Consider the following 72,089-nt stretch of genomic DNA (forward strand, 5'->3'; position numbering starts at 1 on the left):
AGCCTCAGGAATCTGCCAGACAAGTATACTAACCCACCATGGTTTTCACAAGCCACCAACCCCTTTTCTGTCTATTCCTCTTTTCTTCCTCCCTTGAACATTGGCCCATTTGCAAAGACCCACTAACTCCCCTCCAACATCCTAGTCCACCAGGACTGCATTTTTATCAGCTGCAAAGTACCATCTGCCCACAGTTTATTGACAACTGTTCAGTGTGACTGGTGAGGTTGGCTTCTTCTCCTTGTCTCCATTATGATTTGCCTGTCAGGTTTGGGTCTCCACATACTTTGCTTTCCCCTTCTCCTTAGTATCCCATTTGATAAAGTCCTTAATCAGAAAATCATACTGGAATAAAAAAATCCTACACTTGACCTTTGCCATTTTGTGTGACTCATCGGTTTTGGTTCTCATCTCTGCCTCCCTTGTTATTGGTCAGATAGGTTTGTGTCTGTCTCTCTGTTCCTGTTTATGGCTTCCTCCTTTTCTGAATATCCCCTTTTCTGTTGAGAAAGTCCCTGATTAGACACCTTAAAGAAGCAGATTCTTACAATTAGAACAAGATTGATTAAATTACCATAACTGTGTTACAAAGAAATATTTAACAGACTATAGCAGAAAACATGAAAGGAAATGTTTATTTTTCAGTTATACAAATAAAAAACTATCCCCATAACTGTACTTGAAATAAGACCAACAGTGTCAAATGTAGTAATTCTGAAAGAATATGTATCAATACTTTAAACAACAGAAATTGTATGACATACACTCAATAGCAATAGTACTCTCCTTTATCTACATTTACAACAATTGTGCTTTTCCTTACACAAAGTAACAGTGCTCTTAAAAATAAATTATGTGCAATTTCAGAGTTCCATCCTGAAATACGCTAATCTAGATCCCCATCTAGATCCTGGACATGTCTCTCCCAGGAAAGTCACTGCAAAGAGTGCTTAGCACTTTGCTAGATAAATCACTAAAAAAGTTACTGAACCTGCACCTGTTTATCTTCAAATTTCAATTAAAGAAAATGTACTGACCTCAAACATGTTGCTTATATTGCCTAACACAAGAATCTACACATCAGACTCAGATTTGAAAGGTTCAGTAGATCTTCTATCTGGAGAGTGGCTCAGAACTGTGGAAGAGAACTGTCCCAAAGCTGGAAAGTTAACAATCAAACATTTATCTATTACTTGTATGAAATATGAAGGACTGTCACAGAAACATTAACATGTATGTTAATAAGCAATTTACAATCAATTTATCCAAATTAAATCAAGTTGTTTAATGTAAAGCTGCCATAACCTTTGGAAAAACAGATACATTCTGCTGTCTTGATTTAGTTTCCAGTTCTTATTTTTAATGTACATTTAGGAACTACAGCAGGCAATTGATATAGCTGATGAGAAGATAAATTTGAGGAACACTCTGAACACAACTGATTGGCATTTCAGTTGTTACTTACCAGGGCAGATAACATTATAACATTAGGGATCTTTCTTTTTATCTTACTACTTTGTGTTAGTTCTTGATAGTATTAGATTATGAAAGTGGTAATTATAATATCAATTGATTATCTGCTCTGTGCTGTTGGCAGCAGATGTGTGAAGACAGATAAACAATGTAAATCATCCAAGGCAGCTATGAAGGCTTAAGCTGTTGACTGCTAACCAGTAAAGGACCACAAAATGAAATCCATTCCACCTCCAAGTCTCTAAACAGCAATTAAGACTTTGCTGCAATGTCCTGGGTCACCTTTAGGGAAAAAGTCACACAGTGGAAGTAATCTGTTTTTCCATTTAGGTTCTGGGGTGCCTTAACAGAAATGCTCCAAGAGCCCCAGGAAGTATAAGGGAAAGATAAGAGAGGTGTCTAAAATGAGTGCATTGCTACAGCTTCACAGCTGCAGAATGCAAACAAGGAAAACCCCTGGCATGTCTCACCTCAGGTCGCCTTAGACCAAGCAGTAACTGGTGGTCACAAACCATCTCAAAACAATTTGTAGCACAACAAACCACATACTAAAGAGCCTCCCAGAATCTTTGGACTCCACACGGACACAGGTCTTATACAAGAACAATAGCGTAAAATTACCCCTAGTCCTTGTGAAAACCTACGCAAAGACTACAACTGTCACTTCCCTCAGAGAATAGTCTGAGACCCACCCTTCACTACATCACACCTCAGCTCAGGATGAAGTGAGGGAGGTGAGAGAAGAGTTGGAGTGGAGTCCCATGGCTTTGGTAAGGAGGCACATGTAGGTGCTGGTTAAGGGGAGAGTGCTGTGAGAAGGATGAGTGTGGGTGACAGAGGAGTGCCCTGAGCCTATGGCTCAGTGTCCAAGAGTGCAGTACTGAATGTAGAAAGCCTGCAGAAGATGAGGTTAAGGCCCAGTTTTGAGGAGGTATGGGAAAACTCTTTCTTTCAAACATGTGCTACTGTCATGTCTTGTGCCAAAGTCAGAGAAATCTAGTGATAGGGTAAAAATCTGGACTCCATGGCTTTTGTACTAAAGTTAACTTCACTTGCAGAAAATCAAATGTGAAGCATGCAAAACCAAGGCTTAGGCCAAGGTTTAATTTGTCTGCTGCCTTTTAAAGGCAAATTCTCTCACCTATCCATTTACATTATATTCTTTTCATGTATTAGTTTGCAAAAATATTTTTTTTTACTGCTCAGGAATATGAGAATCCCCATTGACTTTGCTGTCACATACATAATCAATTGGAATACTCAAACTTTCCACAGGTGTACAAAATCACCTGTCAGTTAATATTTTAGACTACTTGAGCATGAGGTTTATCAATGCCCTGACACTAGAGAGAAGACACTCTCAGAAGATAAAGTTGAGCAGATGTTTCTCTGAGGTTCTGTGAGACTGGCAATCTGTGAATTCTTTATTTCAACAGCAATTTTGTCAACGTATATGAAATATGCTTTAGAAGATCAAGAGTAGCAAAACCCTAACAGCAGGAACAGGAATATGCTCGCCCTTCATTGAAGAAAAAGCCTTGTATTAAAATGAAGGTGTACACAGTAAACAAATAGCACCCTCTGGTTTATCAACATCAATTAAACACATTCCGGTCTGCATGGCTGTTTGGTTCCTAGTGATGCCTTGGTTTCCTTGAGTTTCATGTTAGGATCACTTATTGCACATTAGCATGTGGTCAAAGTAAACTGTTCTAAGTACAAGAGTCTGGTGAATAAGGAAAGATGTTACTGCATCTTACATATAACAGAACTGACTTTCTACTTCCTGCAATATTTGACTGCAAGGCACTGATTTAGCTACCAAATTTTCACAATCCCAGATGTCAAATCATGCATGATGAAATACATGAACTTAAGAGAAGAAAATGGGTAATAATGAGCATTTTCCACTAGTAAATGTTTGTGAGAGTGGTAAAACTTATGAAATTGCTCAAACTAATTAAAAATTCAGTAGATACACTGAATATCATATCTGGAGACCAGGACCTAATGTAGCTCTGAAAACATAACAAGAAAATATCCATACATTATACCTGCTCCTTAGCCAAGCATAACAGGAAAGATACGAAACCATGGTGTTCCCTATTTATGTGGTCCTTTAGCACTAAAATACATCATAGGATGAAAAGTTTTGTTTCTTAATGTACCCTGTATTGACACTCCACCCTGTCCTATGCTTGTGTAATTTCTTGTTTTCTTTTTTTTTTGAAAAGAGGAAAGTGAAAGAACTCAGTTTTTTTTTTTTTTTTTTTTTTTTTTTTGCTAAATGAGACTGATGATCAAAAAACCAATGGTGAAGATAATGTGTTATTTCAGTCAGTTACACATCAGAACATCTAGATGATACAAGAGGTATATTAAATAAAGAGATAATTTAACAGCATTAGAAGTTTAAAAGAACTGTATGAGCTACATTTCTTTTCCATTAGTTGGCTAGGTATTTTCTTTCCCTTTAGTTCCACTGTCACCTGAGTTTCTTTAGACTTTTTCTTCCCACCAAGAATAATACTGTATATATATATATATGCATACACATATATATATTTGAATGCATGAAGTAATTTATTTACTCCTGCAGATTTTTCTGAAGAATTCTGTATGTGAAGTCTGTAAAGTGGGTGTGATTTGAGATGCTTCAAAAATATAAATAACAAAGAATATGTTCCTTTAAGCAGCAAAGAAACCTAAATCCACACCATTTCTCCAAGATAAGGTAAAAATGTGTATAAAAGTAATCTTTGGCACTGAAAACAAGGGCACTGTCTTGCATGTCTTCAAATCTATACAGAAGAGAAAAACTTTTAAGTCAGATCAAAATGCTATCTGTGTGATTTCGTGTAACGGGTTCTGACAATATTTGCTAGAAAAACAATTGGGATGTTAAGGACTGCGTGACAGCAGGATGCAAGAAAATAACACCTGATAAAATATTTGATGTTCCACTCCACTCTCCCATGCTTACAAATATTTTTTCCTTAAGACAATTCCATAAGATAAAAAATTTAATTACTCATAACATCCTTGAAATCTTCTAAGGGCTCCAAAACTTAAAAGCAACAAAATCCAACCAATGACAATAAGAAAAACAGCAACAAAAGCTGAGGTTATAATACAGTATCAGAAAGAGTTCTCTGACTGAAGGCATTTACTGATTTTTTTTGATTTTACAGACTTCACTTTCTCTACTGAAATCCATCATTACATTTTCTGTCAAAGCCTGATTAATTTACTCATGTAAATATTCTATCCACTGAGTATTCTTGTGTGGGCTGTCTGACCGCAGCTGCAAATTGGCAGGCTCTTTTTCTTCTTTAATTCATGATGAATGTGTCACTGCATCCTGTAGACACTACTGAGCATACATTCAAGCTTTGTTCTTCGTGAAAGTGGCACTTGAACCCTTGAAGTCAAGATAGCTTAGTTATATAGCACTTTACAGGTATAATAGCTGGTTATGTACTTCTGATATAACATCTTCTTCCAATGACGTAGTGGGTGTTGAAACAAATCCCCACTGTGGTCCCATTGCCATTTCACAACATCTTTATGATGAGGTGCGTATTCTGTATTTATTGTGCTTGTGCTTTATTGCTGTATGCATTTCCCTGTTGTTAATTTAAGTGCTCCTCTATTATGTAACACATACAACGTTTTAAACTCTAATGGCATCCTATGAGGACTGGCATTAGAAAAGTATCGATACTTCAGATCATCATAATAGTGATACTTGACTGGTTTTCCATGTAAATCCTTTGGGAATGGCCAAAATCCGTACAGGTGAATTTCATCACAAAATCTGGTGGCAAGTGTATACATGAGAAGACCAGTGCTGGGTCGTTTAATGTGGACCTTGTTTGTCAGCCAATAGCTGCAAAGAAAGAAAAAGAGCATTAAGAAACTCATATAACTTCATGTGAATAAATCCTGCAAACTTATTTTACTTATTATGCATTAATTTTACACTATAAAAGGTGAAAGCCTCCTTTTCTCTAAACTGAGATCATAATGACACTGTTTCTAATGCACTTTTATATCTCCTAAAAGAGTTTAAGGAAGACATTAGCACAGCACTGGAAAAAACCTGACCAGCTAAGAGACTTAGTTCAGGCTTTAATTCCAACACAGCATCATGTCTGCAGAAGATGGAAGACTGTAGTTAACCTCCTCAGCCAGATCAGGGAAAATCTGACCTGTTGCAGTATCCAGTTCATGTGGTCAAGTGAGCCCTATGCTGAACATTTGATTGGTCTGGGGGTTACTTCACAGATTGCTTCCCTAAATAGAAAGCAAATGGAAATGATAAACATAAGTTAAGAATGTAACTTTCAGAAGTCAGTAGAAGAGAAGCTTGATTTTCTTCCTTGTGATTAACACATAAAACTACCTGTTGTTAAAGGCAGTCTCCAGATAAGCAAAACCTTACACTACTGATTTTTAAAATGTTTTTTTACTCAAACATTCACTGGTCTGACTGAGGCTACAGGACAGTTTTCCTAAGCCAGCACCAAGAAGTCTGGTTCCAGCTTTAAAAGCAGTAGAGAATTTTCAACAACACAAATGGAAACTTAACTGGACTCCAGCATGTAGCTCACAATGGTACCCTCGAAGTCTGTCACCAACATTGTTCTACATCTCTAAGCTTTAAAATCAGAATGCCATTAAAACAGTGTCAGCTAGTGCTGGTAAAACACTTCTCCCAGGTCTGATTCAATAGAAAGTACACTAGTACTTGATGAAAATAAAAAAGGTCACTTAGATTCTTAAACCTGGTCATTCTGTTGACTCAGACAAACAACAGCCAGGCACACAGCTGTACTGATGGGACTGTGGAAATGTGTGACTGCAAGTAAGGGAAGTAAGTATGACTTCGCATTACCACACAAATGCAAAAACATTGCAGTGTGCCACTATACTCTTAGCTGTAGGCTGTGAATTGCTTCTACCACAGTCTAGGAAGAAGGTCAAGTGAGATAAACGTCACCAGACCAGAGTTAGCCTTGTTTAAAATGGGATTTCAATAAGGCTGAAACTTCAAATTATACATACAGAGTTCTACAAAAGCATTAATGATGTAGCAGGAGGAATGTCCCACCTCCCAGTATGAGATAGGACAGCAAAACTATGCCTTTAATCAAAGCTTAAAGTATGTTAAAAGCACCAGATAACATGCAACAGCAAAATAACCATCCCATTGAAACTGGCCTTTTCAGGCTCATTCTTTGCCAAAACCATAGCTTTGAATCATAGATAGGTATGCATGTGAAAGCTAGTTTGGTATTTTTAGTGGGTTATTTGGCTTTCTTTGTTCTGATGTTGTTTGGTATGGTTTTTTTTTTTCCTTTTTTTTTTTCTTAGTGGGTTTTTATTTTTGTTTGTTTGCATTATACTGAAGTTTATTTTTTGAAAGCTGAAGGACCCTGCAAGTAGAAAACAGTTCTGAGCTGAGAAACTGCTTCTCCAAAGCCAGCATAGAGCATGACTCAGAATTTCATTTGGCTATAAAACCAGGATGATAAAAAGCTATCTAAGGAGTGAATGCAATTGGCAATGGGTACATCTATAAATAACACATGCATATAGAATTTTTTATTGTCTTTATAAACACCATTTATTAGACATAACATGCTAAGCTGTTTTCACTCTGATAAACTACAACCTAAGACAAGATAAACCAAAGGAGAGACTCCATTCTAGAAAATAAATGTTTATTTATGGAAAAGTTGCTGGAGAAAGAAATCTGAGCACTTTTAGCACTTCATATCACAGATACAGCAGAACAGTTTAAAAGATAATTACTTAATTTTTGTAGAAACTGGTAGCTGTGTCTTGAGAAGTTGGTACTTTAATCTCATGCTATCATCCACCTAACTTGAGTGTTTCTAGCCATACAGCAGTCAAAACTGATGCATCTGGTACTACAGGGTACAACTACTATCATTGCAGCTGAATTTCAATCTTCCAGGAATAGGATGCTTAGTAAACAGGTAAATATTTGAAAAGGACACTACATCTTACTAACACACTTCTGATCAGAAATAAGTATGTAATGAAGGAATAAGATGCAATGAAGACCCTCTTAATATAAGAGTATAAAAGCATATATTCTCTTCTGTTTGTTATATTCAGGTATTATACAAACCAGAAGTTTAACTATTTGGTATTTCTTAAAATCAAAAAGACACCCAAACTCTCTCTATAGATATATATTGAAAATATAGTACTTGATATAATTACTATAAAAATTTTGTAACTTGGGATCAATTATAGTTCAGATAAAAAAATAAAATGAAAGCAACAAATAAAACAGTTGGAGGCACTCAGTGATCTAGGCTGGGCTGATACTTCCTAAAGATAATTTATCTCTTTGGGAGCAAATTCCTGACTCCCAACATCTGCTTGAATTAATAAAATTGTCAAGTGGTGACACGAATCTCAAGTAGTCTTTTGTGATTTTTGTTCTGAAACATATGTGTCAACTTTTAGTTGCTCAGGTACCTGTTCTAATCTCAAACTGAGTTAAGGCTGATTAGGGGTGACTGATGTTGTAGATGCTTTAAGCAATAAGTGTCTTTGTACCTGTTTTTAGTTTCTGGAGTTTTATTATAGCTTTAGTTAAAAGCATAAAGATACTCTCCCAATACACTTTTTTGGAATACACTCATTTTCTGTTTAACTAAGATTACATCATGAAGGAAGCAACTAACTATAGAACCAAATGAGAATCTCTCTTGTTTCTCATAACTGGTCTCTAGATTTTCCTGATTTTCTAGCTGGATACAGCATCAATCCTTAACTGACAGGACTGGGTGGAGCTCATCATGTTAGAAAACAGTCATCACTATGAAGTCTGTAACTGGCCATGCAGTGCACCACCACTTGTTTTCTTGATGTCTCATGCTAAAACAACTCCTTTGTGGGGCCTGAAGGCTGAATTTATTGAAGATTAGTGCATGTGCCAAAGCATAAACACTCTTTATAATTTCTGTTACTTGAAGTTGACTAGCTTGAATTTAAAGAGATCTCACTTCAAGTTACTTTAAAATTGAACTAAAGACATTGGCAAGATATCATGAATTTCAATTTATGCTCAAAAGTTAAAAGTAACCTCTAGGGGTAAGTGAAAAACAGCACAAATAGAGAGTACGTTGAATGATCTGCAAAGAAAAGAAGGTCAGACCAGTACTTAGGTTCATGTATTTGCATTTTATAAAACTGCTGTTAATAAATCCCATGTTTGCAACAGGTAACTAAAAAGACCCATAATACATGGTAAGAGTAAGGGTCACCCTGCTGACAGCAGGGGACTGCTAAAAGTGCCACTTCCATGAAAAGAAGGGGTATTTGAGCAGGTTCTGGTTCCTGTAACAACATCCTTGTGCTCCTATTATCTATTTTCACCTCAGCTCCTCATCCTAAATCCAAGCATCTCTGCCTCCAAAACTTCTTATCCACTTCAGACATATTAGGTAGTGAGTCATGGCCACATGTCTGAGAACACTTTCACACAGTCCAATATGGATCTCTCTTCCACAGTCCTTTTTACAGAACATACACATTTAAAATAGATTTCACATGATTTTAAAATTTGAACAATGATGTCTTGCATGTTTCACTGTATTTTGCATTAAAAAATTAAAAAATCAAAGACTTTTGGTATTTCTATTAGTACTAGAAAGAAACACTGTCAATAATGCATTTGTGTCAGCATTATTCTAGTAGTTTCTGATGCTTTAAATATGCATGTTTTTCCCTTCCTTTTTATTGTTATTACCTTAATGAAAACCAGTTCTTATATGCAGTTCCACACCATAAATAAAAGACATGTTTTACAAATTATGTATGTAAAATGTGTTTTTGTCAAAGACCCTTCTTTGTTTCTAGTAAGATACTACAAAAAGCTATAAAAATTATATAAAAAATTTATTTTTAATTGAGGCATTGGTACAAACCCTAAACTTCTCAGCATGAGGACTTTTAGAAGTATCATAAGATTATCTGTACTGGAAGGAATGTCAGCAGACCTCTAACAGATCTCAGTCTAATGTCCTCCTCCAAGAAGGGCTCTTGGCCATTGCTGGCTGGGCTTGAGCTCCAGCCCAACCACCTCTGTAGCTCACTTCAGAGCTTGCTTCAGTTGGCAAACACTTTTTGTGCTTTAGGGGACTCAAAGATGCTTGAGTGGGAAACTCTGTCTACATTACAAAAAAACAATGGAAAAAGTGAAAGTCTGCCCTGGTGAATACGAGATAAATAAACTGCCTTTAAAAATACTAAACCTGTTTCTACCAGATTAAAATATCACCTATAGTTAAATACACAGTCAAATCCACCAGAGTTTCACCTAGATCTAACAAGATATCCTCATATTTATAAAAATGGAATGTTCTACTATCAGCATGACTGCCAGGGGAATGTCAATTGAATAGCATGTCACTACCTTATAATGACTTCTTGCAGCTATTAACAAAAAGTAAATTAGAATAAACACATAAAACCATAGACATCTGCTTTAAAAATAGTTACTGTTAAAATAATCTTCTGAAGAAACTCTATTACAATGACTAATACACACAACAATTTATACCAATCATCATTACATTATATAAATGGAAATATACAATTACTTATCCTGCTACTGAGGAATAGATGACTTCTGACTAAATTAAAACATGAGATAAGCTTTCTCATGGCTGTATCCAAAGAGTGAAGTGTTGTCTCAGACAAAGAAAATCAGATATGATGTGTTACATTCAAATACTAGGTAATTTAGCATACTTAGCATCTTTATTTGCCTTATCTACAAATTCCATAAGATGTCATAGCACAAAGAGATTCAGAATCTGGTTGCATATATTTAAATGGATTTTTAATTCCTTGTTCTGGACAGGACTGAATCTGAGGAAACATATATGTTTAAACTCTGAATAGCTCAAAAGATTATACACCAAGCTCTGTTTCTTGAGATATGCAAGCTGATCTCCAAGCAAATCTACTTAACATACCTGGCTGTCACTGAAATTCTGTTCCTTTTACAGACAGAGAATATTTTTAAAAAGAGCTTTCTGAAAAATCATATATGGTATTGAGAAGTTAAAATATTAACATTATTAGGAAGATAGGGGAAAAATTATTTTGAAAGATGACAAAACATCTCAGTGTTACTCAAGAGTGTCTGTGTGAGGATGTATATTGTCTTGATTATACTTCCTCAAAAACTACTTCAGGACAAGACACAGAGTGAAGTAACATATACTATTAGAAGAATAAAGCAACTTCTGTATGAGGAGAGAACAGCTTGAAAAAGAGACAACTAGAGCAGAAGACAATAAAACACTCCAAAATTATGAAATGGTAAAGGTGGCAAACAGGAATTTAATGACTACTTTAACATAAGCACTGTAACATAAAAAGTAATGGACTCAGTAAAGTAATTTATCTGAAATAAACAAATGTAAGTACCTTTTACACAATATAACACTGAACTGGGAATTCAAGGCAATAGGATGTTTTGGATGCCATTGGCTAACTGACTAAAAAACCCACATCTTGTCAATGTTCATAAACCCAGTGGTGCTGATAAAACTCCTTCTCAAAGGTTTGCTAAGCTACTGGCAAGGTATATATCACAGGGTAATCTTTCCTCTGTTTCCAACTTTTCTTCTACATTTCTGTGTTGGCACCTGGCACTGGTAAGACTACAGACTAGAAAAGGATCTCTTAAATAGCCACTTTTATGTCCTTGGACCCAACATCTGTTTTCTAAAGGAAGTGTTAGGACACATATCTTCCTCAAATTCAAAGAAAAAAAATCCTTTCCTTGTGCTTTCTTGTCTTCAGTGGGATTAATCACACCAGTGCCAGGAACAACTCTTCAATTTACCCTCTCAATTTATGTGAATGCTTTAATTAAAAATGCACTATTTTTCTTTTTCTCACTGAGATATGCTTTGTGCAGAATGCTGCACAAGGAATCTAAAGTGTGAAAGAAACAAGGTGTGAACAGCAACACAGAAAATGTGACAGCCAGCACAAAAGCACAGCTGAGTGCACAAGATCTACTTGAAAGTTTTCAGTGTAAAATATTTTCAAAGAGCATACATAAAAAACCTCTTTCATTAGAAGGAATAATGCACTTTATGAAGAGCTGAAACTCCATCAGACCACTACCCGAAAAGTCAAGATTCTGTCCTGATCTGATCTGCCTCTTTAGTAGTTAGAAATGTTCTGTTTTGAGCTGACTACATCACACTACAGAACAAGGGAAAGCAAAGGCTACTTACTTGTATTTCTATGAAACTTGCAAAGAATACCCATCAATGTATTTTAAAAATTATTTAAGCCCTCAGGAATCCATTTACATGAACAAGAAACATGAGCCTTTGCCAGTAAATATGGTTAGTCTTCTACTGCATAGAGACTGAAACGTCTACCTTTGCTTCAGAGTAATGAAAGCCATCAATGACACTCTAGCATAGTATATGCCTCTGCTAAAAAGTGTTGCTCACCCAACTCACACACAAAACCATTTTCAAGAGTGAAACAAAGCTTAATTTTAGAAGAAGTCATCTATAAATAATTTCAGCTTACAGTTGCACTAGATGTGCACACAGACACATAGCAAAGATGCAGCAAAAGAGACCTAGAGTATATTTTACAGGCTTAGAAAGTCAAAAGGGAAACTTCTAGAGAAAAGGTTTTCCTTTCTGACAGATCACCTCCTTACTGGAATATAATGGAATGAGGTATCACATGCAGTGATGTGTTCCATAGCTATCTTAATTCTGTGACATACTTGGACAATAACATATGCCTACTGTGCAGATAATGGAGCAAAATATAGAATTCTGTGAATTAGAGACGCACAGAACTCATTCAGTTGGGAGGGACCTTTAAAGGTCAAATACTCCTCTCCCCTGGTTCGGGGCATGGACATACTTCACTAGACCAGGTTGCCCAAAGCTCCATCCAAGCTGGCCTTAGCAATTCCAGTGATGGAACATCCACAACTTCCCTGAACAACTTCTTCCAGTTTCTTAACACCCTCATAAAACTTTTCTGCCTTCTGTCTAATCCAAACCTACCTTTTTTCTGCTCAAAACCACTGTCCTTTGTCCTATCTTGGAGACATCTCCCTCTCCAGCTTTCTTGTAGGCTCCGTTCAAGTACTGGAAGGCCACAAAAAGGCATTCCTGGAGTGTTCTCTTCTCCAGGCTCAGCAAGCCCATCTCTCTCTGCCCTTCCTCAGAGGAGGGATGCTCCAGCCCTCTGATCATCTCTGTGTCCCTGCTCTGTACCCTCTGCAGAACGTTCCTTGTCTTCTTTCTGCTGAAGACCCCAGAACAAGATGCAAGACTCCAGGTGGGGTCTCAGCAGATCAAAATTGGGCAGGATGAACTCCCTCGACTTACTGGCCACGCTCCTTTTGATGCAGCCCAGGAGAGAATTGGCTTCCTGGGCTGTGAGTATATATTTCAAGCTCATATACATATGAAGACATGTTAATGTTTCCTTCAGGTTAAGAAATCCTAATCACTCAAAAACATTTTCTGAAATCAATCTGTAGCCATAAACTAGAATCCACGAGTGATAAACAGCAAGATTGCAACAATTTTTCTTTTACTCCACACACAGACATTATAAATTAATGAACTGCCTTCACAATTATAAAATAGAAATCAATGTGCCTTTGTGTGTAATTTCAAATAAATCTGGTTTTGATGAATACAAACTGAACCTGCATCAAGTAAACTGTTTTTTGCTACACATTTGTTGAAAACTGCCAGCACTTTTGTGCTTTTTAAATTCCCTTCACATTCTAACAACTATTCATTATATTGTATATTTTATCTTGTTTGATGGAACCACTTAAAAATATGGAAATATTAAGGACTAAGAGGAAACATTAAAAATGTTAGAGAACATTTGAACAGTGTGACTGGTGGATGTTAAAACGGTGATCAAGAAATATGCATGATTTTATGAGGATTTGAAATGTCAGATAGGAAATGTTTTTAGATGGTACATAAACAGTCAAATCCAAGTGAAATACAATATCTGTAGCAACATATAGTAGCAATGATAAAACACAAAAGAGAGAGTATCTGATAAACTAGTATGAAATAGGACCATCAGGTTGAATATCAAATCTAAGCAGCTATTTGCCATATTTTATAGTCATCCTTTCTCCTTTGTTTCGTTCTTTCTGCATGAAACCTCATTAGATAAACTATTTACCTATGTCTGTAATTATAAAGCACAGCTACAAAAGAAAAAATCTTGTCTGGAAAAGTTGTGCAGGATTGCCATTCTAGAAAGCACACTGCACCCAGTTCTAAGAAAACATTAATAAAAGTTAGTAAAAAGAATGCAACTATATTTTAAATAAATAAGGCTACAAATGGTTTCAGAGGGAATCAGTGGCTTTTTTTCTTCTCATGTACATTGGAAATATTACTTCTTTTCTTCTCTAGAAAGCGTACTGGTATTAGTTTGGATTATACAAAAGCAATGAAGCAAAGGGATGATTCATAATCAGATTGAAGATGACACAACAGTATTTTTTTTGTTTTAAAAAACCTAATTTTCAATTTTCTACTCAGTAAAGTAAGATTAGCTACCACTATTCCACACACAGAAACTTATGAAAAAGTGGGAGAAATAAGCTTGAAAGTAGGAAAAAGTGTCAGGTAAAATCCTCCTGTCCTAGATTGCAAGGCAAGATGTATTCTATTTGTATTCTCTCGAAGGTGTGGCAGTTATCTTCTGTTAATTGGGCAATTTTCTTTATCTCTTCCAGAAACCAATCCTCCCTCTGGAGAGATACCTGCTGTTCATGGCTTACTGCATGTCACCACATGACTGATAAAAATAACAGCATCCCATTGTCAGATGCTCTGCCCGGAGGGAGGAGCCAAACACTCCTAACTAGATATAATCTGAGTTTTTGGGACACCAGACTCAGCCTTTCCACTGGATTCCCACAGGAACAGCTGGGTTTTTTTCCACTGAATCTTTAGGGGAAGATCTACAAGATCACTGCTGCAACAGAACCACACCTGCCACTCCAGCAGGACTGCAGCCACTCCAATTTAGACTGCTAACCACACCCTAATAAAAAAAGGGGTCAAATTTTATTCTAACTCTGTCAGTGGTTTTTCTTTTGTATTATTACATGTATTTTGGGCTTTTCCCCCCCTTTCCTAACAAATTGTATTCCTGACTTAAAGTTTCTCACTGGTTTTGCTTTCAAACCAGAACACCCCCAAGTATGTATAGAAAAGCTCCAGTATTTCCTTACAGCAACATGAAAAGGCAGTTACAGGAAGGAGATATTTTCAGGTTTTTGGGACATTTATAGCCTAACCTTATATTTTGACTCATCTTAGTGCTGTGTCTGTTTTAGAAGTAGACGCCTCCACTGAAGAAAAAATTTGGCTGCAGGTGGTAACAACTGCTAGAAAGAATTCCTTTGCTCTCCACTTATTTTCTAGGGCTCCTTTCTCACCAAGGGGTGGCACATGGCTACTATGGAAAATTTTATGGACCTAGAGGTTGATCCAGACCAGCTACGATGATTTCCTTGGCAGGAATTTTGTCTGTGGCATCAGGAAGGTTTTTATCAGTAGCCAAGCTGAGTGACAGTAACACACGCCCACTCTGTGACCTCTTCTATTTCTAGAGCTAAACTGAGAAATCTGAACCCAAGAGTATAACCCACCTGACCCACAGGGCAGAGATCAGGTAGGATGATAAATAAATAGCCTATTTTCTATCAGCCATATTCCCTTCCTAAAAGTGCCTTTATTGTCTCAGAGTAGCTACTCAAGCCTCAAAAAGACTATTGAAGCAGTCTCTTGACAGGAAACCTTGATAATGGCTTGAGTCAGCAAAGGTATCACAGCCAAGAAATTAATTTGACCCAAGTTCTGCACAGTAACTTGGTTATACAGAACCAATGCTATTGGGTATGTAAAACCAATTGTTCATACTGATCTTGAACTTCGGTGTTTTGTCAAAATGTGTCCTGGCATTCTGACTTTTTCTGGGAATTGGTGAGGGCATAACAAAAATTACATTATATTCCACTAAAAATTACCACAAAAAAAACCCAAACAAACAAACAAACAAAAAAACTATCTCCCATGCCAAAGACAGACAAATGGAACGCAAGAGGAATTTCGTTTGTAAAAAGAGTGCAACTGATGAGATAAAATGCTTCAACTATATTAGTGAAAGCCTGTCTGGGAAAGCCATGTCAAATTAAGAACATGGAAAAATATTCAGTTGGAGCAAAGATATAACAAATTCAGTTTAAGGATAGTAGACTAAAAAAGAACAATGTAACCTCAGTGCACAGTTGTAACAGTTATTTGTACCAGAGTGACTGGGGACATTGCTAAGAGCTTTGAAACACATAGCTAACTTTGGATTAAATTCAAAACGTATGGATTTCAAAAATGTACATTAATTTTTAATATTTTATGACATAAAATTTGTAATATAAAGTATTAATTCCTCATATTTTACAAAGGCATTACAACAGCTTAAAATTTATTAGCATTTTTCTTATGAAAATTTGAACAGAATATTATTGGACGGCTGCAATTAAAATTAGTACCTTGCCCTAATTCTAGCTTTCACCATTAGATCTAGTCTTTCCTACTGAGTGAATATCTGTTCTTATGCTAATGGAAAATGAATATATTTCTGCAACAGAAAAAAATCCTAACTAATTTTTTCTCTTTTCAAAACAATGCAAATACAGTCATGTTCAGAAGCAAAATCTAATATATGAAGAGTAAGAATAAAATGCAGGGTCTGCTACACATAGTAGGGAATCAGGAAAATAATAATGGAAAGACCCATCAAATGGTTAAATTCTGCCTTTGATAATTTCAGAATAACTCATCTGTTGCCTAGAACAGCCATTCCACAGGTCTGTATTCTTGAAAGACCATTTTCTGAAAAAAAATCATCACTTACATCACCTGTTAAATCTACCATAAAAAAAGAAAAAGCTTGGTAGGAAAGGTTGTGTTCAATTTCCATTCTGGGCCCAATCCTAACAAAACAAAAATGTAGGTAAAAGAAAACAACTCAGTTTTAAGTAGGGCTACAAAAGAAAGATGATCCGAGGATCATAGTTATCATAGTTATTTCCCAGGAAATAGTTATCACTTTATGGGTTAAATCCTTACAACAAAATCTGAGCTGTCTTACAGCTACTTACAATGCTATCTTTGTATATTGTCAGTGGCTTTACTAAGTTACTATCAACCATGCAATCAACAGTCATTTGAAGTGAGATCTTCAGCCTGAATTCAAGCTACTCAACTTTAAGTCATCAATGCTATAGAAATAGAGTGTGATTACACATTGGTACATTTCCCAGATATTTTGTGCCCAGAACTTGCTTTGAGTATTATGAACAAGTTTCTAGGTTTGGAAAGACAGGTGTCTGCTAAGGAAGGCAGGAGCCTCCCCGAGATGGAAAAACGTAGACCCCTTCCCCCCGAATTGTTGTAAATCTGAAATTAAGGGGAGCTCTTAGGCAAAAATATGGGACCAGGAATAACAGTTCATTATTAGGAAAGAAAATAAAAAGATAAAATAAACAATGCAGTGAACCAAAAGAACACTGACAGAGCCAGAATACAGCAGAGCCTGACACCCTGCTGGTCAGGGTGTTGGTAGCAATCCAATTTCAGGCTGCAGTCTTCCTGGAGTGACAGGTGTGGTTCTGTTGGATTAGTGATCCTGTAGAAAAAGGGTGCCTCTTCAGAGGCAGTGGAAGAGGCAGCTGTTCCTCTGGGAAAATCCAATGCAGAAAAAGCTGTGCTGGTGGGCCAGAATCTCAAGAGTATATATGCAGTTAGGAATGCCTGGCTTCTCCATCTGGGCAGAGCATCTCACAATGGGATGTTATAGTTCTTATTTATCAGTCATGCAGTGACAGTCAATGATCTACATTTATCAGCAGATGTCTCCCGGACGAAGGGAGGATTGACTGTGGAAGAGATAAGGAACAACTGCCCACTTAAACAAGACAACTGCCATACAGATAGCATGTGGAATACGTTTTGTTTTTTTCAATCTGAGACAACAAGTTTATAGAATTTGAAAACAAAACCAGAAAGACAGATTTCCTCTTCTCTTTCACCTCTACTTCAGAGAATGATCATCATACCAAAACAGCAATGATGTCTTAGCAATCTCATAAGTTAACAAAAAGAGGTCTGAGGCATAATTTTGTGCTCTTCACCAGTCTTTATGTATTAGCTTGCTTGTGAGAAGCCTACTGTTCTTTTAACAGATTCATTTGAAAAGATATTTGCTACTAACATCTTCAGAAAGCTGACATTAACATATGCATGAACCAAATTTTCCTCTATCCATATCCTGTCAAACCTGTTCTCTCCTGAATTCATCCAGTTTATTTTCTAATAGACTCCAGAACTAGCAAGCATCATCCCTCTGGATCTGCTCCCACTGTGCAACATCCCTGGGAGAAACACACAAACTACAGCAAATAAACTCCTCTTAGGAAACAAACCCCTTGCAGAAATCCCAATTGCCACCAGTGATCTATGGGTCAAGCCTATATTTTGTTTCCAGCGCCAGCATGCAGCAATACTCCAGCAGCAGGCTGAGCTGTCCTATCTGCTTGGCACTCATTTGTGACAGCACAGCTCACAGCTGTGCTCCCAGGGTTTCACATACCCAACACAGCTTCCAGTGGATGCCTTTTAGAGAGGAGAACACACTGCAGCATAGTGGGAGGGCTTCTCTCCTTGACATTGTCTTTATCAGACCTCAGGATTTCTCTTTAGTGATTTTTAAATGACTGCTAGCTCTGCAAAGGAAGATAACATTGAGATTATTTTCTGAAACCTTGTCATTGAGAGCTGTGTAAACCACCTTTTTCCTATGGTGTTTCAATGCTCTGTCCATTATAGACAAAAAGGTGAAAAGGCAAGGCCTGTAAAGTTCATGCCACACATGTATCTTTCTAAAGCCTCGTTAGCCCATCTGTGTGTTATATTTCATCTGAGGCTAAATAATTTGATACAAACATATGCTGTGTTGGTTTCAATGTGACTGTGAATGACCCATTTACTTCCCCTCTGCCAATTCTGCTAGTGGGTGTGCCCACACTTACACTAAAATGGAAAAAAAAAAAGGAAACAAAACCCCCAACTTGTGAGCCTCCAAAATGTTCTGAAACCAGGGGCTGCACTTGTTTTCAGTACAGCTCTATCTCAGATTCTTTTACAGCTCTTCATTGCAAAAGAAAATGATTACTCATTTTCTTTGCAAAGTCCCCTGTATCCCAGAGGTAGACAATAAAGTACAAATAAATGTGAAATGAAAAAGCAAGTTCTAACAAAAAATTCTGCTAAGTCCATTTTCTTTGACTACTTGACTAAAGATATGATACAAAAATGCAAATTATGACACTTGCTTCCACTAAATACAGACTAGAAAACATCAATACACTGTTTCTGCAGTGCTCATGAAATATTTGAACTATAACATTTCTATACAGAAATACTGCTTTACAAAGTTAGAAATAAAAGTAATTCGCTTTTACCCATTATAGAAGTAACTTTTATTTTCTAATTTTTCTTATGGCCTATAAATTTACCTGTTGAAGACAGAAGGACAGAGCTCAGAAAAGGACTTCAATATAGCAGTGTTATAGTATTGAATTCCTAATGTAAATCCAAACAGCACTAACCTCCCACACACTCATAGATAGGTCCTCATGCCTACAAATGAGGATAAGGATAAAAATAAGCATAACACCTCAGAAGAGGATTCACAGAAGCAACTTCTGCTGAAAGAGACACACAAGACACAATGGAGACAGACAGAGACTTTTGTCTTGAATGGGAAGGAAATGAGTATACTGGTGAGAGACTTCAAATCTCATTCCATCCAAGACACATGTACTACCAGCATCTACCTCCACTATGGTGTGCCGTCCAACAGCAAAGGAGCACAATCCAGATTTATCACCTAATGAATCAGTAATTTTCTTTGAAAACATGTTCTGTTCTTAAAACACCACACCAGGCATGTCAGCACTGACCTAACCCACACAAGGGTCTGAAACAGCAATGCTCACACTTTTTCTCACGTTCTAATTCTTTGATGTAAACCAAAACAGGCTAACAGGCTTCCCTTAGCCTCTGAAAAGCCTATACATGACATGGGCATCAAATAAACAAATTCCTTCCCTCATATGGGGGCCTGACAGTGCCCAGATATTCTCGCTCCCCTCCCCACTCCTCAGTGGGGTGGGAAGAGAACAGAAAGAGCAAAACTGAGTAAAGTCAGTAATCAAGATAAAGACAGTTTACTGGGTGAATGAAAGAACTGCCTCCCACCTTCTTCTTCTGCTACCACAGCTGTATTGCTTGCTGAGCACGATGCTGGATTGCATGGCATTTCCTTTGGTAATAGGGAAGTTTTGAGGCTTTGCAAGTTCCATTCAGGTGCAGCCAAAACACTGGTGTGTTACTAACAACATTTTACCCACAAATAGAACACACAGCACCTATATTTTGGTACAAATGTTTGGGAAGAAAGTAGTAGCCATTAGTCTTAGTACTTGGTAACTCCAGACAAAACATCCCCACATATTTCTCAGTGCTTCTGATCTGAAACACCCTCTCCCTGTATACCATCAAGAATTCAGAGATTCAAACTAATCCATTTAAACATTCTTGAAGGAACTTGAGTATTAAAAAGCGAGGCTACAGAAGACACTAAGCCAAACTGCTCCTTCCTGTACTAACACCACTGTTTATGTTCGTGCCAGTGTATTATTTCACTGAAGCACTATTCATGTTAAGAACCCAATGACTTGAATTGACAAAAGCAAAAGGCCAAACCATATAGCACATATAGATACAGCTTTTTTGCTTATTTCCACATCACCTCAGTAGTTAACTAAGCATTTGAAGAAATCTGTTACTGGCTGGATGCTTAATACAACCTCTCCTCATCACAAAAAATCAGTAAGATTAAAATTAAATGTATGTATCTTTAAAAACTCTTGGAAGGCATTACAATCAAAATTAAAAGAAGCAGAATTTTTATTATTGTCTTATCTTGGAAACACCACTTTAAAAAAAAGGAAGGAAACCTAAGAATTTTCTCATGCATGCATATTCTAGCTAGAATCAACAGATAATTAATCTCATGTGTCAAAGAAAATCCCAAGAGAAGCTATTCTCAATTCTATTAATACTATATGGCCAACGTCACTCTCTGTGGATTCCAGTCCTGTTACTGGTTCATCAAAAATAGACTACAAAAAAATGTTTCTAGTTTGCTTCTCCATTGCACAGCTATAGGTTTTTTTTAAGAGGAGTATGAAATGATCAAATGGGAGTTATAACACATTTTTATGGTTTTCAGAAACACAGTATGTATGAATAAACAATGTGTTACTCCCTGCTTAGCTCCCAGGAGTCATTAGCATTAGTTAAGAGTGCTATTGCTCAACCTGAACAACAAAAGTTGGAAATGGAAAATTTCATTCCTCTTCTTTCTTATGACTAATTCTGTTGCTCTCCACTAGTTGAAACCTGAAATTCAATCTGCCAAGAGTAAGTTTTATAAGTGTTAGGTATATAAACATTGCTGATAAGGAACAAAGCAGTTGCCTCAGTAACAGATGAAACTGTTCTCCAAAACAAAGACTTACAGAACTGTATTGTCAAAAGGTAAATAAGAATTTTTAAAAATTTATAGAAATATCCCTATTATCATTATAAACTTATGTTGGTTTACCTGGCAGAATGGACCAGGGAGTGAAAAATAGAAAAAAGAAATTTAATGCTCTGTCAGTTATACTTCATCTCCTCTACTTCAACTGTGCCTACCCCCAATGAGAACTCTTAAAAAGTAAGATATCTCTTGACAGACCTTGCTAAATCTTTCAGAAATGTGATAAAACAGAAGAACTTGTGCAAAGGAAATAAAAGCTCATCCTGTGAAACTTTAAACCAGATCAGGGCATATCCATAAGAGATGCAAGGGTGTTGCTACTCTGGAAAGCAGCTGCTAGACTGAAAAGTCAACCCTGGAATGTCGCCACTTCAAGAACAGGAACATCACTTCCTGTTCCCTGCGCAGGACAGGATACTGGGATTAGACTAACAACTTTACACAATAGATTAGGTTCTTAAAATCCAAACTAAGTGGTTTCCCATTTGTTTGTATAACTTTAACAAAGCCAGTTCCAAGATACCTTAGGCAAGGGCACAAGGGTACTTTAATGTAAAACTCTTATTTTTAACATCCACATCTATAAAAACCAGAATTGTACTCCACTGAAAAGTAGCTAGTGTGATGTTTTTCCCCTAGTATTTTGAATATTTATATACATGATGCAAAAGACACAGTCATTTTATTTTTAGAATTCTGGTTTTGACGTAATGATAATTTTTTTTTTCTCAGATGATTTATTCATCCATGTGTTCCAAAACATCTTTTCTTAATAAATATATTTTAGCAGTTAACTAAAAAGGTAAGACTGTTAGTAGGAAGAAAATAAGCAGAAGTGTTGGCCATATAGATTACTCACAGTAGTTGTTTCTTGGTACAGAGCTGCTAGAAAACTACTTGATTTCGGCATGTTTCAGTTTCTGAAAGTATTTTCTCTGTAATTCCCAGAGTAAAGAACTCTGAAGATGTGGTAAAGTTACACAAAGGGTCACTACATCCAAAGAATAGCTGTTTGCTTTGACTAATAAAGAAAAAGAGACCCTGCACTGAGAAGTGACAATAAATAGCTACAGCATACTTCTTACATAGACAAAATACAGAGATTTCACTAGGAGTTCTGCCATGTTTAATGCAGGATAATAGTGCTCTGTCACAGGCAGGATCACAGAGGAAATAAACAGAGCACAGGCAAATCCCACAGGATGTCCACACAACTGTTCCATACACAGAAGATGGGAAGGAATCTAATGTGACTAATAGTTCAAAATACCCAGTTTCCTACTGGCTCCAGTTGGAAGAGCAGCCAAGAAAACATTCTTACACATTAAGATGAGCGTGAGAACTTTGCTTTTTGGATTTAAGAGAGGAAATACAAGAAAAAACTTCACAGAAAACTAGTGTATTTTGGATCTGTATTGCATGTCAGGGCAAGGAGGTGGTGGTGTTCAGGCCCTTCAACAGAGGTCTTCAAATACTCACCAGCAAAAGCACAAAAAAAAAAAAAAAAAAAAAAAAAAAGAGCTGTGCAAGGCTCTGGGAGTAAACTGACCTCTGCTTAATATACCAACTACATGTTCAGTCTCAGAATCCTCTCTAATTCCTCCATGGATCCATGAGGTGGGATCCATAGCAGATTGTCCTGCTGATCCTACTTTTGAGTTTGGTTGTCTGCCACCAGTAGAAGTATGATCTGGACTCTAACCCCAGCAGGCTCAGCTCCTGTTTGCCTACTGTTTAATCCATATCCAATGACAGCTCTGCTGCTGAGACAAGCCTCTATGCAGACACAGAGAGTACAATTTCATTTGGAAAGTATTACTACAAATAATTCTAATGAAATAGTTCAGCATTAAATCTCAGCCTTCTTAATAAAGTTTCTGAAATTAGTAATTGAAGTCAATAATAAGAAATTATGTGATTTGTTCAGTGTAATTACTTTATAATTAAACTTCTTGGGAGTGACATTAGAGAACAAGTAGATGTTTTGAATCAGTTAAGATGTTCATTTAAAGATCTTAGCTCCATTTTGAACTCAAATACTGACTGCCTCATTTATTTTGTCAATATGTGCACAGTGATATTAAAAGTTCCATATATTATTAGCTTTTAGAGACACTTTGGGAAAAAAATCATGCAATGTCTCTCAAATTGCTCTCAAAATCTAGTATTCAAAACTTACTGATCAAGAAGTGAAAAAGAAAAATAGAAAAAAGTGATCATGGGTAACGAAATAAATCTACTGAAGAAAAAAATCTGAATACAATGGCCATTTATGATACTACTCATTTAAAAAGTAGTTAGCATGCTGGACTTTGCATGTATATAATCTGGTTTTAAAACCTAAAATCCTTCTGAGATTCTAAAGGAGCATCCACCACTCACAGCAGCATAATAAAGCATGAAATCAGAAAAACAGTAGTTTCTTTTTCCAAGACCACATTACCTTCTTTTTAACCCAAAAAGTGCATAATGGACAGAAAAAATGTTTTAAAAATTATCCTAGAATGCAGTCAACTCATCAATAGAGACTATCTGATCAATAGCGACTCCGGAATACTATGAAGCTCAGAAAGTTTCTTTCATTAAAAGAGAAAGAAGAACAGGATTAAGAATTTCAGTGCAGTGCTGTGATTGTAGCCAAACTGATCAGTTACTAGATAAAACTCTGATATAATTTTATACTGCATTAGAAATTAAGAATCTGGCCTCACTAGATCAGAAGTCTAAAAAAAATTATGCTCTGCCCTTAGAAAGTGCCTAACACTATATGCTTTAAAGGTTAATGAAGGAGAAATTTGACAGTTTGATGCATATTAAGAGGCATACGGACAATAATTTTCAAACCTTGAGCCTGCACCCTTCAGCATAAATCTTCTCTGTTTGTATTTTACATGTGAGGTTGGAATCATAAACCTTATTGATAATTAGGTATGAAACTATTTTGCCAAAAATTCATTTTGTCTCCATATTTTAATACAATTTTAGGTTCATTAAATCAAAAAGCTCTTGACATCAATTTAAATTTACTGTGGAGCTTAAACCGCAGATTCAACAATTGCATAAATCTATGCAGTCATATCAGATAACACTGCTAGGTATAACCTAAAATACACTTGATCCAAATTTTCAACAATTCAGATGGCAGAGCTTTTTTTGCCTCATTCACAGAGACAATGTATGTACTAATACATTTCTTAAGACAAATCCCCCTAAAGGACCTTCAAATTGGCCAGTTAAAAACTGCACATTCTGAATTACCATTCACATTTGATAGTTTTACCCAGATTTAGCAGATGAAAATTAAAACTGTTGTTTTTTAAACTGGAAGCAATTTCAGACAGGTTTATATACACATAAAAACAACCACAACTATGTATGACAGACATTTTGAATACTTAAAATTCAATACACTCATGGCCCATAAACTGCTAAAGTCTAAATGTTTAACAAAACTGAGTTAGTCAAGTAGTAAAGGTTTTAAAGTCTAATCGATGACACATAGCAAAATATCCTGAAGAATAATTTATGCCTAAGATTTATTCTCATACTACATTGGGGTAATGGTTCAAACATCCCTTCTAAACTCATCTCTGCAGCTGTAACAATAAGAACAGCTACATAATCAGTAACTGTTGTACAAGCCAGTAGCAATACTTTAAGGCATCTTCCTAAACGCCACAAACAGCAAGGAACTCAAGCTGAATATTACCATACTATCATAATTTGATGTACAAACACATTGCATCACCATCATCTTTTGAATGATTTTCAGGCATAGACCTATACATTTTCAGGCATAGACCTATATACAGTAGTTACAAAGACATTGTAGACTTCATCTGACATTTTTGTTTAATTATGGGGTTAAAAAGAAAAACATCTGCTTAAAGCATGGATACATCTTTTTTCTAGTAAGTGGTTTCATAAACATTTTCAGTGATTCTGATCAATGTTCTTCAATTGCCCAGGCATCTGGCTAAATTCAAAATGAGAAAGATTGCTCCAAATCCTAGATATTTTATGAAGGAGCTCAGTACTTTCATATCTGCCAGGCTTCATAATTTACAGCATTGCTTCCTTACCCCGATGCTATTTAGATTGTATTTTTTATCTTCACAATTGTTTCCCAAAGAAGACATGCAGAACTTTCATTGTACACTGAATTCAGACTATTTTTAAGATTAGCTTATCACAAAATGATGATACATTTTGTTACAAAGAAGTGCAATTGGAAAAGTTATTGTGCAAATGCATTTCAATTGTTTGCAGCAGAGCTGGCTAAATGAGTGGCCAGCATTTATTACCAAACAAACCTGTCACAAATGCAATCCATTACATCAATATGGGAAATACCGTGCTCCTTTGGACATGCATCTTTTTTTTCCTACCTGCTAGGAATTCTAGTTATGCTTTCATTGTGCTGAGGACAGATCAGTCTTTTCCATACACTTACCCTCTGACAGCATGAATAAGTCTCAGTGATGGATAGGCGGTTCGCACTTTCAATTTATTCTTAAGGATTAATGCATTAACCCACTCCACATGCTTCTCTCCACCTTTGACCATGAAAGCTGGGATCCAAAGGACACTGTCATTCAGCATGGATAGTCTATGCACAAATTTTTCTCTGTCACTCTCATTCCGAAAGCCTCCAAATGCTCTTTGTACAACTGATGGGTTCATGGTAATAAAATCAGATTTAGTTCCCACATCGGCAGCATACTCCACCACAGGAGCTAGATTGCACCTGAAGAGGAAGAAATTAATGGAAAAATGAAAACAAATATGAAACATTAACTCAGAAAAATGTGTGCATTAAGGGAAAGCTAAAAGAAAAGCTAAAAGCTTTTTTTTTTACAAAGCTAAAAAAGGAACATACAAGCACAATTCAAATTAATGTGAGAAAAAAATACCAGTATAAAAGGTATGATAATACACAGTATTTTACTCAGATTGGACAAGGATCAGACAAATTTTTAAAAATATTAAGTGTACAGAATGCTGTGACAAAAAAATACCCCTCTTTGGAATCATTTGGAAACCATATCATTATGCTCTAGACTACATCAACATCTAAAGCAGCACTTGTGAATAATATGCTTTCTTAAACCTATTACCTTTCATTATTTGTTTATCATCATGTTGCCAACAGCTCTCACACAAAGAAAGCCATGCTACCAAAATAAGGCATATTTTATATAATTAAGTCCATGCATTTTTATTTTACTTTACTTACAACACAATATTTAAATATTATTTACAAATTACCTTTACCCCATCTTTAAATGAGTTTTTAGTATGTTCATTTTTGGTATTAGCACTGCAGTGGTAAGATGTTTAGAAATTTAGTATTTTATTTGACTTAGAACTGCAATTTTTGGAAAAAAGTATTAAATTTTCAGTTTTTTGTTCATATCCCATTTTCAAACCTTTAATTTTGCGGTAGCTTTGTGCCTTTTTCCTAGGGTTGAAAAGTTCTCATTATGCCATTGTTCAGCAGATTTTTACTTCAATTACATAAATACATACATACGTAATCCCACATATGCATTGAGGGCAGATGACAAAATTCAGAAATCTGACTTCAGTGACCAGTATAATGTGACAGAAACAAATCTTTTCCACAATATCCTCAATGAATTAGCCTGTAGCTGGTATGCCCCAAAACCACACCCTAACAGAACATTATTTTCATAATAAACAGACTGCTCTGTTTGAGCAAAGGATGGCAAGAAGCAATGTTGGAACAGGCTCCTCCAAAACATTTGCACATTATCAAACTCCTAATATAAACAAAGTATTCCATTAATTCTGCAATTTTTTATCCATTAGTTTCTTCTAATGCCAGATGTCCAATGACATAAAAATAAGTCAGCATTACTTAACATCAACTGATGACTGAGTCCAGTCTGATAATACTAATTACCCAGAAAATAATTTTCATTATGTAATTATCAGGTTAAGAAGTGGTCCTAGCTTCTTCAGAAAGACATTCTGAAGACTATAAAGCAAATATATTCCTAGGAGATAATGAAGTCCAAATTTCTGATAACTTGTGGGCAGATGTAAGCTAAGGAAATAGATCTACATTCTTCATTGTCTTTATGCATCTATTCTACAAACTCTCTGCATGCATTTCAGGCTGCTACAAGTATCTTCTAGAAAATGGTAGTTAGGGCACAAGAAAAACTCCCACTAGCTTTTTTAATTTCTTGTGAAAACCTTAATGCATGAACTTACAACCTGCCATTATTAAAAGGTTTTTTTTAAATCTAAAAATAAATGTGATAAAAAAAAATCAAACCAAATACCTAAAACCAACCAATCAAACTGTCTGAATTACTGCTGCTTTTGAAAATAACTCCTTTAAGGGCAGATTCCACAACATAATGAGGGATTTGTATAGTGAGTTTGTTTTAGTAGTCATGTGATGAAAGCTATTAATGAAAAATGTAAGACAGATTTTGCCATTGCAAATCCTGCTCCCTCTGAGTCCAACTTTGAGAAACAGATCATGTATGTACCAACATCACCACGTTTAAAAAGCTGCCATATGCATACATTGTATGCCATTACTGCTACATCAGTAACTCAAATCTGTAATTTAAAAAGGTATACAGTGTAAGCAATATCAATTTGTAACTTATCTCATATTCAGATTTTTCAAGCAAAACTTCAGAAAATAATGAGCAATCCAAGCACACTCAGTAACAATGATTGCAATACTTTACCACACTTATTGTAAAATGTCTTGCTTGTAACTACTCTGAATCTACCTTCCTTCACTTTAAAATTATTGCACCTTGTTGTGGTGCAACAGGCTGAGCTAAAAAGTTTATCCCTATATTTCTTATACGTTTCATGGCTAATAAAACTGGCTATTGTGTATTTGTATATAGACCTGAGTGTATGTATATAGCTTTTACCTGTTCTGGAACTTTTACATTAACCTCTAACACATCTTTATGCTATACCACAGTTTCATACTGCTGTTGGAATTGTTAAGTTTATTTTGTTAGAAGATGTCAATGACCTGCCACCAATTCTCATGATTCTTTCAAGAAAACTTCACATTCAGAGGCAAACACAGATATACTAATTTTCTTTTAAGTGACATGAAGAAGCCTATTAACTGAACAACTTTTAAATAATCAAAGCAATATGCTTCCCTTGTTGTATTTTTTAATTCTAGCTAATTTGCCATAAGGCAGAGAATGCCAAATATAATCACAACAGAGAGGAGGTAGTGAGGGTGTTTCTGCACCAAAAAGCATTACATGCCTAGGCATTTATTCACCATAAATAAAATTATACTTTTCTTGAAGTTTTTAAGGAACAATATATAGAAGATTGTAATTTACTGAAATTCTTCTTTCTCACATGCCACATTATAAGTACCTTGTAACATATGAATGCATATGGACAAACTTCTTGCAACATACCATCATTTTCCATTCATTCTAAAAACGACCTCAGTGTTGTCTTCACATTAGCATGCAAGCAAGTAGGCTACATGAAAGCTGAGCAAATCAAACTTGCTATGCCACTGTTACTGAGAATAAAAGAACAGTAATGAAGAGACACACTGAGCACTGAAGACTGACTTAATTAAGCAAATAGCTAAGAATTTCAGTATTGATAATATATCACATTATAAAAATGTGATTTTGTAAATTTGTAAATGTCTTGGATCTCCTTCCCCTGAGCAAGCTATTGACTGTTTCCAGACAAAAAGATGGAATGAGCATTCTCCCAGCAAAAATAATTGTCTAAGATAATGGTTTTCATGGGTTCCTTTGGTATTTTTTCCCATAAAAAATGAGTTTCAGTGTATTGTTTAAAACAAAGAATCTCATGGGTATTTTTTTCAGTATAAAAACATTTAATCAGAAGCTCTAACTACTACTTCCTTCCCTTGTACAAAACCAGAAAATAATTAGTTATTTCTTCCTGTACCTCTTCTAAGCACTAACTATGGCAGAACTATTTAGAAAATGGTCTAATGAGACAAAAATTGACATATTTTAGAGAGGGCGGTTAGAAAAATACCTAAGTGTATGGGAAACACTCATAATTCATATGATTGCTAGTATCGTAGGCAATACTATCCATGGTACCTGCAATTAATGTTGCAGTGCCTGTTCTTCCCATGACATCAGACCACACCACAGACAAAACCTCTGCACAGCTATTTCAACAGGCTGGTTACTCTAAACTTAGTATTAAGCATCAATGATAATATTTAGGAAATTTCTAAGCTTACACAAACACTATGCACAACCATAATACTAAAAGGCAAATATACCTGTAACATATTCCCAGTAAAAATACAGGGGTTCCCATGCATGAGGTTTCAGTGTTGTAACAGAAGATTTTAAACTGAAAAATGCACTGCACTGTTATCACTAAAAGAGCTCTGGGATAAAAGGCAAAAATCAGATAATGTCTGTAATATCATGCAGTATTTGAGCACGCATAAAACAACTGAGATAATAAGACACGCAGACCAAAAAGTCTCAGTAATTGAAAGTCTGATTCTTTTACGAACACCTGCTGCATGTATTAGTTACAGCAGGATATGTTAAGAAAAAAAAATGTGGGGAAAAAAACTGCTGATGGCTGGAGTTGTATGCCATGAGAAAAAATTGAAGAACGGAGTAGGTGCTCCTATACCACACTTCCATCAAACTGGTGATCATCTCTGGGTTTGCTATGCCATCTTTGTGGCCCAAACATCCATAACATACATAGTCTTTTAGAAAGCAGAACTTAACAAAGAAAGTAATGCAATCAAAATCATAAAAAATACGCTCAAATGAGAAGTCAGTTATTCTTCAGAGATTCAGTTCAACTTGCTTTATTATTAATAAGTATACAGATAACTTATATGAATACAAAGGTCCAGCACACAGTATTCATAGGCCATATTTCAAGTTAACTTTAAATAAAAGCCATTAAAAATTTCCTTGAGTAAAATGGCTATTATTTCAATTTTATCTGACATTGAGAACTAAAACAATACTTTATCTACAGTAGAATAATGCAAGAAATGGCCATGAATCTGTACATTTCTTAATCCCCTAATAATGGGTGCACTTGAGGATTACAAATTTAAATAAGTACTTTAAAACACTATAAAGCTATGGGAAAGAAGTGCTTTATACTGATGCTTTGTTTCATTATTATCTTCTCTTTGTAGACCAAAGCCAAAAATATCAGTTGCACAGTAATAAACAAATACTTTCTGAGAAGACAAAAAATGAAAATCAGATTGTTACTGGCAGATATATCAAACCTTTCTGAAACATAAGGCATTACACTAGATTAGTGTCAATAACATGCACTCCTTCCTGAGTAGCCTGCAAGGTTTTGTATCCAGATTCATATCCAAATTCTTGCAAGAATCAAAATAGTAATCTTGAGTTCAGTGGTTCATGCCATATTTAGGAAATAATTGGACATGAAAGAAAAATTAAAGGCTTGAGGAAGGCTTAAAGGCTTAAAAAGCAGGAGAGGAAAAAAAGAGTTCACAACTGAAGAGAACCTCACAGCTGGGCTACACTCAATCTATGTGCAAGAAGCACACTGCCCTAATGCTTGTGTGCATATAGCACATATTCTCACCCAGTTCTCCAAATAAAGGTGTGCAGCAGTGCTGTGGTAACTTGCACATACGCCCAAAAAAGAGGAATTTACAAAAAAAAAAAAAAAAACAAACAAACAAACACAAACTTCCTATTTCCTCCAACAAATGCAATTATTAGTAAAGTGCATGGATTCTCACATGATGTTCTGCATACTTCTTCGGCTACTGAAAAGAATTAAAATTGCTTCAAATTAACCATAGGAATCGGAAGTAACAGTGAATCCCCTAATATATGCACTTCATCTCAGTTCTTATCCATAGTACGACAGAGGATTTTCATGAGAACTGCAAGGTGAGAGGCTCAGGTACAGCACTGCAGATTGTATTAATATACAACAATCATGAGGGGGTTTTAGTATATGCCATGTAAAATATTGACTTGATATATCCTTTCATAACAGAAGTTCACAAAAATACTAGATCTATGACTTCAGTATGAAGATGGTTTTTATTACATCACCTGCTAAACCACTTCATTAATTCCAGTTGTCCAGATTAGAACTTATATTGGTAATTGACAAATTCTTTCTTCCCAGCATCTCCCTGAACAGCAGTGACTGAAATCCAAGTTATCAACTGACACAGCACAGTGGAGTGTCAGAAGAAGTCTAAATGGCATTTTAGAAAGAGCTGCAAAACACATTATCTACATCTTTATTGTGTGTCCTGCTGCAAAATTACACATGTATTAGTTTTGCTGTTCTTCCCAGTACTATTCCTTTGACAAGAAAACAAAGCAATGAATTTCTATCACTGAAAGTTTTCTGCATATTTTAAAAAAATTATTTTAAAAAATCCCACAAAAACTACAGCAGTGAAATATTAAAAATTCTATTTTACTGCATGAAAAACTAAGAAATGGAACTTAGCAGTATCCTGAACACCTCTGCCTTAGCCCTTTTATGTGAAAATACCATCACACATTACTATCTATAAAGCATATTCTGTTGGGTAATTAGGAAGACCCACATAATTGTTATAAGTCTGATACAGAAAAAATAAAAACAAATTGCAACATTATCAGGACAGAAAGGGTTAAAAAATTATTCCCCTTCCAATAAATTCAGAAAAAATATGATTTCCATTATTTTGGATAAGCACTTTGGGGCTGTTAGAATGGAATGTAGAAAACTGCAGTAGTTTGAACTTTCCAAAACGGATAACAGCTAAAATGTTAGTTATTTAGATTAAGACTCTTCTGAACCTTTTCACCTCTTAAAACAGTCAACAGGGAAAAAAAAGCATAGTGTTCCTGAGTTTCCAACCATTTAGGAAACTAATATATCAAAGACTCTGTATTATCAACAACAGGGTTCAGAGTAACTTAAAAACAGTATCCTTTTTTCTCAGGACAGTTAAAAGAAGTCCACGGAAGATTAAGACTAATCCTATCTGCTCTACATTTGGATGCTTATAGGATATGTATTTATTCAAGCAGCCTCTTTAGAACCCATGATCATTTGTATATAGGTATAGAGAAGTCACTTTCTACTGGTATTTCTTGAACATTCTAGACTTCTGTCCTTAAATAGCCACCTAAATCACCTGCTTAAGGACTAACTTCTTAAAAAAACAAAAACAAAAAAAAAAAAAAAAAGAAGAAACAATCCTAAAATGTGACTACATGAGTCAATCCTTCTCCGTAGAGACCAATCGCACCTGGCTGACTGGAACAACTCCACCAGAGCTCCCCTCTTCTCAGACACTCAAATCCCCGAGCAAGAACATTGGAAGATTATGGCTTTCCTCTGCTTTCATTTAATGTTTCAATGTAGTGTGACAAGTTTAAGGAAGAAACAGAAGACAAAAATAGAGCTGCCACATTTGAGTTCTGAAAAGGGTCTAATGAGTCAGATATTATGCATTCAGATGTTATTTTTATAGGAAGACTCATGCTTTAAAATATGTGTGTTAAATTGGCAACTTTGCTTTCAACAGATCTCCTGGCTCCAAGGATTTAGCTCGACTTGCCATGATGGCCATGGTCCAAACAAGGTGTACTAAAAAAAATTTGAAGAGAAAAGCTGATATGAATAACAAAAACCAAGAATAAAGGCAAATTAATATTCCAAATACCTTTATTCTGACAAACTTATAATGTTTTTTTCCTAGTGCCTGAAAGAACAACACACAATTTAAATTGCTCTCCTGAAATAAGGTATCACACCTCCACAGCATGATTAGGTCTGTCCTTTTCTTCTGCCTGACCATATCTGCTGTCTTCTGCTCGTACCACATACGATGCTTGCCTCTGCATATCACAGAAATATTCACATATTGCCCAAAAAAATTAATATGCTAGAAAGAAAATAAAATCAGATTATCCTCACCTATGTACAGGGCAAAACAAGACATCTGTTAAAGGATGTATTCTTTCCTCTCAAAAGGTGAAAAAAAAATAAAAAAAGACAATAAGCTTTTTCATGTCACCTTCACTAACCACATGGGTGGTCAAGTTGAAAAACAAAAGTCAAAGTATGCTGGAAAAATAGAGCTGCATTTGCCCAGAAAAATTTTATCACCAGTCACAGCAAAAACATCCACTTGGTTCCTAAATGCTGGCAGAGTCACCAGAAAAAACTCCAGTGGGAAGAGTTGTAACATATAAACTAGGCACTTCAATACAAAGAAAAGAGCAACTAATACCTTCTCATGGCTGTTCCTTCTCAGAGCAGCCCTAATTTACTGAAAAAGCTCCACTCAACAGGCCTCTTCTCCATATTTTCCAACTGAAATGAAAGGGATTTTTCCAGAATTGGGGTCACCACAAGAAAAAGACACAATATGTTTGCTAGGGTTTGTTTGACTGGTTGGTTTTAACCAAATTATTCCAAAACTGAACTTGGCCTCTGCTTTTGCATAGGTCTCATCACAAATGTCAAATAAATTATTTAAAAAATAAAAAATATATAACTACTTACTCTGATTTTTTATATTGTTCACATTCTGAACCCAAAGCTGAACTGTTTGGTACATACTGCTTCTAGAAGTAATTCCAAGTTATTACTTGGCAATACTTAGCATTATTATTTTAACACTTGCCCAAAATACAGCAGCATTTCTCAGAAACTCCTACATAACCACTGCATTTCAAAATATACCACTTATAACAAGTTCATCCTCTCTATAAGATGCAACAGATAACTCAGCCATGGCTTGGTAATTGCAGCGTGACAAAGTGCAGACAACGTGGAAACAAGATGTACTTATTCATCTAATCAGATATTTTGGAATGCTTCAGATTCTCTCTGGGTATAGACCAAAGTGCAGCACACTGAGGCTCGTCACTAGAAGAGAGTAGTAGGGGCACACAAATCAATAGCTCCTAATGGGGTATAAAAGCATGAGAGGTAAAAAGGAAAGTTATATATGGGAATCAGAAAATAGTTCATAGTCATCACAGTTCCCAAACAAAAATCAAAGACTCTCCTTGCTTCCCATTTTAATTAGACTACATTTTCTACTGCCAAAATAAGCACGACTTCACTAATCTTGTGAAACTTCTGCATTTTGCCCATTAATTTTAACATCTTCACTACCCTTATAGGATCTTGAGTTAATCAGTACTGCAAATATTGCTGGATATCTGTTGTGACCTCTTCATTATCACAGACATTCACTGTCAGTTTGATCATTAAATTAATGGTATTGTTGGTGTTAACTCTAGCTTAAGAGCTGCTCCTCTAAGAAACAGCTCTCAGAGAAAAAAATTTTCCTTCAGATTTCCCCCCCTTCCCCTCTCCCCCAAACCCCCTCACATAAAATACAATCAAAATCAAGGGAATATATTTAACCAGAATAGTATGACATACTTGTCACAGCACATAGGCATAAAGCACTTTGTATCAAAAGACTCTACAGAACTGTCCTTCACCAGCCTATATACTTGGATATATTCAGAAACTCCTTTCAAAAATACCATCAGGTGGCACATAAGTGAGGACATTTTACTTCTAAAAATAAAAGTGAAAAGATAAACAGAGTGTCATGGTACATTTTAATACCAGAATCCTAACAGCAAAACAGGTAAAGTCTTATGAAGCACTCCAGAACTTCATAATTACACCATGTGACTACATATCAAGAGATGTACAATTTTTTTAAATGGAAGATGAGTAATGCAGGAAACCAACTCTGATGAATAATTTGTTCTTTCTTTAACTTCAATTATAAACAAATTCCTTGCTATTTAAACAGATGCTATATAACTATATATGCATCAAGACTTAAATAAATAAATATTATATAGTTTAAATTATAGTATGTAAATTCTAAAACATCTTAACTTTCATTTGTAAATTAAAAAAAAAACCAAACAAAAAAACACTGCCCTTATAGGCAGGAGGGCCAAGCATGTATTAATCAGAATATTGTCAGACACCCTAGTTGTTATACAGATCACTTCAATTGTCATACACCATATGAGAGATGTTTAATGGAATCACAGAATGGTGTACATTGAAAGAGGGCCTTAAAGATTATCTAGTTCTAAATCCCCCACCATGGTCAGGGAGACCTTTCACTAGACCAGGTTGCTCAAAGCCCTATACAACCTGGCCCTGAACACTTCCAGGGATGGGATATGCACAGCTTCTCTGGACAACCTGTTCCATTTCTTCACCATCTGCACAGAACATCCACATTACCTCTCCAGTTTAAAGACCTGATTAGCAAAAGTAACTGCCTACTGATCCTATGAAGCTCCACCAAGTCTTTAGAATATTATCCTTCCTCTGTGTAGTTGAATTAGTTAAAACCTCCTATCAGATAAAATCACCTAGTTTCCTGGCTGGTTAAAATGTGTGAAAGAGCATGGGGATGACTGCAAAGAAATTCAGCACATGATTTAAAATAAAGTGTGTACCTTGCCTTCTCTATGCAAATTTTAATTTAGAAAATCTAGCATCTAATGTTTTCTGTAGTCCTGTGTCCTGGAGTTTTGTTATTGTATCCCCAGTTGCCTGCTTTGTCCCCAAAAATGGGTACTATAGCTTTAAGCTAAACCCAGAGATAGAGAAAGAGGAAAGAGAAGCGGTAACGATTTTTGCCACCAGTGTTTAAAAACACAGAGATAAGACTCTTGGTTTCACCCAACTCGTGGCTTTTTCTCTCCAGAGAAAAACAGATTAAATAATTTCTTTGCTTTTTAAGCTAGCTTTTCATTTGTTAATTGAAACAGAAGTTTTGCATGGAACTGTAGCTTCATCTTCTAGAACTAAGCAACTTTTCTCCAAGCCAAAACACCAAAACACTGCCTGGGCACACCCCTCACCCCCAACATTGTGCTGTGGCCCAGAGGCCAGCTCCTGGCTCGGAAAAAGACTGAACCACACCTACAGAAAAACTTCTGAAACTCTCCAAAGCAGCAAACAGTTTTATTATTTAACATTATTCATTCTTTTCATACCTGTAAACAACTTGCTTGTTAAATAAACAATTTTTTCAGTCTCTCCAATAAAAACCCTTTCAAACCTGTAGGAACCCATGAAAAAAAAACTTGCTAAAACATACTCTTCATTAAAGGAAACACCTTTTCAGAACATTTCCTCCTAAATTTGTCCAAAACCAAGACATCCTGTTAAATGAATCCCATTTTGTCTCAGACAGAATACAAAAGCATGCCAAAGGCTCAGTGAGGTTTAAAACTGCGATAATTACTTTTAGATTTCCTCTGCAGTAAGTAAGGATGCTAATTTCAATAACTAGTGGTACAAGTAAGACTAACAAAGAAAATGAAAGAGAAGTGTGTTATTGCTTCAGTTGCAACTTGTTAAAATAACTTTTCAATTAAATACAAAACTCGTGTATATTCTTCTTTTATTTATGTACTGCAAAACCATTATTTTTCTTTTCCATGTCCTTTTACTATTTATTATCCCCATTATTCTTTAAGGTGAAAAAAGAACAAGCAAGTAACTCTCAATAACTAATATTTCTATACTGCTTTCTGTCACAACCCTCCTGTTTTCTGCCCTTTCACCCTTCTCAAACCAAATCAATTGAAACTTCTGCTTCAAAAACCAAAGTACCCATCTCTTGCTCAGTGTTGTCTACATAATGCCAAGATGTCAAATGAGGTCAGCATTGGCATGATACATGAAATCCATAGGCCCTCTACTGTGTGTGTTCGAAGAATGAATAAATAGTGAAACATATAATTTTCCCCCAAACTGGAAGAATAGATTCTTAAACCAATGCAAAGGAAGATATTAGGGTGACTTCCAGCTACCTCAGTGGCATCCTGGTTTAACATCAATACAGCACACTGAAATTTTACTACATGCTAAATAGAAAGAATGTAGTAATTTACAAAATGCCATCTGTGCTGACCAAAAGCTAAAATAGTATTCTTAATAGAGAAACCATTTTGCATTTCTTCTACCAAGACCTCTATAAGAATAATTTTGTCTGGAATAAGCACAGCAAAAAGCAAAATTAATTAATGAAAACCTCCCTCTCTTGTTTTATTTTCACAATAATCTTCTTATCAATAATATAGGCATGAATTTAAATTTAGGGAATCACATGCTGGTGGATACCGTTTCAGATTAATTTCAGATAATGACCTTAATATGTACCTCAGATTAAAATATCTCTCCCAGCTTTTCTGCAAGAAACATAGTAGCCTACATCTTCAATAGCGGATAAAACTTACCTTATTACAAAGTCATGGCTGTCAATCTCTTTTCCACAACCACTGTTTAGCAGGATGCCAGAATTCCCAACAACAGCACAGGTTTTAAATCGGCGATTTTTCATTGGGGAAACTTCAGGGAGAAGGCTGTGCAAATTCTGAGAGATGTTCAGAGTGCGACGTCTGTCCAGTACATAATGAATTACATCTCCGGGCTTGAAGCTACTTTTGACCACTGAGACATCTCTTTCGGCATCCAAGAACTGAAGAATGTTCTTCCTGCATTGACAGAAATATGCAGAGACAAAACCCAACACGCTGCTCAAATGGAATTTTATCTAGCAGCAATACAGACTGCACAAGCCACACAACATAAAGCAGAGGGCAGACAGTGCCAGTCCTGCCAGGGTAATTTCCCATGCTCTAGGATAGAGTTAGAGCAAAGCTTTTAGGATCGAGTTAACTCTGTGATTACAATAGGACACATAAATATACAAAACTAGAGCATAATGACTTGTGCACACAAAGACACAGAGAGTCCAATAAAAGACAACTGAAAATTTGAAGGCATACTATGCTTGACAATCTTCAAAAAATTTTGGAATTAAGACATTTTTAAAAAGAACTGAGGCAGTTTGTTTTCATAAAAACAAACTTAAATACATGAAGCATTTGTGATCAGGAGATGTTATATCTTACAAATCAGCTTGGCTCAGGAAGGGCCATGTTTTCTTGTAGATTCTTATTTCACCATAAGAGTAATCTATTCAGTTTAGCATAAACTTCCTCCTAATTAATTCACTATGAGAACACACCTAGTCTTTTGTACCAATTTGAACAAAATCGGCTTAAAACATAATACAAATTAAACTACTGCAGCTCAGGGTCCAGTCAAGCTGTTAGCTGAACTCAGAACCTCTTACAAACTCATCAATACTTTGAAACATTGATCATCTTGTCAGCAAATGTTTAAACTACTATCCAGGTTAAGACACACATGACCAAATATTAGGGTTTAATAAACTACCATCTATCATGTGAACTATGGCAGATGAACAGTTGTATACAGTTGTATACTCCCAGCCCCCAGCAAATAACTGATGGAGAATGTTTGCTTTTATGTCAGCTGAAAAGTGAAGTCATGGTATATGCTTATGGGGACATCAGGATGCCTAAGTGGAGGTAAAGCAGCTCAAACTTGCCTCATACCCAACGTTGAGGGGACAGAGAGAAAAACTGTGAAAAAATCAGTAACAGTTCTTGAGTAACCTAATTTTTGTGTTTTCTATATAGAAACCTCATTAAATGTCATAATGTGGTCTAGCTTACCCTGCTAGGGTAAGCACATGGGTGGCACATAGTCATGGCTATACTTCTCCCATTTGCAAGCCCTTATCTAAACATGGGTCCCATAACTAAGGCTGCTGTGGCTATTATCCACTTTTCTTTATGGGTTAGTAAGGTGAGGAACTCATGAATTTTTAACTTTCTCAGGAAGGCAGGCACATGGATTCAGCACTATCACACACTAACTGTATGTTTTTGGGGTTACTTTAATAAAGGTACCTACTGTGCGCAAACGACACTGGGGGAAATTTTCTCCCAACACTTCAACCAGCTCTTTGGGTCTACCCAACCAGTTTTTGAAGGATTCAAATCTACTCTAAATGCTAATAATATCATACATTAGCTAGTGTTGCTGATATGCCTGTTAAGCCTGTTATATTTAGCATTCAGAGAAAAGGGAAGAATGACTTGGATAACCACCCTGATAATCTACCCCAGAGAAGAGGGATGCTGCCACAGAGCCTGACACTGCCCCAGAGACTAGGGATGCTGCCCTACTGCCTAAACCAGGGTGGGTGTTCTAGTAAAAGAAATACACGAAATATGCCAGATGGTGAAGGAGTACATTTCCCTAACTACTGAAAAACTCTCCCCCTGCCTTGAAGGAGAGTCTAATACTGCACCAGTAGAACCCACATATGTTACAACTGTCCAGGTTTCCAACTAAACCACAAGGGCAGTTACAGGCAGCTGCAATTGCCCCTGTAGAAACAAAGTTTAAGATGAAATCAGAGCACCCAGATAATAAAGATAAGAAAGAAGAGCCCTCAGAAGCCAAAGGGGAGCCAGAGGTTGCAATCATAACTGAGTCCCTGACGTATAAAAGTCTCCATAATCTGCACAAAAAACATTGTACAACAAGGGCATGAGCCTTATACAGCCTAGTTACTTTGGGTCTGGGACCTAATGGGTACAAGGATGCAAGTAAATGGAGGTGAGGCAAAGAATTTAGGAGCCTTGACCCAAGACTGACATATGAATCAGAAATTCATAAGGGAGCCAAGAACCCTTTCCCCCTAAGAGCAGCTTTAATGAGTATAAGAAAGAGGTTTGTCCTCAAAAAGAGAATGCAGGAGCACCATCATAGAATGTGCTAGAAAACCTTTGAAGAAGGGATTCAACAACTAAGAGAAGTGGCAGTATTAGAAGCACTCTTTAGAAGGGATAAACAGCACAATAATGACACTGACAAGGTCAGGTGCATAAGGCAAATGTAAAATCTAGCAAATCTAGGGCCATCTCAAAACACCACCTTCATTACAGCTATTAACACTGGTAACAACCAAGAGACAGTGGGTTCTGTTGACAATAAGCTTAGAAATTACAATAGTATAATCAATAGCCCAATGCAGGCTCATATCTCTGCTGTGATTAAGGACCACAAAGAAGAGATTAATTAAGTAGTGAGAGAAAAGGTGAGGAGGAACAGTTCCCATATGGCACCAGTGCAAATCACAGGCCCTGAAGTCAGAGCCAATGTCCGCCAATTAAAAAGAGAGGGTACACCTCACAAGCCAACCTGTGGCTCTTCCTGCACAATCATAAAGAAGAACATGGGAAGACAGAAAGAAAGAACTACTTCTATCCTGGCACCACAGGTGCATCAACTCAAGGAGAGAAACACCAACCGAGAGAGCTCCACTAAAGTGAAATTAGCCTTAGCCTCCCATAACCAAGCTGCCAGGTATCATCTGTCAGGTACCCTTGAAAGAACCTCTAATATGCATGCCCAAGAAGAAAATTATAACCAAGGCTACAGCGGCCCTGCCTCTAGCCAGAAAGAGGCACAAGAAAACCAGGTCTTTTAGACAGGGTAGATCCAATGACCTGGCACATCAGAGTCACAAAAATATGAAGTGTTAGTTAATACTAGTGCGCAGTGTACCCTAATGCCATCAGGATATGTGGCACGGGCAGAGCCCGTTTCCATTGCCAGGGTAATGGGGTGTCATGGTTTTGACATGGGAGAAATTTAGGGAAGTGACATAAAAGCTTTTGTGTAACTGCCAGTCTGCTGAAACACTGGGAAGCTGGACACACCTCTGGGAAAGTGACATGTTAAAGGCAGAAGAAACCTGGGAACATCCTCTTACCTTCCCTGCCGCAAGAAGGTAACATGCCCCATGCCCACCGGGTCCTGTCCTGAGCTGGGCTGGGCAGGCTCTGCCACAGGAGGGGCTGGGTCCCTCTCTGGAGATCCAGGGGACTCCAAGCCCCATCCTGGCCGGGCTGGGCCCCAGCAGCTGCCAGGCAGGAATGTGGGGGAGGCTGCGGAGCCCTGGTTGGAGCAGGGCCAGCTGCAGCTGTTAAGATCTTGCCATCTTGCATTCTGAGACCAGAAGCAGCCCTGCAGCCAGGCAGAGTGGCCCAGAGGCTGGAATTGAACTTTGAGAAAACCAAAGACCAACCAAGAAGCTGACCTTGACACAGTCCCAGCTGCTATTCCTGCCGTAAGTTCCTGCCATAAGTCACCTGCGGGTCAGGTGAACATTTGAAGGGCCCAGGCAATGTGTTAACTCTTTCAGTGCTTCAATCTTCCCTTTAGTGAGAGAAAGGGACAAGATGAAAGCATGTGAGGAACAGCATGACATCATGGTCAGTGAGGAAGAAGTCCCAGATGCGAGAGATGAAGAGATGCCTTGATTTTAGAGCTGAAATCCTCTTGTAAGCTATGGAGAAAGGACTTTTTTCCTATAACACATGAAACCATGTGTTTCATGATGAAAGTGAAACCCTTCAGATGAAGGGCTCAAACTGATATTGATCTAAGGCCTCCATGTTAAAGTAAGCAAATGTTAAAGTAGCTGGGATCCCATGAGAAGTCTGAATAGAGAAAAGAGAGTAGTCCTGTGCCCCCAGGAGATCTCTGTTCCCAGGGATGACAATGATTTTAGAAATAAATAATGAGAACTTTTGCCTTTGAACAGCTCATCTTCAAAATAATACTCCGTAAGTCGATATGGCCAATCAACAAGCTGTGGGAAGATTTGTGGGAAACAGGAGGGACTTTGTGATGGCAGGGTTCCCCAGGCAGCTGTTATTGGTGAGGAAATTAAGAGCCACGAGAGAACTGTTTTTTTCCTCTTGTGGAGAAGTCTCCATAACCTTAACAAGAGGGACTTCTCTCTGTAAGTGAACTGAAGAAAGACTATTCTAGAGGTGGTAAACTGACTGGAAATTTTAGGTTTTGTTTCTTTACATTGTCAGTGGGAAAGGAAAGGTTGTGAGGGGAGGAGAATTGTTCTGATGGGTTTGTTTTGATTCTTACTACTTTTTGCTTTTAGTTACTGTTAATAAAATTTTCTTTATACCCTTTTAAAGTTTTGAGCCTGCTTTGTCTTTCTTCCTGTCTGCTACGTCACAGCAGGAAGTGAGTGCAGAGGTGGTTGGCCGCCGAAACATACCACACTCTTAAGTGCATTAGGCTGGGAAATCTTAAAATTGCATAAATATTAAATTCTACTACATGGGGAGATCACAGCAATTGACCCTGTTAAAAGTTAAGGTGAATCTTAACTTAAAAAGTGTGGCAGAAACATCCTATTGTAACCAGCCCAGAAGCCCCGTGTATTCTAAGCATAGACTTCCTCCAAAACAGCTGTTACAAAGATCCAAAGAGACTCAGGTGGGCTTTTGGAACAGCTGCTGTAGAGGCAGAGGACATTAAGTAATTGAACACCTTGCCTAGACTATCAGAAAACCCATCTGCAGAAAGACTCCTGAGGGTAAGAGAGTAACAAGTACCAACTGCCACCTCAACAGCGCACCACGCGCAGTATCAAACAAATCAAGATGCCGTGATCCCCATCCACAAAATAATCCATGAACTAGAGAGCCAAGGGGTCATCCATAAGACCCACTCACGTTTCAACAGTCCCATTTAGTCTGTGTCCAAGTCTGACAGAAAATAAAAATTGACTGTAGACTATCATGGCTTAAATAAAATAACTCCACCACTGAGCGCTGCTGTGCCAGACATATAGAACTCCCATACAAACTGGAGTCCAAGGCAGCAAAGTGGTATGCCACTACTGACATTGCTAATGTGTTTTTCTCCATTCCTCTGGCAGCAGAATGTAAACCTCAACTTGCTGTCACATAGAGGGGCTTGCAAGTTCATCTAGAAACAACTGCTCCAAGGGTACAAACACACCTCCACCATCTGCTATGGACTGATCCAGGCTGCACTAGAAAAGAGTGAAGCTCCAATGTATTAATGAGATCATTATGTGAGGGAACATGGCAGTAGAAGTATTTAAGAAAGATCATCCAGATTCTACTAGAAGTTGGCTTCACCATCAAGAAGAGCAAAGTCAAAAGAACTGCCCAAGAGATACAGCTCCTGGGCATAAAGTGGTAAAACAAACTGCGACACATTCCCACTGAGGTCATCAATAAGATCACCACAATGTCTCCACTAACCAGCAAGGAGGAAACACAAGCTTTCCTAGGCGCCATAGGTTTTTGGAGAATGCATACCCCTGAGTACAGCCAGATTGCGAGCCCTCTCTATCTGGTTAGCTGCAAAAAGAATAATTTTCACTAAAACCCTGAACAGCAATAAGCCTTCACCCAAATCAAGCTGGAGATCACTCATGCAATAGCCCTTAGCCCAGTCAGGACAAGACCAAAAGTAATGAATCTGCATTACTTTGCAGCTGAGCACAATGGCTTATCCTGGAGCCCGTGGCAGAAGGTGCCTAAAGAGACTTGAGGCCAAGCACCAGAATTCTAGACCCAAAGTTAACAGAGGGTCCAAAGTCAATTACACTCCCAGAGAAAAGAAAATCTTGGCTGCCTATGAAGGAGTTCAAGACACCTCAGAAGTGACTGGCACAGAAGCAAAACTCCTCCTAACACCGCAACTACTGGAGGATGGATGTTTTAAAGAAAGGCTTCCTTTACCCACCATGCCACTGACGCCACATAAAGCAAACAGATTGCCCTCACCATACAGTGTGCCCCTATCTAAAACCCAAATCACCCTGAGATTTTAAAAATAATTACAAACTAGCCAGAAAATGAAAACTTTAGTCTCACTAACAAAAAAGAGCAAGAACAAGTGACACGGCCTGAATAAGATCCACCATTCAACCAACTACCATCAGAAAAAACACAATACACTCTTCACTAACAGTTCCTGTCAAATCATAGGGATGCTCCACACGACAGGTTGCACAAGCTACTGAAAAAGGAAGTAGATCAAGTCAACTTACTGAATTCAAGGCCATTCAGCTGGCTCTGAATATTGCTGAAAAGAGTAAAGTAGCTAAAGCTATACCTTTATACCAATTCATGCATAGTAGCCAATACTCTGTAAGGCTAGCTAGAAAGGTACAAAAAGGCCAACTGGCAGCATAAAAGAAAAAACAATCTGGGCTGCTAATGAGTGGAAAGACATTGCCACTCAGGTAGAAAAGCTATCTGTGACAGTCCACCATGTAGATACCCCCAAAATTCAGGATAATAAAGAGTACCTAAACAGTAAATAAACAGATCAGGCTGCAAAAATAGAGCTGTCACAGATAAATTGAGATTGGCAGCATAAGGGGAAGTTGTTCATAGCTCAAAAGGCCAATGATGAATCAGATCATCAGGGCAGAAATGTTACGTGTAAGGTAGCATGAGATCCAAGGTTAGATCTAACCATAAACATTATTTCTCAGGTTATCCATGACTGTGAGATGTCTGCTGAGATCAAACCAAGTGAGTGAAGCCCCTGAAGTATAGTGGGCAGTACTCCAAATGTAAGTGTGGGGAAGCCTAGAAAATTGACTACATCACCCTTCCCTAAATCTGCCAAGGAAAGTGCTATGTACTAACCATTGTGGAAGCCACCACTAAATAGTTAGAAACCTACATTGTGCCTCATGCTACTACCCAAAACACCATCTTAAACCTAAAAAAGCAAGTCCTATAGAGACATAATACTCCTAAAAGAATCAAGTCAGAAAACAAGACCCATTTCAAGAGCAACTTTATAAACACCTAGGCCAAAACACATAGTACTAAATTGATATATCATATGCCTTATCATCCACCAGCTGCCAAGAAAGTTAAACAGCACAGCAAACTACTTAAGACTGTCCTAAAAGCACTTAGTAGTAAAACATTCAGAAATTAGAAAATGAACTTAGCAAAATCCACCTAAAAGGTGAACACCCAAGGGTCCATGGGTAAAGCTAATCCTGCCTAATCTAAATCCTTGTACATATTAGATGAAGTCCCTGTGGTACACATGAAAGGTATTTTAGGAAAGAGTATTTAAATTAGTCCCACCTCAGGCAAAGGAAAACCCACCTCTAAGATTGTTTTTTGCTCAAAGACCTAGTTACAAGTATTAGGTAATGCAGAAAGATAGAGAAACACGTTGTGTACCACAGGAAAATCTTCAGTAAGAACTGTATTGAAGATTTCATTGTGTAGAGTTTATTGATTTAGGTATGATGCAGATGGTAATAGAATAAGGGGGAGATAATGTCTTAGGCTGCAAATGCAAGATGTGTTTTCTACTGCCATCTGTTAAACCAAGTGGGACACTTTATCTTTTCCACAACCAATCCTTCCTGTAAGGAGGTATCTTCTGTTAGTGGGCCACTGAGTCTCAATGTATGACTGACAAAATTACATCATCAGATTGTGAGATGCTCCACACAGGAGGAGGAGCCAAGCATTCCTACCTGGGTATAATCTGAAATTTAGAATACCACAGGCAGCCTTTTCCCACTAGAATCCCAGAAGATAAGCCTTTTCCCACTAGATTCCCAGAAAAAGACCAGGCCCATCTACAACAGCACTGACCTTCAGAGGAAATCTAGACCCTTTCTACAGAGTCATTGTTTCAACAGGAATATATGTATCTGTCACTTCTGAAGGACTGCAGCCACAATTTAATTGGACTGCTATGAACACCCTGACCAACAGACATCAGGTCATAATCTGACTCTGTCACTGTTGTTTTATATGACTTCATTTTTATTTTTCCTAATAAAAAAACTGTTATTCCTACTTCCGTATCTTTACCTAAGAGCCCCAAAATTTTACAATTATAATAATTCAGAGGGAGGGGGCTTACATTTTCCATTTCAAGAGAAGCTCCTGCCCTCCTTAACAGACACCTGTCTTTTCAAACCAATACATGAGTGAAGCTCTACAAGCTTGGGTCCATCTGTGAAGCAGGTTTGTTTCTGAAGAAAGATCAGATCTGAACCAAGTACAACACTCTTATGGAACAGGCAGGGAGTGATGAGCTGGAGCAAGGAGTTTAGTTCATAATAAATCTATTAGAAACTTTTGCCTCTGCAAGTCTACCAAGAAGAAAAAAAAAATCACTGTTGTCAGTAGGTGACGTAGAATTTAAAACAAAATGGATATTTTGTTTGCACATTAAGCTTCTAAAGAAGAACTTCCATAGAGCACAACCAAACAGGAAAAGATAACTAGAAATGCTATTCTAGCAGTTGCAACATTCAGTCACAGCAACAAAGGTAGAACAATCCCCCACACATTAAAAGGGATGAGCTATAGAAACATCCATGCTCACTAGCCAGCTCTTGTGTTGCTGCCTCAAGAAAGAAGAGTATGCCTCAATCTTGCAACCAACGACATCAAATATGCACCATGGAACTGATCTTAAAAGCTATAGGAGAAGTGAAACATAATAAATTTGGTTTTTAAGTAATTCCTCTCATTTCCTAAAGTTGGCCCAAAAAAAAAAAAAAAAGAAGTAATATCTGTAATATGTTTGGCTATCTGTTACAGCTGTCACATATGAAGCAAACAGTCTCAGAGCAAAGGCAATTTATGCTGAGGCACATGAGGAATTAATATAAAGCAGGATAGACAATTTTAACATCCTTAGTTTAGCTTTTAGTAAGGCCAGGCAAGATATATCTGTAAAAGGAAGATTAAGATTCAAATTTGGCCTTTAAATTTAATGGACTTTAAATCTCCTTGGGTTTGATAGCTTAACTTCATGGGCACTCTGCAACAGATAGATCAATTGATACAAAACAAAAAAGAGCAAGAAAGAGAGAATTGTCCAATCTAGAAGTATTAAAAATTACTGCAATTACTCATCACATAGGAAGAGAGTTACCACAGCTGGGGCTGTAAAGGATAATCTGAATCCATCAAAAGCTACAAACACCATCAGCCAAGCTATCAAGGATTTCACATGAACTTTGACTTGAGAAGGGATGACCACTGATGAGTCTCAAAACCTCAAAAAATTATCTGCAATGCACAGAAACTAGATTTCCAACTACAGGAAGTCACATGATCACCAGAAGATTTGCTTTAGTCCCTGTTATCTAGAAAGAATTGGCCTAAAACTGTCCATGTTAGCAATCTGTGCATGAACACAGTATCTGCTGTATTATTTTTCAAAGCAAGAGGAAGACAGTGAAGTTATGCAAACAGTGTCAAAAAAGGAAATGCACATTGGCTTCCATTATTCATTTGGTTGCTTACATTCAAAACTTATTTATCTATATGTTTATAAAAGTCCTCCAAAGAATTTCATGTGTACTTGAATTAGAATCAGATATTCAGCCACGCACTTAAAACAGCTGCAATTTCCAAAAGGTCTATGGAATTTATTTTTCAATCAAATGCTGAGGTGGTCAGAAATCTCTAATCTTAGTATCTTCTTACATATTTAAAAATGTTTTCATATCTGAAGCTGTCATTAGCATATTTGTTAAATGTGCACACAGGTATTGCAGTACGCCGTAGAATCCTTATATATGAGATACACAATAATGTTAACATTAAAATATTTTTTGTTGATTCATCTGACTGTATCCAGATACCTTCTAATACTGAAAGTAGTATGATTAATAATGCAGAGTCCATGATATTGTTTTAAGTTCCTTCATGCTACTGACTCGCTGATACCATGGCGACAATAGTACTTCCAATTTTCACATAAGTGATAATGGAGAAAAAAATACTGAGGGACATAGCAAATACTGAGTGTACAAACATGAGTGTCTCAGTCAGTCTTGATGCTGATTAGTAATAACAACTTTTTTAAACCTCTGCTCTGTCCCACAAAGAGTACCAAAACCAGGACAATAAGGTTATTCTGATTAAACAGACATGACAAAATAATTACAAGTGTTAATCCACTCCAAACTGCATATTGAATTCAAAAGTAAACTCAATTCCACCAAGGGAAGAAAGAGCATTATTTTTGGCAAACCTTGAAGAAATTATGTTTTGCAGCCTAAAGCTAAACTATGCAAACAAAGAGTTTCATTTGAGGTAGTTTTCAAGTTTTTTTATGACACATAAAACTGTGTCAGGGTGTGACCTGAACCATTTTCTGGGCAGGTGAGACTGATGTGATTCATGCTTAATTGTAGCCAAGCCACTGCTCAGAATATGTTTACACAACTCAAAAAAACACAGTCATAATCAGTGGCTGACCTGTTGTTTTTCTTTGATAAACAGACACAGATCTCCGTAATATTTAAGTACCACCCCTAGCAAGTCCTGACTCTGCTTTGCAGTCTGCAGCTGGAAGGTGGCTCTCAGCCTTTAGAATCACCAGGGACTACAGCCTAGTTAAAATATGATTTTTTGCCAGGTAAATAATTTTTATTAATTTTTTTTTTTTAATTTTTATTATATTTATTAAAAACAACATGAAATACCAAACTCTGTGGTAACAGAAGGTCACAGCTTGGTCTTGTACATGACTTAGAGTTCTACCTCCTGTTGGTTCCTTGAGGAGGAGCCAGTGGTGACCACAACTATTTGCACCTGTACTAGGTTTTACTTTAGTCTGAAAGGAAGTTTCAAGAAAAGCTCTTCCAGGAAAGCAGCCTTTAGAATTGTAGTATAGTTTGTGTTGGAAGAGGACTTGAAAGACCATCTAGTTCAACCCTAATTTGGATTTGTTAAAAACATACCTGGCTGCAAATAACCCTGGAAGGGTTTCTAGAAGCTCCCAGCTGATGGAGGCCACACAAACAGAAATGCTGTAATACCCGAGAGTGGGCATGCAAAATGAAGAGGGATTTTAAACAGACCATGACTCAACTACTGCTTATCACAGGAAGCTCATCCATATACCAGCTTTTCAAGAAGATAAGCAAGGTAGAGTAAGATAGATTAGCAAGCAAAAACGCCCTGAGGTTTATTATGACTAAACCAGGCAAGAGAACCCTGGATTCCATGTCTTTGACACAAAAACAATCAGAAAGAAATAGTACAAATGGGTTCAGAACATTGCTCCAAAAGCTTCAGAGCAATTGTAGTGCTCCATTGCTGGTTCCATATTTAATGCTTGCACCTCAGGGACTTGTCACAGCTGTTTCACACTAACTTGTAAGACAAAAATTGATAATAATCAGAACCTTTTGAAGGAGGAAGATGCTTTTTTTTTTTTTTAGATGCTGCTGACATCTTACACATTCTCATGCTTTTCTGACAGGAAATATTCTCTGTTATATTACAGAGATAAACACATTCCCAATGTACTCATTTAAAAATTTGCCTTCCTGCAATTCATAACCATCTTCTTCTCCTTTCAGCATAAATACACATATTTACTTAAAAGTAAGTAGAAAAAAGTCACAGACATCCAACTGTGATTAATTTCACACAGGTCACAGATGTGCTGTCATCAGTCCTGTGTGGAAGGCTTTCCTAAGGAGGTTTGTTACCATCTCAGCCACATCTCTACTTTCTGAACTATAGCCTTCATTACAAATGAAGTCTCCTTATTTCTATAAGCATAAAAAAAAACTTCACATTTCTACAGAGAGTAGAAAGGACAATGACATAAAATCTTAGCAGATGGTAGACTCCTCTTCGTGACTGAAATAACTCAGACAGAAAAGGGAGCAAAAAAGCAGTCTTCTTCCCTTTGTCACAGTAATTATCAATTCTCCTTCAAAGAAATTGCCAGCAATGAGAAGGTAACATCAGTTGCAAAAATCAGTCTCCCACTGAACCAGTCATGGTAATGGCAGCACATTTCACACAGTCCCAAGTAACTAGTAATACCCATAACTTCTACCTCAATCACAGGAAGTCTAGCTCTTTCTTCTTAAGCCTGCTTATTATCTTCACAAGGCTGCTGTCTTCCCAGGAAGGCTGCTACACTCCACAGACTACCTTCTCTGGCTGTGAAGTTCTAGAGCACCAGAAACCCACTGGAAGCTTTTCATCCTTCTGTGGGGTCTTGATAAAGAAGATTTACCACTCATTGACTCCTATCTGAGCTTGGCCTTGCCAAGAATTCCTAAGGTCTTTGAGGCTGATAGACACATCACTTAACTAGAGCAAAAATAAAATGGCCAGAGATGATGCCCACAAAGTCAACAAAGCAATAACAAAGTGCAATATTCTAGATGCCAATCAACAAGATTTGACACATCACTGACCAATAGTCCTTATACAAAGCAAAAAAAATACTTTCTACATTTGAAAATTGCTAATGTGGGTGGCAAGCTGATCTAAGACACAAAAACATTTATGGGTAACTATAAGTTTTATGAAATATCTTTATAATGGACACTAATGGCTTACAAATTATTTTTCCACTACTTAGCACTGATAACATTTTAAACATTACTCAACAGGCTCTGGCTTGTTTATTGTTTCTCTCTTACTGTTACTTCCTATGGTCACACCACAAGACCACCAACCACTCTTCACGTTAACAGCTGCAATTACAAACAATGAATCATCTTCATAGTCTATACAGTGCATGTAACATATTACGGAGGGTTAAGCAGTTAGTTAAACCACAAGAATACTGTATGCCTTTGCTAGACACTTTTAAAGTTAGTCCTGGTAAGTGTGTAAGTGTAAAACTACAGCGAAAATGCTTCTTACTGCTGTAACATGGAAGAAAGGTGCATAGCAAACCACCTGAAAAAGTGAAAGATGTACTTAATTTAGTCAACATCAGACTGAAAGACATCATAAGAGGTTGCATGCAGCTTCCTCAGTGAAAAGAATGCCTGATATACCTCCTTCACCACTGAGAGCCATAACTGAATGTGGTATGCATGTCACAAAGAGGATTTCTGGAAAGATTACACCTGGCGAGTAGCATTGACTCCTTTTGTAGAGTTCATGTCAACTTTTGGCCCTAAGTCACATTAATCTAAAATAATTTTCTGGTTCACACCTACTTTCTGCCCCATCGTTCATTAAGGTAGCCTCTGAAAACAAGACTGGCAACAAGGACTTCTAAATAATCTCAGCTTTATGCCCACTCTGATACAGAAACTCTTAAAATGGAAGAATTTCAGTGGAACCTCTACTTCTAGTACTTAAACCAGTGTACAAGATACACTGTTTTCTTCACAATACTAATGAGACAAAAAAGAGCCCCTTCCCTGCACAATATTTTAAAAACCCCCACATATAAAAGTGGTTCTTTAGTACACAATGGTGATATATTAAATAAGAGAAATTTCCCCCTCTGGAAACAATAAAGAAAAAAAGTTATTTTGAATCTCATTAATCTCCTGGACTGAAATGATACACATGTATTAACAGGATGAAAAAATGCTACAGTATTCTCTACTGTTTTACCTCTTTGTCTGAATAATATTTTGCATTTAGAACAGGTGGAAAATTGGCAAAACCCAAACTTAATTTTCTCTCGATTTTAACCAAAAGGGTATTGTAATATTTTTCTTTTTTGTTGTTTGGCTTGAGCAGCAAGGCGTATCTGTTCTGAAATATGATACTCAAATTTTCAGTAAAATGACTGAGAAAAATTGTCTCTACTTATAGTCACTCAGTCATTTCCAAATCAGCTTACTTCACAAGTAGAAAAACCTATTTTCTCCCAACTTTTGGATCCATAACTTAAGATACATACATTTCTGAGCTACCTTTATCTTCTGCATGCTTCAGAATTAGGGACATAAAATAGCAGTCATTTAAAAAATCCCTAAATTTCTCCTTCAGAGAAGTAATGCTTTTAAACCTGGAAGCAATGCCTGATTAAGGGGTTTGTAAACTGTCCCTTTAAGTAAAAAAAAAAAAAAAAAAAAAAAAGTAGAAAGGGAAATCACAGAGAAACCTCATGTTAATTAGAACACATTAAGATTCAAAAATCATAATATTCAGAAATCAAGTCTAATCTGCTATGTGATTGTTGTTAACAATAGTTACTTTCCCTCATTTTTCATAGAATGTGACACTCCTAGATCTCCACTATGCCAATCCATGCTCCACATGCTTCTCTCATGGGCCATCTTCTGATGGAGATGGGGAAGATACGAATGACACACTCAGAGGCACCTGTGGCCCCAAGGCACAGACATCCACTGTAAAGACACATCAGACCTATCACACAGCTCAACCTGCTACTGGGCTGCCCCCTCAGCACAACCCTACAGCTCTTTTTGGCCTGACATCAAGAAAGGTAACCGCTTAAGACACAGTTATTGTCAGTGTCTGGCTCTGTAGCATGGACCAGGCACAGCCACAAGTGGATTCACAACACTTGATGGCCCAGCTATTGCCTCCTGCATCCCAGTGGTCTGCCTAAGCTCCCTCTGCAGTCAAGGGAGGAAAAGTAGTATGGTTAGAATACTTTCACCTGTTCTATATCAAACCTTTAGGATGAGAGAAAATCATATCCTAAAAGCACCAGTTTCTCACCACTGACTGTGAAAGAGTTCTAGACAACCAGCTTAAATATGGGGATGAATAATAGAGATTGATTGCACAGGTCTTACAGTCACAGCCAGATGAAAACATTTTATTAATTCTTATGAAGGATGACTTGACTTTGAAGCTTAATGTCATACAGTTGCAGTTAACACTGAAACCTAAGCAGATACAGTTTGAAAACATTCACCTGCAAATGTAAATCAAATTTCTGTTTGTAGACCAAAGAAATTATAAAGCAACATGAATGAAAATAATTATAGGCAAGGTGAAATTAATTGCTTTTTAATTTGAGAAACTCACCTTATTTCCATTACCAAAGAAGGATTGATTTTCCAACCTTCTGCAGCATGTTGGAAGATTGAGGAGCCACCCTTTCGAATTATTTTATCAGAGCTATTGATCATTGATCTAGTCAAACTCAGTTCACCATCTCTGCAATGCAATATAGAAAACATACAATTATGTCAAGGTTAACTCTAGTTTAAGTAATTTACATCCCAAGCATCAGCAATATATCCTTTTATTCACAACAAAAATAAGCAACTATCTTTGAGCTTTCTAAAGAAAATAAACTGTAACAGGAAAAATTTATGACATAGCTATCTGGAATAGCTGAATATGCAAATTAAGAGCTTAAATTTGTTTATATTTGTAATAGAGTAGACATAACAAGAACTACAATAAACTCCAAATTTTGAATCTGGACAAAACTTCATTATGATTGTGAGGCAGATTCTGCTCTTCTAGGTTCCAAATTTCTAGTACTAGACTAAGAATCAAGTGTTATATTTAGAGCGTTTTCCCAGTTCATAATTCTGTCCATCAGTCTCTTATGATTGTAACTTTTTAGCAAGGTAACCTTAAAATAAATACAGTAAGCTTTGGGTGATGACCACTGAACACGTGGTGAACACAAGTTGCAGTGATATTAGCGAACAGGCTAACATAAATGGGACAGAGAAGTCCAAACATTACAAGCACAGTTTAAGGTGTTACGACTAAAACTCATTTTTATCTCCACATCTTTCCATTATCATCCATAGTGTATCATCCATAGTCTTTCAGATGCCAGAGCAATGTTCACCTGAGTTCAAATATGGCCGTTTATCACAAATATATCAAAGTTGTTGGATGTAAAAGTTCACCACAAAGAAATGTCTTATAAGTCAGGTGTGCACAGGGCAATCATATGCAGAAATGTGTTTGTCTGTTAAATAAGCATACTCTGAAATATTGCCAATAACAATAACTTTACTTGGAAACAGAATATCTGACCACAGCTCTTCAAGGAACAAAATGGTAAAGATGTGAGACTAAAAGCTTTCCAGAATTGCTGAGTTTTGTTTTTGTGTGGCTATAAGCTTTGATAACAATGGTATCAGTGCCCTTAGTAAGAAACACAGCAACATTACTGCTGTATATAAAGCAATAATAATTAGGAAATCATACAACAGACTAAATACTCGCAGCTCCCCCTCACCCTCATGCCAACATCCTGCACCCCAGATCTCACACTGATGCAGAGGTAAGGCTGCCATCAACCAAGAACCTGCAACTTTAGGTTCACGACCTGTACACAAATTACCAAAATCCTGCTAACCTGAAGGCATGGGAGGATGCTGCAGAAGACCCTAAATCCAACAGACAGAATCCAACTAATGACTTTAGCTAAATTAAAATTTTTTATTCTCTAAAACTGTTCCAAAATTGTTGTAATAATATTAACAATAAATCTATTCCTGCATGTGTTTTCAACATGCATTGAGTGCATGCATCTAAAGGAAAATGACCAAATTACATACAGATAAAGCTCTCAGTCTAAGGATACTTCAGGGATGTCTCTAGTTTATTCTAGATTGAATATTATTTAGTACACACTTGAACACTGAAACGGGTGACAAAACTTAGCAATAAAATGTATTGCCAACACTTCAACTTAGCACTTGAAATGTGGTTGATTTTCATAGTCACCATTTACAACTGCAGTGAGTTACACAGATTGTACATTGAAAAAAATGTTAAATATGTTCTTATGAAAGAAGGTCGTAGGCACTTTGCATTAAAGTTGTTACTGTGGACAAAAATGTGCTCATTTAGATGCTCATTAATATTAAATATTAAATAAACTAATAAATAAACAATATTAAATAAACTAATACATAAACCAATACATAAAAATTAAAACTTTCTCCAGGTAATTCTTCATTGTGTAAATAAGTAAAAGAAATGTGGATTATTTTGTATCTTCTAGAATCACTGCAAATCCTCTCTGATGTAATTAAAGAGCTGCCATACTATGGCAGCAACTTACAGCTGACAGTGTCGGCCTTCACTTTGGATAACCTTGCCTTGGTGACCAATTCAACCCATATAACAAAACTATCTTCTCATGAAGATAGTTCATTAAATTAGGTAACTGACTTCAAGTATGTTCCATATCAGACTGCTTAAGCAACGCTACTCTGCACATAACGTGCCATGTTTCATTACTTGCTTAACCTTTACAGGACATTACTATCTATTTGACGTAATTGTCCTAGCACACTTTTCTATGAAAGTGCACAGCTGGTTTAAAGTTTCTCATGTAATTTGGATCTGTACATAGCCAGTACATTTTGGATTCTCTGGTGCCACCAATAACCATAAAATGGTCCACCTCAAACATCTGTAACTTCTGGAAGTAAAACAACCCAAAGAAAACTGACTCTGCTGGCCCACATGACCAGTCAAAAACAACCCAATGTCCCAAACCCCTAATTCAGGAGAAAGGCAAGTGTAAGATCAATAGAGATACCAGTTATGAGCAATAGATCTTTAGGCTATTTTTTCTGCTTCAGTGAATGGGATGACAGGCTATGAAGAGAAAAAAATACTTCAACTGCGAAAGTGAGTAGTATCATAAAGCACAAGAAGTCTCCCTTATAAAGAAATAGATATATCACAAATAACTAGTCAGAGGGCTATTACAGCTGTATTTTGAAAGGTTTGTTAGGAACACACATATTTATAAATAAACACACTTGTTTCCTTCCATTTAATATTAAAACAACAGTTCATTTTAGTAAAGTTTTAAGTTCTCAAACAATGTGCAGTAAGCTGAAGGCAGTTTTTCGCTTTGCACACTTTATATAAAGTAATTTCTGAATAATTTCATCAGCTCCTCCTATTCTGAGAGGAAGGAGTACATACTAAGAAACATGGGTATCAGTGACAATTCTGCCTCACATGTTCATTTTCATCTCTGTTTTCATACAGATGTAACCCCAAATTTTAAACTTCTGTACATCTCCTAAGAATAGAGATAGCTTTGTGGTAAAAACCGGGTTACACCCAGGCTGAACAAGAGGAAGAGATACCAGCAAGTTGTGAAAAGCTTGAATAACAAAGGAAGCAAATACTGGACACACAGGTGAGGACTGCCCCTGCCCTCTGCATGTTGTGCCAGGGCCACAGCTGCCCAGCTGTGCTCAGCTGCCTGTGTCCCCTTGCCTCACTAGATGGCCTGAGAAGGAGGGATGTGCTTTCTCTCTTTAACTCTGGGGCCAAGTAGGCTCTAATTGCCTCAGCTTCCTCCAGGCCTGTACGGGCACTTAAAATTCCCTTATACCTCCTCCTTAAATTAAGGCAAGGGCTTACACAAGAGGACAAAAATCAGCTGTGAAAGAATTCTACCCAAAGCTGACATGCGCAATCAAACAGAAAATGTGACTTCTTACTTAGCTTTTTTTGATTACATTGAACAACCAATAAATTTATGCATTGGTCCAGGGAAACCAAAATCTTATACACCTCCATAGAAAAACCAGCTTGGCTGAGAACCCAGTACCTCCAGAGAACAGCTGAAAGTCGGGAGAAAAATGAGGAATGCAGGCACTCACGTACATAAAGAGAAATCTGAGGTGCAAAGCTAAAAATGGCAAAGAACTCTTTGCCTTTCGTTTTGAGTCAACCACATGCAGCAAAGAGAGAGTACGTAGCAGACGGTCTCAGCGAGGGACCAGACTTTCCGATGGAGGAAGCTCGAGAGCTAAGGGGGATGACCCACGCTTCTCCCAGGGCAAGAATTCTTAATAAAAAGCCATGTTAAGCAAAGCTTCCGGGCAAACTTCAAAGACGGGAGCAGGCGCTCACCTGCCCCGCGGCATGCCTGCCTGCGAAAGGAGCGAGACACACGCTGCTCCAGAGAACGGGACAGGGCGCTCCAGAGAACGGGACACAGGGCGCTCCAGAGAACGGGACAGGGCGCTCCAGAGAACGGGACAGGGCGCTCCAGAGAACGGGACAGGGCGCTCCAGAGAACGGGACACACGCTGCTCCAGAGAACGGGACAGGGCGCTCCAGAGAAGGGGACACAGGGCGCTCCAGAGAAGGGGACAGGGCGCTCCAGAGAACGGGACAGGGCGCTCCAGAGAACGGGACAGGGCGCTCCAGAGAACGGGACACACGCTGCTCCAGAGAACGGGACAGGGCGCTCCAGAGAACGGGACTCAGGGCGCTCCAGAGAACGGGACACAGGGCGCTCCAGAGAACGGGACACACGCTGCTCCAGAGAACGGGACAGGGCGCTCCAGAGAACGGGACACAGGGCGCTCCAGAGAACGGGACAGGGCGCTCCAGAGAACGGGACACAGGGCGCTCCAGAGAACGGGACACAGGGCGCTCCAGAGAACGGGACACACGCTGCTCCAGAGAACGGGACAGGGCGCTCCAGAGAACGGGACACAGGGCGCTCCAGAGAACGGGACACACGCTGCTCCAGAGAACGGGACACAGGGCGCTCCAGAGAACGGGACACAGGGCGCTCCAGAGAACGGGACAGGGCGCTCCAGAGAACGGGACAGGGCGCTCCAGAGAACGGGACACAGGGCGCTCCAGAGAACGGGACAGGGCGCTCCAGAGAACGGGACAGGGCGCTCCAGAGAACGGGACACAGGGCGCTCCAGAGAACGGGACAGGGCGCTCCAGAGAACGGGACAGGGCGCTCCAGAGAACGGGACACAGGGCGCTCCAGAGAACGGGACAGGGCGCTCCAGAGAACGGGACACAGGGCGCTCCAGAGAACGGGACAGGGCGCTCCAGAGAACGGGACACAGGGCGCTCCAGAGAACGGGACAGGGCGCTCCAGAGAACGGGACACACGCTGCTCCAGAGAACGGGACACAGGGCGCTCCAGAGAACGGGACAGGGCGCTCCAGAGAACGGGACACAGGGCGCTCCAGAGAACGGGACACAGGGCGCTCCAGAGAACGGGACAGGGCGCTCCAGAGAACGGGACACAGGGCGCTCCAGAGAACGGGACACACGCTGCTCCAGAGAACGGGACTCAGGGCGCTCCAGAGAACGGGACAGGGCGCTCCAGAGAACGGGACACAGGGCGCTCCAGAGAACGGGACACAGGGCGCTCCCCGGCCCGGCCCCCGGGGCAGCTGCGGACAGGTGGAACTTCCCCGTTACGGCGGCTGAGAGGCGACCTCGGAAGCAGGGCAGCTCCCGTCCTTTCCCGTCCACCCGCACCCGCCCCACGGCCGCCGAGCCCCGGCAAGCCCCGCAGCGGCCTCCGGGCCCCCCGGCAGCCGAGCTGCGCTGGCATCGCGGCTCCCGGCCCCAGCCGCCCCTCGGACCGCCCCGAGTTACCCGGCGAGAGCTCCCTCCTGGCGCTCCTCGGTCCGTGCTATTTCCTTCGTCTTGTAGAAGATGAGGAGGAGACTTATGGTGCACACCGTCCACCTCTTCCTGACGGAACGCATGTCTTCTGCAAAACGCGGGCCCCCTCCCTCTTTTCCTTTGTTTATCAGGGGTTGTGCTGGGAACAACTGCACACGCGGCACGAATTCTTAAAAACGAAGCGATGCGTTTTTTGGTTATTCTTTTTTCCCGAAATAATGACAGACGATAAAATAAAACCAGGCAGGAGCAGAGGCTGGGGATCCTGGGTTCTTTGGCGTTTGGAGTGTCTCTCTTTCGCCCCGCCAGGCAGCTGGGCGTGCGAGCTGGGCAGCCTCGGCCGGGGAGACGAGTCCGCGACGTGGCTGCGAGCAGGGCCGAGCAGGGCTGAGCCGGGCCGGGCCGGGCCGGGAGCGCCCCGCGGCTCCCCGGGGCTCCGCCGCTGCCGAGCCGCTGCGGCGCCGCTCGCCCGAGGCGCGGCCCCGCCGCCCGCGCCGGGCGGGGCGGGGCGGGCGGAGCGCGGCCGATCGAGCGGCGCGGGCGGGCCCGACGGGGAAGGAGCGCGGCTGGGAGGGCTCCGCCGGGCTCGGGGAACGCGTGCGCTCCTCCCCTGGCTCGCATCCGTTGTGCCCGAGCCGGGCGTCTGAAAGGGAGAGCGTAGGACTGCCAACGCTGTGCCGCAGAAAAGGAGCGCGCTTCAGAGAAGGGTTTTGGTCGCTCCCGCTGTTCTTGGGTGTGGCTTGAACAAGGCACTGGAGGTTTTTCCCGGTCTTGCTGTCCCAAAGCCGCAGGAGAAGGCGGGAATGCAGAAGGGAAGCGACGTGGCCCCCGCACAGACCCGCCTGGAGTCCGGCCAAATCCACCGCCCGTGCCCCACTCCCCAGGGATTTGTTCCATCCGCGCCGTCTCAACACGGCCGTTATTATCCCAATTTCTGCTGGGACAGTTGCTCTGAAATGCACAAAATAAAAGGACAAACCACGAAACCCCAAAACAAAATGAAAAAAAACCCAAACCTTTGAGATGGATAATGCAACACGAAAATTAAATTATTGGCTGTATCCACTTTTCTCAGTATTGTTTTGCCATTGTCAAAGTGAGTGAGCTGCTCTGGAACTATGCTGATTCTGTGTGACAGGGATCTACCCGCAGCCCAGAAGTTTGCTCTTACAGAACAAGCAAGACCAATATGAACGCTTCTCCCATGGGGGCCCAGGAAGGTTTGTGGTAAATCTAGTGTGACTTCTCTTTCCTAGCTTAGATTACAAGCAAGAGCTCATGGGATGACAGAATCTTCCCTGGGTCTATTTGGTCCGGTATCTTGTATCTAGAACTGATCATAACAGACATTTCATAGGAAGATGCAAGGAAATTTGGAAGTACAGATTTTTCTTTTCCAGCAGAATACTCCCTCGCAGGCAGTAGGAGTGAAGAAAGGTTAGAGAAGTTGTTGAAAAATCTTAAGGCTGCTAATAGTTGTTATGTTGGAAAAATCAGTTGTGTGTAGTAAAATGGTTTTAATTCAGTCTCTGTGGAACGGAAGGGATACCTTAGCCTGCTTAAACCACACCACTGCAAATGGGATTTAGCAGCATCTTTCCCTGAATCTTGAGCCAGGCAAATTAATCCTGGACATGTCTCATGTCCAGGACTCCTAGCATTTCTGTCAGCATCTCAGATTATCAGGATTTGAGCTGTGCATCCTGTAAAGCAGCATTGTTAGGGCAATGGTTTTAGAATTCAGGCTGATGTTTTGCAATAAAAACTTGCTTATTTGGAGGGAACTTAGTACATTTTCAGTCTGAGGAAGCAAGCAAGTTGAGCTCAGACTTGCTACCAACAAAATCCTTGTTCTTTGCTAGTTTAACTCTTATCACATGCCATTCTGTGCTCTTCCCCTGTGAAATTCTTTCTACAGGGCAACCCAGAAAGCAATTTGATGACATAGACTTACATCAGATGAAACGTTGTAATGTATTCAGAGTCCTCCTTCTCCACTGACAGATCCTACACCATACACATGCTCCTTGCTTTTTGTCCTCAATAGATTCACCTTTTCTGGCAGGCTACCAGTTCTTTGGGTTTGTAAACACAGTGTTTTTTCCTTTGTCTTGACACCGATATCTAGTCAATTACCCACGGGATTTCATATTGGTTTTGCTCTGTCTCCTCTACAGCATAGGACATTTTTTAACTAACTGAGTTGTGTGTCATTTGCTCAGTTTCATCTTTAGATTTGGCTTAGTGATGGCTTTCTAAAGACTGGAAGACATACCCAAACTCTGGCAAATCCAATTGAATCCTTTACAATCAAGTGAAAGTAGCATTTTCATAAGGTGAAACTTTATAGCCATGCTGAATAATACTTCTTAACAGTAGAGTTCTGTATTTAAGCATTGGCAATTCTTATATTCCACCAGAGAGATGAAAGTAGAACTGAAAACATGACATTTCAGCATGTTCTGCAGACCCTTTTCTCAACCTACCCAGCACATGCTCAGCAGTACTGACCAACCCACACAAACTCTGACACATGGCTTGCACCTTTGTTTCCATGTGTCATGTAATACCCTGGTTTCCTGGCTGTCACAGCCTGTATCTCATAATCTCCTTGATACTGATATTTACATTTCAATACCAGAATTTTATTTTTTGAGCCAATTTGAACTCACAGATGTTGTATCAAAGTACTGTTAATTCTTACCTCCAAGTTTCTTCTTGGCTTAGTGAGTTTTACAAGTCTTAGCTATCTTTCTGTTTTAGTTGTCAGCTCTGTATTCCAACTACTATCATTGCTCTCAAGAAGGATTTATTTAAACCAATTAAGGCTGCAAGACTTACTCCTTTGTTATTTTAGTAACTTTTACTTTTCAGTTGAAAACCATTATATTCCCGTTCCATATTAAGTAAAGCAGATCTTCAGTTTCTGTCACAGGTCTCAAGTAAATATTGAAGCTGCCATTTCAGTCAGCCCCTCATAACTACCACATTTTAATTCTGCTGCAGCACTTGCCTGTCCTTTCCTTCCAGCCATCACATTTTTATACGTCCTGTGGGAAGGCTCTTCTGTGGGCAGTCAGTCCATAGCTGCTCTGCCCTTTTTCAGGCAAAAGTGAAAGAATTTTACCAGTCTCCCTGTAACTTGTCTGTGTGTTAATGATATCTTTTCTTAGAGTTTCTTTATCTAAGAAGTGAAACACTTTAAAACCAGATGTCCTGATTGAAACAGTTCCTACTTTTGCAGTTGGTCTTCTCAGCTGTTCAAATGAGGTTGAAACAGAAGGGAAGGACTCTCAGCAGAAGCCAAAGTGAATAGTTGGGCTTTTCCTTCATTCCTCTAGAAAGACATTAAAGGTGGGAAAGAAAATTTAGCTTCCTTGATCTTTTGAACTTGCTTTAATTCTTGGTGATCTTCTTCAGTGCCAGAACAATGCAATCTTTTGGATGCTTTTCTCACCAAGGTTCTGGACCATGTGACTAAGGACATCTGTAGCAGTAGATGTTTACTTCAGCACTTTCCAGCAACAGAGACTCCTTATGCTGTGAAACATTTGACCAGATCCAGAAAATTAAAATTTTTCCTCTCACTATCACTTCTCTATGCTATATTTCCATTACATGGTTTGAGAAACAAAACAAACACTTAGCAAAAGTGGTAAAAAACCCCTCCACCTTCCCTCCTAATTCCATCAGTCTGACCCTGTGTAAAGTTTTGAGTTTTTTTCCTATTTAAAGCAAATCGCAATGTAAAGAAATTGCATGTGTGAAATCCTACATGTCTAAAAATTCAGGAACCTATGAAGTATTCAGTAGGAATGGGAAAAAATTGCTAGATTAATTTAAACAATTCTTTGATCTGTGCATAAGAGGTTGTTTTGAGGGGGAAATGCAAGGTGGCCTGTGAAACTGCAAACACATCTTTCCAAGAATCTACAATATAACTGTCATACATATCTGAATATCCCAGGCAGAATTTATTCAGGGACCATATTTAGCATGACATGAAAGGCAACATACAAAGTTAGTGTGAGGAAAGATGCTTGATCTGCAAATCTTGAAAAATACCTCCAAGGCTAGTGAAAACTGTGCTTCAAAATTGCTCTTGTTAGGAAGCAAAAGAAGAAAGAAACTCTAGATATCTCAATATAAATATTATAACCAGAATCACAGAAGGGTAAATCACTAACTAGAACAAGGTGTCTCTGCAATACATAGGTCAGTTCTCATGTGCTATCTCAAAAAAAATACAGCTGATGAAAAAAGCAAAGAATTTGAAGTTGGTAGTGATACAGAAGTAATTGTTGGTTAGGATTCATTGTAGATATACAAGGAGATATCCTGCAATTAACTCATTTATTACAGGAGCACAATATAAGTATGAACTAAAGTTTTTACAGAGCATCCATGATTGGCTATGGAGATGGTGAAGGGCCTTGAGGTGAAGATTCATGAGGACTGGCTGAGGTCACTTGGCCTGTTCAGCCTGGAGAAGAGCAGGCTGAGGGAAGTCTACAATTGTAGACTTGTGAGAGAAGAGGAGGGGCAGACATTGATCTCTTCTCTGTGGTGGCGAGTGAAAGGACGCACGTAAATGGCATGAAGTCAAGTCAGGAGAGGTTTAGGTTGGATATCAGGAAAAAGTTTTTGACCAACAGGGTGGTGTGGCAGTGGAACAGACTCCCCAGGGCCGTGCTCACAGCACCAAACCTGACAGAATTCAAGAAGTGTTTGAACAATGCTCTCAGGCCCATGGTGTGATCCTTGGGGATGGTCCTTTGCAGGCCCAGGAGTTGGACTTGATGATTGTGATGGGCCCTTTCCAACTTAGAATATTTTGTAATTCTGTATAGACTTAAAGTTCTCTTTGTCCTGAATGCATTTTGCTTTTTGCGAGATAAGCTATTTTATCACTCTTCAGAATGTTTTCAAATTTTAAGCAGAACAATGTCTTGCTAAAAGAGAGTCCATTCCAATAATTTTTACTCTTGGTAGACCTAAATCAGTTTGTCACAAGAAAGATTGAGGATAATGCACCATTTATAGGAAAGGGTTTATACTAAGTTATCTTTAATATAGAGGTTAACTTAGGCTCATTTAAGAAAAATAATTCTCCTACATAGTAAGTTTTTAATATATACTTAAGCACAGATTTACTGATGTTGTAACATTTTTATTTGAGCTGTAATTGAGTCTCTGAAAGCTGATGCTTTTAAAATATTACCCTGATCACCTCCATTTTCTCCATGTGTATTTTAGGATTTTCAGTTCAGCCTAAAATCAATTACATTCACTTAAATAAACAATATGAGGAAAATACATCACACTGCTGCTCTGCATACACGCAACAGCTGTTAAAGAGGTTTTTTAGAAGAAATTTCCTGATGATGGGCTTTGTGGACACTCTTCTGTACCTCTAAGCATTACATTAACAGCATATTTATAGACGTGCATATGTATCAAGTACTACAGTTGGATTTTATATACTGGCCAGTGACTATAAGTGTGTTACCTAAAGTGATTATGAGTCAATATCAAGAGTGTTGTTTAATGCTGTTTATAGCTGGTGTAGGAACAACAGCTGCTGTGTTCTCTTAGAACTCAAAAGTGGTGTGACAGGTACTTCAGAAAAGATTCTACCACACTTTATAGGCAGCAGAGAAAATCAGACAGATTTAATCTTCAGTGTTCTTACTACTTTTTAGTCCTAACAAATTATATTTTCTTTATATTCATTCTCAGGTTTTATTGGGTTTTGGTTTTTAGTAATTTTTTTAATGAGTTCATTTAAGAACAGAGAGAGATACTTTTAAAATGGCATAGTTCTTGTTACAATCTAAAATTACTAACAGGATGCATATGTGGCCCAATATTTATAGAAATAAATACGGATTAAGGAGATATGCTAACTGTAGGAGGAGTTTTGTGCATTAAAATCCATATTCAATTTCTATGCTTCAAGAAAACCTAATCTAATGCATACACTGGAACAAGCTGGAGGCTACAGCTATCACATTATTTTTAATAGTTGCACTTTGGAAAGACTCTCATAGTGCACCTATTTAATCAACATTTAACATTACTTATATGAAGAAATTTAACAAGCTGTTGAATTAATAAATCAAGAACTCAAACCTCTGAAGCAGAGCACCACCCAGCTATCATTACAGAAGCTCGCTCAGTCTACACCTGTTCTTGCCACGAGTTTAAAATGGCAGAATCAAGTCACATCTCACTTGGATTTTACCTTCATGCATCTACTGTCTAAGCATCTACTCATCAGTCCTGGTCAACTGACTGTGGACATGCTTTCCATTCTGGGGCCTGGACTAAAGCCTGAAGGATGGATAATAGTTTAAAGCTAAAGTATACTTACTTCTTAATTAATTCCTGCTATAGAGGAAATACTTGTGTTAATCTCACCATCATAGATTAAAAATGCAAAAATACAAAAGTAGACAGGGATATTGATAGTACTGCAACAGGATTACTTTTAAAAGTGATACTCTGTTTTGTTTGAACATTTTCCAAAAAAGCATACGCTGAGAATATCTGTTATGTCAAATCCTAAAAATCAAGATGGGAACGAACTACAACCCCGGCAGTTAAATATACATAAGGTCTGAATAATAACTCAAAAAACATATAGATTTTTAAGTAGAGTCTAAACATACTGTTTTAACATTAAAGTGTTTGAACTCTTCTGCCCAGCCTCATACTCCTCAGCTAAGTCATCTGATATATCGGCCTCATAAGTTTTTTTCAAACTATTGCTAAAGCATTTTAGCTTCTTGTTAAATTTTATATTGTGATTTATTTTTAATGTGTGAAAATTAAAAATTGCACGACTGTTTTTTGTTTTTTTTTTTTTTCCTGTGTAGATCTAATTCAGAGAATCATTCACACAATAACAATTTTCTGAACAGGAATTCTTTTTTTCCAGTCAAGACCAAAAAAAAAAAAAAAAAACCCATGTAAAAAATGAAAAATGTAAATGCAAAAAAAAATTATTTATTGAACTGCTGAATCTCTTTCTGTTTTCAAAATATCTTCCATATGTATATTAATAATTATTAGACTCATGGTGAGTAATTGCCATGTGAGTAAATTGCAACTCTATATTAATACACAAAAAGATTATGCATGTCTGCAGATGATAGTGCTCTTTGAAGTAGCATAACATGAAATATATCTCCCCGTTAGATGAAAGGTCTCCCCATTTGTCAGATTCAGCTGTCTAATAACTGCAACAAAGAAATTCCATACTGTTTTTCAAAAACAGACTCAGTGGACTGTTTAGACTTCTGGTGGTTCATATCATCCAGACAGTATTGAATTTTTGATGTTCAAGTAGAAGAAAAAGAAAAAAAAAAACACAATAAATGCATATCTTCAAGTTCACTAATAAACATCTATGTACGTTCCACATTATGGGCAATTTATGATTTTTTTTCCTAAGTTATCTGTAATGCCATATGACCTGTACAGCTCTCTATCTTTTCTCTGCTATAAGTGCTGTAAATTGCTTTTTCAGTTAAATTTGAAACCACATTTGTATGTGCAACACTGACAAATGAAATGGAAGGTTTTTTAAACCTTAACTGAGAGTCAGAAATTAAGTCAGCACATCAAAAAGTCCATTTTCCATGAAAAAAAAAAAAAAAAAAAAAAAACCAAAAACCAAACCAGAGTAAGTTTTTTCTTTTAGTAAAGTTAAAAGAGTATAATTTTGTCAGGAACATGAGTAAAACAGGCAGATGATTTTCAAATTTGTCAGGGCTTCAATTAGTCCTAACTCTTACAGTAATAAATTCTCAAGGGGGCTGACCTTCTAAAGACGAAATAAGATTTTTGGGCTCTACTTTGCCTTTCACTTACATGAAAAAAATTCCAACTTTTCTGTATTTATTTATATAAATGTGACAATTTTAAACATGCACTCTCAAGATCGGAAGAAAACCTACACTGTAAATTGGACAATCTTGCAGTTAGATAGACTTAGCCTCTAGAGCCTTCTATTTTTGTACATTACCATTTTTACTTCTACAAAATTTTTCCTAAGTGGCCTACACTGAATATAAGGTGACAACAGATTTTTAGATAACCAGCCCAGGCAATCAGAATAAATCTAATTTATGCAAATTAACCTCTAGTTTTTCCTTTTTACAGTTGCAGTAGGGATCTCATTCTTATGCTACTTAGTGCTAGCAAAAAGCACCCATAAACCCATAATGGAAACTCAGTTACCACACAAAAACCTCTAGGACTGGAATGTATGAAAAACTAAAACCAAATCCAAACCTCTTTAGGTATTTTACTGCATGTAACTAGCTCCTTTTGAAATAAAGCAGATAGTTACCAGACTCTGAGGGGTTTTTCTGATCTACTGTGAAACCTGTATTTGGGTGAGAATGATGTGATCAATGAGCACACTGAAAAAATTAATCATTATTACTTACCAAGATAACTGTTTATAAAGTGGTATTTAAAACTTCATCATAATCCTTTTTATTTATGCTATTCAACTCCCATTCCAAAAGCTGCATTTACTTCCATGTCAAGGAAGTGTAAGGGGAGTAAGTGCAGTAAAGCATCTGTTTGAGAGTTGCAGTTTGAGAGAATACATTCATTACACAATTTAAGTGCTTTACTTTCAAATAAAAAACATGTTATAAAGTTAATGGTTTCAGTTTATGTTCTCATTATATTTGTATTAAAAGTTACTACTATAGGAGCACAGCATGAATATTGAACATTAAAGATAATAATGTCTGGAGCTGACAGCCAGATAAGTGCTAAGTGCTGGAGCTAAGGAATACATATTTTAGAGCAAAGTTGTGTTCTATGCAATTTCCACTATTTTCTTTCTTTGTGGAGAAAAAACAATATTTTCAGTCATTTTTAGAAAATGTTTGCAAAATTGCTGTATTTTCTGATGGGAATCTTTATTTGTCACTGATCACTGCATTGTTGTCCCACTTAGTCAAAATTTGCTGTCTTAGACAGTGCCTTATATGTAATGCCAGGCTCTATCTTCCTTAATTAATATGTAATGAGGTTTATTCCTAGCCATCATCTAAGTACCAAGAAGTCACTCAATCACTCACTCATCCACAAAAAAAAAAAAAAAAAAAAAAAAAAAAAAAGGGAGCCAAAACCAAAAAACAAAACCAAAACCAAATCAAACCAAACCAAAAGAAAACAGAAAAACCCCTCATGGGCTGACATCAAAACAGTTTGATAACTGGTGGATATCTTTGGGATTTATTAAGAATAAGGTATGAGTGTTTTGAGTGAAGCTGTGTGAATAGATAGTACTGAAAAACTTCTGCTGAGTAATATTTACAGAGATAAAACCTATGAAATCAACATAGAACTCCAAAGTAAATAGGTTGAGATGAACTCTATTTTTGTCATAAATGATAAAATAAATGTTCAGAAAAGACTGTAATTTATTTTAGTTATTTATTCATCACACTGTATACTGAAAAATAAGCTAAAATTTGGTGTTGCAGTCAATACTGTACCTACAAAACCATCCAAAATGGAAGTAAAATGTGATATTTTCTGGTCTACCCATCCCTAACGTTTCCTAGATGTTTGGACTCAGCTGCCTACCATTCCTGACAAAATCATGCTATAATGAGTAGTTCTCAAGTGACAAACCAGAGTCCCAGGTACTTTTCCTTTTGTCCTTTTGTTCATCATTGTGTGTTTTTCATTTCTGCTTGTTCTCTATCCTGCTATCTGATCACCAGCTAGTTTCTAGACCCATTTGCAGAGAGAGATTCCTTTGGGAAATTTCCTCCTAAATTTTGTCCCAAAGCAGGACAGAGAGGTAAGTTTTTCTTAACTGTCTTTAGTGATTGATATGTTAAAAATTGCTTTAATATGGGAATAGTACATTATTTTGCTTTTGCTTTATTCCAGTGATTTCTCTTTTTTTGTTATAATTTCAAACCATTTCCCTAGTAAGTAAACCAGAGTCAACAATTCTCTACAATACTATGAAAGCCCTTTTTAAGGTTGGTGAATATAGTTTTGTTTCTGATCTGATGCTGAGGATTCAGGAAACTAGAAACTACGGCTATTTGCAGTTGCACATTTGAATTTCTTTTTTACTTTTAACTCTTCCACTTTGGATGCTGAGGATTTTTTTACTGTTTATTTCATTGGTTAGATTGATTTCAATAATATCATTAATTTGATGATGGCACTGATTACATCTAGTGTAAGACACAAACCACTTCCACAAGCAGCTCATCTTACCTTCCTGACACAAGGATCATTGTTCTTTTTGGGTTTTGTGTTTGTTTTCTTTGCTGCTTTTTAAAATATTTTAAATTTCCAGTATCTTCTGTTTATTTTGACTACAGCAATTTACAATCTTTGTTTTTATTCCATCTTACCCCACTTACGTATTACATATATTTTACTCTTCTTAACTGATCACCTTTTCACTTGGAAAGTGACATGGCTTTTACCACTGTATATATTTTCTAACAGCAATTTTTTAGTATGAATGAATATTTCAAGGTTTATTTTTCTCACCCATTAATTGTTATGAATGCATATACTTGCAGCACAAAGAAGGTGTCGGAGTCCAGGACATCCCTCTGGCTGCCCTGGCTGTCTCGAGACCCTGGCAAGGGGCTCAGAGAACTTGGCAAGAAGTCAAAAACAGCTGTGGCTTCAATTTTATCCCATGGGAAAACCTACCAATTCTGTATGAGGCATTACAAGTCACATACGAGTAGTATGACAGTTGAGTTAGCACAGGGTGAAAAAGTAGAATTTGGGGGTTTTAGACTAGGATTCAGGAGGGATTTGGGCATGTCCTAGCCTTCTTCTCCTTCATCTTGTCCCCCATGTCTTGCTGTGATGGTGACACTTTTCTATTGGTTTCAGGCAGAGACACACTGTCCAATATAGATGAGAGGTATTGGCACAACACTGTAAACATAATATACGTAACTTCTGCTATAAAATGTAAACGCCACCTGAGGTGACAGGCAGAATGCCATGGCCTTCTTGCTAGACAGAGCTCAGCAGGTCAGAGAAAGAATGTTATAGAGAAGGAAAAAGAAACAACCTTGAGAAGCCGATCCTGCACGTTTCAGACTCCCTCTTTGGCTGCATGGGCTGGGAAACAAGGACTTTTACACTCTTGGGGTCATCCCAGCACAGTAGCCCCCAAGAAGAAGGCATCTAAATAGATATGCCTATATATTATTTATATACAGGGACAGAAACAAATAATAGTATAAATTGTGTGAACAAATTACCTTAAATGCCAAACACATTCTGCTAACATTTTTGCTCCTTTGTGGCATGAAAGATGTGAGAAATGGAATTGTAAAGGATTCTCAAAACCTGACTGAAAGATCACACAGTCTTGTACATCTGTATGCAAACACTGAGATAAGGAGTGCTAACTTAAGAAGGCCATGGAATAGAGATGACATTGTTCAGAGAGGGATTGAACTAGAAATGAGTGTTTAAAAGTTTCAAACTATGGCCTTGGAGAAGGACTAGATATTTTAGAGTATTAGAACTGTGAAAAATGCACTGTAGCAAGACCACTTGAGGTAAAAATACAGGTGATTTGTGTTAGAAGTATTAGCAGTATTGTGTTGCAAAAATTAATAGGCTGAAAAACATTTTTAAGGTATTGTAACCAGGAAATAGGTTTCTGATAGAATGCCATTGAGTTTTAGATCTTTTATATCTCACCCTTCAACAAGACTGATAATGGAATAAAATATTTTAAAATGCCTCTCAGTTGCCCCATCTCTGTAAAGATAAGATTTTTCAACAGAAAGACATTAATTAATCACCACAATAGTCTGTAAGAAAATGCATTATGTTAATTGGTTTCTTGAATGAGAATTGATGACCTATTAGTCTTAACCCTAGCAGACTGCCAACAATACTCTGATGAAAAAACAAGTAATATCACAGCAAATACAATACAGAGAAAGTTTTCATCCCTGTTAACTCTAGTCAATACACACTGCAGCTTGTGCTGTTGTGCCTAAGGAGTAAGACTAATATAGTAAATAACATGGAAATTCACACCATACACTGCAATTTATGCTGCTGCTCCTTTCTATAAATGTCCTTTTTTCATGTGGCCCTAATTATAATCAGAATTTTGTCTAAGCATCTTATGATGGGACCTATACTGTTCTGAAAATGCTGAGCAAGGGATTTAACAGACTTTTGCAAGGTAAAATTTGTGGTAGAAAAAATGTTTGTAAAAATTATTCACTGTGTTTTCATTAAATGTATGTAAAGGGTTCTTGTAAAGTGGCCTAATACCACCTTAACCGCACAGTGAGTTCACTCTCACTTCTGCAAAATACTAGAGATTATTTTATACTAATTGTTTAAAATTATGCCTAATGATTCTTCTAATCTAGATTCTGTTTGGGATCATTTATTTCTGAAATTTTAGACTATTGGTCTAGATAAATTTGTTCATGATGTCTTATAACCTAAGACCAAAGAACTGGAAAATTCAAAAAGTTAGTCAAAACTGCTCAGTCCACACAGCCTTGTCCCACTAATTCTACATGAATTAGAGGAATGATAATTAATCAAGGTACTAGAATAAATTCTTCTTCTCAGACTCCAGTGAGCCACTGGGAAATGCCCAGTGCTAGTTGATAGAAGGATGCAGTTCACTGTACTCACTGAATTACTGAATCACAGGATGGGTAATGTTGTAAGGGACCACAGAAGTTCATCTGGTCCAGATGAGCCTTCTCCTCCCAGCTCAAGCAGGGCTATCCCATAACACATGGCAAGGATTCCACCCAGATGGTTTTTGCATATTTCCAGTGAGGAAAACTTGCAACATCTCTGGACGACTGTGAGGATCTGATTTAGTTTTGATTTGTCTCAACACTCATTGCAAGAGGCGTGTAGGGGAGGGAGTGCACATGTGCTGCTTCAAGGAGGCAGCTAGAAGATGGGCAAAAGCCTTGTCTCTCTTGGGGGACTTTGCCTGGTAACACCTCCCATGGGACAGGCAGTCAGCAGGAGGAACTGTACCCTGCAGAGACATTCTCCAATCAGATGGCAAAAAGTCTCCACGAGTGGACTGCAGTGGAAAGGTTGGACTGGCCCAATGGTCTCCTGTCAGCAGGTGAACTCTGGGAGGAGCCAGGGGCATAAGAGGTAACTCCACCACAAGTCCTGGGGTCTTTCGAGATTTGTCTTTTTTTTTTTTTTTTTTTTTTTTTTTTTTTTTTTTTTTTGTGTGTGTGTGGGCTTTTGTGTCTTATGCTTTTTTGCTTTTTGGGGCTTGGTGAGTTGGGGCTTTTGAGACTTGCCTTTTTTTTATTTTTTTTATTTTTTTGGGGCAGGGGGGCTTGCTAATATTCGTTTTCTGGCTCATTTGCTGGCTCTCTTCTTTGCCTTGACCTCAGCCTGCTTTTTGGCTCTCCTGCCCTTGCTGGCTCCTTCTCACCCTTGCACCTGTCCTGCCCCTGTATCCCTGTATTCCTGTATCCCTGTATCCCTGTATCTTTGTATCCCTGTATCCCTGTATCCCTGTATCCCTGTATCCCTGTATCCCTATATCCCTGTATCTCTGTATCCCTGTATCCCTGTATCCCTGTATGCCTGTATCTCTGTATCCCTGTATCCCTGTATCCCTGTATCCCTGTATCCCTGTATTCCTGTATCCCTGTATCCCTGTATCTCTGTATTCCTGTATCCCTGTATCCCTGTATCCCTGTATCCCTGTATCCCTGTATCTCTGTATGCCTGTATGCCTGTATCCCTGTATCCCTGTATCCCTGTATCCCTGTATCCCTGTATCTCTGTATGCCTGTATCCCTGTATCCCTGTATCCCTGTATCCCTGTATCCCTGTATTCCAGTATCCCTGTATCTGTGTATCCCTGTATTCCGG

The 72,089-nt window shown here is 38.0% G+C and overlaps 1 protein-coding gene across 1 annotated transcript; it reads right to left on the reverse strand.

Annotated features, from left to right (window-relative positions):
• Window positions 1–609: 609 nt before the first annotated feature.
• On the reverse strand, window positions 610–58,599 carry ST8SIA4 (ST8 alpha-N-acetyl-neuraminide alpha-2,8-sialyltransferase 4). The gene is made up of 5 exons (XM_021543994.2): window positions 58,143–58,599; window positions 52,809–52,940; window positions 37,533–37,790; window positions 25,685–25,978; window positions 610–5,362 (listed from the first exon to the last, which is right to left on the reverse strand). The coding sequence occupies exons 1-5, from the start codon at window positions 58,253–58,255 to the stop codon at window positions 5,080–5,082; spliced, it is 1,080 nt and encodes a 359-aa protein (XP_021399669.1). The 5' UTR covers window positions 58,256–58,599; the 3' UTR covers window positions 610–5,079.
• Between the last annotated feature and the right edge of the window lie 13,490 nt (window positions 58,600–72,089).

Source organism: Lonchura striata, chromosome Z (assembly GCF_046129695.1).
Source record: "Lonchura striata isolate bLonStr1 chromosome Z, bLonStr1.mat, whole genome shotgun sequence".
Lineage (NCBI taxonomy): Eukaryota > Metazoa > Chordata > Aves > Passeriformes > Estrildidae > Lonchura > Lonchura striata.

What these genes read in the sequence shown, in the direction of transcription:
- ST8SIA4 (XM_021543994.2), bottom strand. Translation starts at nt 58,255, where the DNA reads ATGCGTTCCGTCAGGAAGAGGTGGACGGTGTGCACCATAAGTCTCCTC. An exon ending in CAGGAGGGAGCTCTCGCCGG is followed by an intron (nt 52,941 to 58,142) that starts GTAACTCGGGGC and finishes ATTGCATTGCAG; the next exon opens with AGATGGTGAACTGAGTTTGA. An exon ending in TCTTTGGTAATGGAAATAAG is followed by an intron (nt 37,791 to 52,808) that starts GTGAGTTTCTCA and finishes CTGTCAATGCAG; the next exon opens with GAAGAACATTCTTCAGTTCT.